The sequence below is a fragment of the Miscanthus floridulus genome, chromosome 8 (genome assembly GCF_019320115.1).
Source record: "Miscanthus floridulus cultivar M001 chromosome 8, ASM1932011v1, whole genome shotgun sequence".
Lineage (NCBI taxonomy): Eukaryota > Viridiplantae > Streptophyta > Magnoliopsida > Poales > Poaceae > Miscanthus > Miscanthus floridulus.
In genome coordinates, this window is record NC_089587.1 from 89,426,197 (window position 1) to 89,498,285 (window position 72,089).

The window sequence follows — 72,089 nt, forward strand, 5'->3', positions numbered from 1 at the left end:
CAATTATTACAAAGATTCAAAATAAGCATAAGCATAATGACAATTCAACAAAGCAATAAAGGTGCACAACTTAATCATTGACTAAACTTGCGATACTATCGTCCTCATTGTACTAGGGGTAACAATCCTAAGACTCGGCTTCAGATTATGCAAGAAGGTGGTGAAGAATAGTTGTAAAAGCATATCAAATCAAGGGGTGAAGATGAGAACAAAGACTTTAAAATAAGCACCAAGGTAGAGATGAATAGCAAGGGTAGAGACATAGTAGAGAAGAAAATATCAAAGTTCATAGAGAAAGGGTTTTTGTAGCAACTTCTAAACCTTAGAACGACCAGTTTCTACTAGGCTTGTGTCCTATAGTTAGCATTGCTCTAATACCACTTTGTAACACCCGGTTTTAAGAACAAAACCAGATACACACCATATGTGAGCCTAGGAAGTCAAATCTCACATATAACTACAAATAAGGGTAATATCAAAAGACAATGCTCAATATATAATGTACTTAGTATAAAGGATATAACCTTAGACAACAAACAGCGGAAATACAACTTCAATCTTCGGGTGAAGACTCCAATTCCATAGGAACAACTGACTGGTTGATCACAAGCCTAATTCCTCCAAACTCTAGCAATATGGTACCCATCTAGGAGTTTTATCCAAATAATTGAAAAATAAAGCAAGCGTAAGTACATGTCGTACTCAATAAATATAACATGAGGTTCATGAGCTGCATCGGTTAGGTTCAATCTCCACTACAAACTCTAGTATAAGCTAGTTATCGACTCTTATCTAGTTCAAGTATGGCTGCATCGATCCAGTCGACCTTCACTGCTCGAATTAGATTAAGGTCAAGTTATCGGCTCTACCTAAGGGTGGCATCCTTCGGGTAGATTCATTAAGTTACTGATCTTGCTGATGATCTTATTGTTATTAGTTTTGCAGCAACATCAATCTGCCCGATCGAGATCGATCTAGATCGGCCTCACATCCTTTTAATCCCTCGTTTATCTTGTTACATTGCAATAGTTCTTACTTTAAATGACGGGTTATGTTTTATCGGCCGTTCTACTTTGATCTTGATCGTGCATAGTACGCGGTCAAGGCATGTCTGATCTTGAGAATGTTTACTAGCTAGTTGAATCTGGTTTATAGCCACTATCATGGCTGCATCGATTCGATCGACCCCCACTGTTAGCACTCTAGTTCAGAGGATGCTAGCTAGTAGGTTTACTTTCGACTAGGCATGACTGTGGTTGTTTGCTACGCCTGCATTGGCTAAATAGCTGATCGCCCATATTTCAATATTCATAGTGTGTTTACATGATCCTGTTAAATATGAGTAGATGTGTTTTCTTTAAGGATAGAATCTGTTATCTTTATTATGGCTGCATTGATCTGGTCAAACCCCATTATTAAAGAAGATAGGTTAGATTTGAGGAGTTGATAGGTCTGCTCGTGTTGAATAGTCTATTGTTCACATGCTATGATCCTTTTTCTACCCAAATTGGCTCTTTTAGCCGATTCATCTGTGCTTTCATAGATATGACACGCTCTCATGAACCTATTGAAGTATGGTCGATTCCATGAATTCTTTGGATTTAGTTTGTTATTATCATCATAGCTGCATCAATCCAGTCGAACCTCACTGTTGATGGTAATGGATTAGGTCTATGTGGTTTGTGGGTCTATCTATATCAAACAGTCGATTGTGTGCGTGGCATATCCCTTTTTCTTATTAAATTCATTGGCTCTACACTACATATTGATCGAATCTAATTTAGCCAGTGATGTATCTCTGACACATACACGTTAATGGCTCAAGGGAAAGAATCATTAAAATTGGGTACATCATAATTATCATTATAAAATCAGTCACAAGCCGCGAGCGGTATAGTTCTTAACAGCTGATTTTCTTCTCGTATCGGTTATTTAATCAATTTTTCCCGTTTGGCTGTCAGCCCACTAGGTCACCGAGCACTCACCAGCGTTGTCGATCACCACTAACGTTGTCCGACCACACACTATGACTAGAGGTAAAATAATGATGGTTCGTGGTCGGCATCACTAGCGCGTTCTCAGCAACACTAGTGAGTGGTTGGATATCTCCGTGATCTAGTGGGCTAACACTGGCTGCTCCCAAAGTGGCACACTTGGAACTGTCTGGGCAAAAACCGACATGTTCCACCTTAAATTACTGATAAACTTTCTCTCCTTGTCAATTGCAAGTCAAATTGACTGGCACGCCTTGGGAGGAATTCATAGGGTCGACTAACCCTGTGTTGAAGCCAGCCGGATCTCTAGTCTTGCTCCGTCAAGTAGATCCTTCCGGCTTGCTGTGTGTTGACATTTTCGTGCCGACAAGCCTGCATGGGTCTCCGTGGCCGCTGTTTTGAGGATATGAAGGAGGACCAATATCGATTCCTCCCTCGCCAACACCCTAAATTAGAATGGGCAATGATGGACCCTTAGGGCATGGATCCAACTACTCAAGTGATGGTACACTTTGGCTGTGAGTTAGTAGGGAAGATTCGGCGACTAGAAGATCAGTTAAAGGCATAGCAGGAGACCCTTAAGAGGTACCAACGAGTGATAGATGACCAAAGGAAGTGCCTCAGCCTGCCACGGAATTATGAGAAGCTTCCCCATAAACCTCGCCCATAGGTGTTGGAGTTCATTTCTATGTAATAAGACGTTAGTAGCACGGGTCAAGTTAAGTCAAGTCGAGTCTAGTAGTGAGGTATGAACTTTGGTATGCCTAGTTGATTTATTATTATGTTTATATGTGAGTTGAATTTTTATAATGAGTGCTGGAACTTTGTTGGCATGTCCGCAAGTTCCATAGTTAAGAATATTAAAGTTTGAGTCAATAAACAAATAGTTGGGTTTAGTACATCTTATTCTCTTGGATCTGTTTTTAGAGCAATCTGCCCTTATCTCAATGCCAATCTAAATCTACTTGACCAAAAATTATGAAATTTTTATGGAAACAACTAGACTTAAGTATCTTTCTAATGCTTCTATAATAACCCCTATACCTGATCTAGTTTGAGAGATATAGCTATTTCAAGTTGAAGTTTCTACATAGTCTAGAATCTAGAACAAATTCAGTTGTGTTCTATTTTTGAGTAACCTAACGACAGAATCTAGGCATGTGGTCTGAATAAAAGTTGTATATAATTTCTTAAGATTTCCAACCATGTAAAGCACGCCTATTTTGGAAGTTTGGAATGTGAGTTATGACTATTTTACCGAGCTATTGATGTTGAAATTCGTTCAGAAAATTTTCAGAATATATTCTATATCTCTATAAGTGTCTATAACTTGAAAATCTTTAAATTTTGAATATTTGTGTTGGATGTCAAATGTCTGGAAGAGGAAGAGGCTGAGGTCATGGAGGTGTTCCCACACATCCACTACCACCACCGCCACCTACTATTGAGCAGCTTCTAGCAGTGCAGACACAGCTTATGCAATCTCTAGTGCAGAATCAGCAGAATCAACCAATTGGTGGAGCACCACATGACAAGCATGGTGAATTCTTGAAGGGCCACCCCTTGGTGTTTTCTCATGCCACTGATCCACTAGAAGCAGATGATTGGCTTTATACAGTGGAAAAGCTACTCAACATAGCACAGTGTGATAACTAGCAGAAGGTGTTGTACGTGTCAGGACAACTTCAGGGAGAAGCTCAGGACTGGTGGGAGGCATTCGAGTATGGTCATCTCACTAATGCTCATCCTATCACCTAGCAGGAATTTAGAGAGAATTTCAGATCCTATCACATACCTAAAGGATTGATAGAACTAAAGCAGGAGGAATTCAAAGCTCTAAAATAGGGATCTATGTCTATGGCTGAGTATCATGACAAGTTCGCTCAGTTATAACGTTACGCTCCGAATGAGGTGGCTGATGATGCTAATAAGCAATGCCGCTTTCTCAAGGGTCTGTATGATGGTCTACAACTCTAGCTTATGTCCAATACATACCCCAATTTTCAGATGCTGGTGAACCGTGCTATTGTTATTGACAATAAGTGCAAAGAGATAGAGGCTAAGAAGAGGAGGCTTTAGGGATAGGCCTCGGGAAGCAATACTCGTCCGTGCACCAATCCTCGGCAAGGCTTCTAGCAGAGGTACCAGGGACCACCCAATCAGTGGAATCATGGTCAGTACCCTCAGCGTAATCAGTTCTAGCAGCTTCAGCAGAATTAGCAGTAGAGTGGCCCACATACACCATGATAGGGAGCGCTTAACAACACTGCCATGAAGACCAGTGCCCCTAGCACTCCCAACAAGTGTTTTTGTTGTGGTAAAGAAGGTCATCTATCTTATAATTGCCCTAAAAAGCCAAACCAGCAAACCCCATAGAGGTAGAATAGTCATAAGAAGCCAGCACCCAACACAGGAAAGGTGAATCATGTGTCTACAATGTCGGTGCTTGCGGAACCAGAAGTCATGCTTGGTATGTTTTATGTTAATTCCACTTCTACCACTGTTCTTTTTTATTCTAGAGCTTCACATTCTTTCATATCACAAGCATTTGTTAGAACGCATAGCATACCCTTATGTGCCATGCAAAATCCCATACTAGTAAACTCATCAGGAAGTAGTATGTAAGCTTCTTATCGTTGTCTTCCAACTAGTCTATCCTTAAGGGGGGTAGAGTTCAAAGTGAGACCCATTGTGTTGAGAACATCTGGCATTGATGTGATTCCGGGTATGGATTGGATGAAGCAAAACTAGGCAGTAATTCAGTGTAAGGAGAAGGTAGTTGTTGTGACCACACCGAATGGGGACAGAATCAGTGTCAATGTTGTAGTACAAGCACAGCCGACAGCCACAGTGAACCAACTTGATGATAGCTCCAACAAGGAGGACCTAGTAGTGGATGAGTTTCTAGATGTGTTCCTTGATGACTTTCTAGGTATGGCACCTGACCGTGATATTGAGTTTATTATTGAATTATTACCTAGAACTGCACCTATATCTAAGCGTCCATATAGAATGGGGGTGAATGAATTAGAGGAACTTAAGAAATAAATAAAGGAATTATAGGAGAAAGGATTCATTTGTCCTAGTTCGTCACCTTGGGGAGCACCAGTTATATTTGTCAACAAGAAGGATGGTACCCAGATGATATGTGTTGATTATCGGTCCCTAAATGAGGTTACTATCAAGAACAAGTACCCACTACCTAGAATTGATGACTTGTTTGATCAGTTGAGAGGTGCTTGTGTTTTCTCTAAGATTGATCTTCATTCTGGTTATCATCAGTTGAATATTCGTGCAACTGACATACCCAAGACAACTTTTACTATGAGGTATGGTTTGTATGAGTACACCATTATGTCCTTTGGTTTGACCAATGCACCTGCATACTTTATGTACTTGATGAATAATGTGTTCATGAAGTTTTTGGATAAGTTTGTGGTAGTATTTATCGATGATATATTGGTATTCTCCAAAACGGAAGAAGAGCACGCTGAACATCTAAGGTTGGTCTTGCAAAAGCTCAGAGAACACAAGTTGTATGCTAAGCGAAGCAAGTGTGAGTTCTAGTTGAAGAAAGTTTTTTTCCTAGGTCATGTTGTCTCTAATGGTGGAATAGCAGTAGATCCAAGCAAGGTGAGAGATGTGTTGAATTAGAAACCACCAACCGATGTAGGAGAGATTCATAGTTTCTTGGGATTGGCTGGATACTACAGAACATTCATAGAAGGGTTTTCTAAACTTGCCAAGCCTATGACAACTCTATTGGAGAAAAATGCTAAGTTTGTGTGGTCTAAGAAGTGCCAGACTAACTTTGAGGAATTGAAGAAAAGATTGACTACAACCCCAGTATTGGTTTTGCCAGATTTGAGCAAGAACTTTTCTATCTATTGTGATGCATCTCATCAAGGTCTCGGATGTGTTCTTATGCAATAAGGAAGAGTAGTGGCCTATTCATCCCGATAGTTGAGAAAGCATGAGCTAAACTATCCTACTCATGATTTGGAGTTAGCAGCAGTGGTTCATGCTCTAAAAATATGTAGGCACTATCTTATCAGACATAAGAGTGATATCTATACTGATCACAAGAGTCTGAAGCACATTTCACTTAGACGGATCTAAATATGAGATAACATCAATGGTTGGAGTTGATTAAGGATTACGATCTAGAAGTACACTATCATCTTAGAAAGGCAAACATTGTTGCCAATGCTCTTAGCAGGAAGAGTTATGCCAATGATGTGCAAGTGATGCCTATGGCAAGTGAGTTGTGTGCTGAACTCAAGCAACTAAAACTTGGGTTTCGTCACTAATGCAGTAGAGTTGGTGATAGAGCCTACATTGGAGCTAGAGATACGCAAGAGTCAGTTATAGGATAAAAGGTTAAAGGAAATCATGGAGAACATAGTGATTGGTAAGGCACTAGGTTTCCACATGGATGATAATGAAACTCTATGGTTCAGGAAAAGACTATGTGTGCCTGAGAATAAGACAATACGAGATGCAATTCTTCATGAGGCACATGAGTCCACATACTCTATTCATCCCAGGAGTACCAAGATGTATTTGGATCTATAAGAGAAGTATTGGTGGTATGGACTTAAGAGGGATGTGGCTGAATATGTTGCTTTGTGTAATACATGTCAGAGGGTTAAAGCGAAACATCAAAGGCCTGTAGGATTATTACAACTAATGAAGATACATGAGTGGAAGTAGGAAGAAGTTAGTATGGATTTCATTGTTGGGTTACCACACACTCAAGGAGGTTATGATTCAATATGGGTGATAGTGGATTGGTTAACTAAAGTTGCTCACTTTATATAGGTCAAGACTACTTATAATGGACCGAAGTTGGCCCAATTATATATGGAGAAGATAGTGTGTCTATATGGAGTTCCCAAGAAAATTGTGTCTGATCGGGGTACTCAATTTACATCTCATTTTTTGTAGCAAGTACATAGTTGATTGGGAACGAAGTTGAATTTTAGTACAGCATATCATCCTCAGACAGATGAACAAATTGAGAGAACTAATCAGATTTTAGAGGACATGTTAAGAGCTTGTGCGTTGCAGTACGATACAAGTTGGGACAAGAGTTTGCCTTATGCAGAGTTCTCGTATAATAACAGTTATCAGAAGAGTCTCAATATGGCACATTTCGATGCTTTGTATGGATGAAAGTGTAGAACCCCATTGTTTTGGAATCAAATGGGAGAAACTCAAGTGTTCGGACCGGATGTTTTAAGGGACGCAAAAGAGCAAGTAAAGATGATTAGAGATAACTTGAGAGTAGCACAATCTCGACAGAAGAGTTATGCTGACACTTAGAGAAGATAATTTGATGCCACTTGCCTAGATACAACCACATTAGCAACTTTTGATTCATAGGTGAAACAATCCTTTACCATGATTGTATTTGATACATTTGATGAATTGATGCTGCACCATGATGTGTGTTCATTGTCATTTTCAGAAATACATACATGGATCAAAAAGAGTGTTAAAGACACATGGAAGGCATGGAGGACCAAAGAAGTTGATTGGGGCCAAGTACAAGTATTCTCAATGTTCTCCACCAGGACACCACGTCACTTTTGGCCCAAGGAAAGAAAGAGATCAAATCCAACATGTTTTGGGGCTGGATTCGGACTACAACACTATGCCAACTTGCGATAGCCGCCATGACATCATATGGACTCAGATTGGGGCATTCAAATACTTCGTCAAATCCTTATGAAGTCTATTTTCACATGGATCTAGAATCAAGTCCAAATCTATTCTAAGGCGGCCGCAATGACTGAATTACTACCAAGAGGTTTTTTGTCCAAAGGTGTTGCGTCGCCTTATTTTTGTCCGATGGGCCGTGTAAACTGGTATGAACCTGCTAGGGTGAATCCCGATCTTTTGATGAGATAAGGTGGATAACTCGATTTGGGGATGGAGATGACATTCATGGCCCAACTACAACCATCCAAGGATGTTGCGCCGTAGCAACTGATACACCACCTCCAATGGCCGTCGCGGTCTTGTGGAGCACGATCAACCAAACCACTAGGATAATTCCTGCAAGCAATCGAGGAACAAGCAAGAACAAGTAGAACAAGCAACTCAATTGCAAATATAGAGGTGAAAAACCAATCTGAACTCACAAAGTTGGGGTTCTGAATCAAGTAGAACAAATGGTCTAGTCAACTCACGCGTCTACAAGGAAGTAGCAATAGCTAAACTTTCAACAAAACAAAACCCAATCTATTTGTGGTAGCTCTAATCCTTATTAATACCTAGGAAGACAACCACCAGGGTGTTGGGGTCATGTTCCAACCCTAGGACGCATACCTAATGGACCTGACTTGATACACGGCCCATTGGCCAAACTAAGGCGACATAGCATCTTTGGATAGAAAACCTCTCGGTAGTAATTTGGTCATTGTGGCCATCTCAGAACAGATATAAACTGGATTCTAGATCCATGTGAAAATAGACTTCATAAGGATTCCATGAAGTATTTGAACACCCCAATCCGAGTACAGATGATGTCGTGGCGGCCGTCGCAAGTTGGCATAGTGTTGCAGTCCGAATCCGGCCCCAAAACGTGTTGGATTTGATCTCTTTCTTTCCTTGGGCCAAAAATGACGTGGTGTCCTGGTGGAGAACGTTGGGAATACTTGTACTTGGCCCCCAATAAACTTCTTTGGTCCTCCATTCCTTCCATGTGTTTTTAACACTCTTTTTGATCCATGTATGTATTTCTGAAAATGATAATGAACACACATCATGGTGCAGCATCAATTCATCAAATGTATCAAATACAATCATGGTAAAGGATTGTTTCACCTGTGAATCAAAAGTTACTAATGTGGTTGTATCCAAGCATGTGATGTCCTCATCATTCTCCCCTTCTTGGCTGCAAGTCGTCTTCGACTTGCTCTAATGGCATTCAAAAGTGCTTGCTTTGATGTTAGAACATAGAGCGATGGCTATGCTACACGGCCACAACCAGCAATGCTCCCTTTCTTTAGGATTACCCTATTGAAAGGTCCTTGTTTGGTTTTGGTAATTGAGTGACCACTTAGGTGGACTAATTGTGTTTATGTGAGATACACAGGTGATTAGTCCACAGGTACATGTGTGTGAGCAACATATGCCATGAAGGTGAAAATGGCTTGGAGATGTTACAAAGCTCACACATGTGATGATGGCGGAGCTTAAATGCACATGAGACATGACATTGAGTCATGTGATCAAGGTGGAGAAGATCAAGACAAGACTTGGCTTGATGGACCGGTTGCAAGCGTGAAGGGCAAGTCGAAGGCTTTGGAGTGATGGACCGCGTGGCGGTGAAGCTTGAGCAAGACTTGGCGCCGATGGACGATGGCAACGGTGAAGAGCAAGTAGAGTCAAGATTGATGAACCAATATGATCATGTGATGATATGAAATGGATCATATCATTGTTGATCGTGTTGGTGCATGTGTTGCATCGACATTGAAGGAGATGGAATGGAATGCGCAAGGCAAAGGTATAACCTAGGGCATTTTATTTCACCGGTCATAGGTGTGTAGAGAAGTTTATGACCGGGTTTAGGATAGATGGCCATACTATCAAGAGGGGTAAACTTGTTTGCATATCGGTCATCTAGTGCCACTCGAGTGATCTAACTTTGCATTGTCGCTAGGATCGAGTGGCGTGGCAAGTTGAGTGGCTAACATCCTTTGGGAAATGATTGTGAAAATGCTAACACACATACACATGGTGGTGTACACTTGGTGGTGTTGGCACATTTACAAAGGAGGTGGTGTTTGCAGGGTTGAGATGGGTTTGGGTCCCTCTCTCCCTCCCGCCGAGCTTGTGAGGCAGGATTCGGCGCTTTCGGGAAAATGGAATGCCTATTTTCTATTGCGTCGGATGCAAATTCTTGTGGTTAGCACACTTGAGCAAGGGTGAAGAGAATGGAGAAGATGCTGGCGTCGGTCAACTGACCGGACGCTGGATTTGAATGCACCGGACGCTGGTAGGCTGCGTCCGGTCGCACTGACGTATGGTGACGCAGTAACTGGAGTGTGACCGGACGCTGGCTGCATTCGATCACGTTCGACCGGACGTGTCCGGTCATGCTCAGGAGCTTACTGGAAACAACCGGACGCTGGGGGTTCAACGTCCGGTCAGTTGAGTGCTGCTGCGTCCAGTCAAGTCAAATGACCGTTGGAACCGGGACACGTGGTCGTCTGCGAGCGATCGGACGCTGAGGTCCAGCGTCCGGTCAACACGACCTGAGCGTCTGGTCAGCCCGACCGTCGCCCAGTGAAGGGGTAACGGCTAGTTTAGCCCTTGGGGCTATAAATAGAAGTGGCCTTCGGCCATGGCTGGTGTGGAGCACCTCAAGGGACTTAGTGTCCATGCTTGTGAGTGCTTGGGAGCCCTCCATCACACATATACTTGATAGTGATCATTCGATTGTGTGAGTGAGCGATTCTAGTGCGATTGCATCGTGAGATTGCATCGAGTGGCACTAGGTGATCGAGTTGCAAGCCGGTGGTGCTTGTTACTCTTGGAGGTTGCCACCTCCTAGATGGCTTGGTGGTGGTCTCCGTCGAAGCGCGCAAGAAGCTTGTGCGGCGCTCCGGAGAAGTGCTTGTGAGGGGCATTGTGCTCGCCCCGTGGGAGTCACGAAGAGCAACTTTAGTAAAGCATGTCATTGAGCTACCCTCACTCAAGGGGTAGGTTCTTGTGGCGCTCGACGTGCGGGCTTAGCGGGTGATGCTAATTAGCCGCCGAACCACCAAGTGAGCGGTCGACACAACGGGGACTAGCGTGTTGGCAAACACGTGAACCTCAGGAGAAAAATCATCGTGTCAACCTTGTTCTTCCTGTTGGTTTGCATCCCCGTTACACAAGCTTGCGTTTACTTTCATATACATTAAGCTTGTGTTGTTGCTCTTGTAATTAGATAGCTTGCGTAGCTTGCTAATTACCTTCTTGCTTGTGTAGCATAGAAGTAGCTCCCTTGCGTGGCTAATTTGGTTTCAGTAACCTTGTTAGTCACATTGCTTAGTTTGTGTAGCTAAGTATTTGCGCTCTCTAATTAGGCATTGGTTGCCTTGTTATTGAGCATTGCTAGTGAGCTTAGTTAGCTTTGTGCTTTTGCTTACTAGCATGTGTAGGAGCTTCCTTGTTGCTTAAAGTACTAGTGGCATAGGTTTGTGTAACCTTGCTCCTAGAATTGTTTAGGAGAGCTCTAGCTAGCCCGGCACCTTTGTTGCATAATTGTTATCTTTGCAAGGTGCTAGCGAACATATATAGTGGGGTATAGTCTTGGCTAGACCGATAGTTTTAATTCCGCATTTGTATCGGTTAGCCGACGCGATTAATTTTAGAAAAGACTATTCACCCCCCCCCCCCCTCTAGTCCGCCATCTCGACCCTTCACCTGTTGCATATGGGAAAAACTAGGAAAACTTTGCAAGACATTATTAGTGTTAGTGCATCCCCTTATTCGTTCATGGTATTGTAGCCCATAAGGATATTTCAGATTAGAGCAAATATAAACTTTATGCACCAAATATTCTCCTTTGTTGTCGTATTTGCCAATTGCATGAAGCAAACAATGATTAAAACTTGGCAAACCAGAATCAAATTTAAGTTTCTCTTTTGGACAATTTAGATTACATAGAATATCAAATTCAATATAACCTAAAGTATTTAAAGAGGATAGCAAATTCAGTTCATCTTGTGCACAAGTAATAGGATGAAAAAGCTTTTCTTCAGAACATTTGTATGGTTCCAAGCCAAAAGTATCACACTTATTCACTACTTGTGGCATAGGAGTAAAAGAATCATCAGCACACAAGTCCTCTTTATCACAAGGAACAACAAGTAATTCATTTTGGGACAAAGGAAAATCAGTAGTGGGTTCCACTATTTGTTGCTCTTCATTAGCATGCAGAGTGGACAAATTTTGGACATTATGGGTCACATCATTCTTGCAAGTATTCAAAGATAATAGACTCTCCTTTTCAACATTGAGAGCAAGACAAAACAATTGACCAATATGTATGTATGATTTACTAATTAACAAGGTTCGAATTTTAGAATTGAGCCCTCTTATGAACCTACTCATAACATCTTCCATGAATTCATCTAATCCACCAAACATGATGCAAATCTTAAAATCATGGTAGTATTCTTTTACAGTCCTACTATCTTGCTTCAAGTTGTCTAATTTTGCAAGCAAATAATCAGCATAATATGTAGGAACAAATGCATCTCTAAAAATAAATTTGAAGTCTTCCCAAGATTCTGGAACTTTGTTGTGCCTACAAATGTGTTTCCATTCTAGCAAAGCATATTCAATCAAAACATTAGAGGCAATACAAATCTTTTGTTTCTCGGATAGGTCATGCTCATCAAATTCATTATCTACTTTTAGCTCCCAATCAATGTAAGCTTGAGGATCAAACTTACCATCATATAATGGCAAGTGTTGAATGACATCCTGAATATGAGGGTCTAGTTTCAATAGCTCAAAAATCTCCGTATCACCTGCAATGATTAGTAGAAAATAAGAAACACAAAAATAATATGTATCCTCCTATCAACTACTAGGATGTGTCAGTTGTAATTCTCTCAAACTCAACTTGTTAAAGCAAGCCCTTACAAGTTCTTACCAAGCCAAATAGGAGGTGATGGCATCCAACAAGTCTGCAACGATGGAATGAAGTGTATCGGCGCCACAACAACAACACCTATCAAGCTGTAGTCGAAATATGTGGAGCTATAGGTGGGCTAAAGCAAGAAAGTACTAGCACCATGTTAGTCACAAAAGCAAGCTGAATAATCATTCAATGGTGGTACTATGCTGGTCCTAGGCTAAACCATGCTAGAGACGTGAGCCTAGGCACAAAGGTAGTCACTGAAAAAGAGCAACTAGCACAGCATGAAGAAAATAACAGATTCAACCCCTTCTTTCTTCTCCTTCTCTTATCTTTTTTTCTTTTTTTTCTTTTCTTTTTTTTTTGGAGAGCCCTAAATATTTTGTTTGGTACTATGACAACCCAAACAATAAGGCTATTGCACACAGCCCCTTCAAATTTAGATTTAACAACTCTTGTTATTACAGTAGATGCGGAAATTTCTAGGAAGATTGTGGAGCACTCAGAACGATTTTTTCTTAAAGGTCAGATGCATTGGAAAGAAGACAACTTTATCTTTCCAAATTGTATTTAAACTCTCAAATCGTATATCATATGGATCCGTGGTGGCAAAAATGAAGCAAAGATGTATATGGTGATGGTGGATCTCGTGGTGACCAAAACATGATAGAACTCAAAACTCTAAAGGAATAGACACTAAGACCAGCAACTCGACACAACTGATGCTTCCAAAAACTCAACAAGTCCAAACTAAGTAGTGCTAGCAAAGGCTCAATGGGTTTATATGATTATGGGTAAACTAATCTACTAGTTTTTTGGCTTTTCTGGACTATAGGAAAAATTTAAAAACAGCAAAGGATTCAAAGTCTCTCACCGATAAACCTTGCTTTGATACCAACTGGTATGAACCCGCTAGGGTGAATCTCGATCTTTCGATGAGATAAGGTGAATAACTCAATTTAGGGATGGAGATGATGTTCATGGCCCAACTACAACCATCCAAGGATGCTGCACCTTAGCAACTGATACACCACCTTCAATGACCGTCGTGATCTTGTGGAGTACGATCAACCAAACCACTAGGGTAATTCCTACAAGCAATCGAGGAGCAAGCAAGAACAAGTAGAATAAGCAGCTCAATTGTAAATATGGAGGTGAAAAACCAATCTAAACTCACAAAGTTAGGGTTCTGAATCAAGTAGAATGGATGGTCTAGTCAACACACGCGTCTACAAGGAAGTAGCAATGGCTAAACTTTCAACAAAACAAAACCCAATCTATTTATGGTGGTTCTAATCCTTATTAATACCTAGGAGGACGACCACTAGGGTGTTGGGTCATGTTCCAACCCTATGACGCATCCCTAATGGACCCGACTTGATACACGGTCCATTGGCCAAACTAAGGCGACACAACACCTTTGGACAGAAAACCTCTCGGTAGTAATTCAGTCATTGCGGCCGCCTCAGAATAGATATGGACTTGATTCTAGATCCATGTGAAAATAGACTTCATAAGGATTCCATGAAGTATTTGAATGCCCCAATCCTAGTCCAGATGATATCGTGGCGGCCGTCGCAAGTTGGTAGTGTTGCAGTCCAAATCCAGCCTTAAAACATGTTGGATTTGATCTCTTTCTTTCCTTGGGCCAAAAGTGACATGGTATCCTGGTGGAGAACGTTGGAATACTTGTACTTGGCCCCCAATCCACTTCTTTGGTCCTCTATGCCTTCCATGTGTCTTTAACACTCTTTTTGATCCATGTATGTATTTCTAAAAATGATAATGAACACACATCATGGTGCAGCATCAATTCATCAAATGTATCAAATACAATCATGGTAAAGGATTGTTTCACCTGTGAATCAAAAGTTGCTAATGTGGTTGTATCCAGGCATGTGATGTCCTCATCAGAATTGGTTTTCAAAATAGAAGATTATGTTTACCTAAAAGTATCACCAATGAGAAGTGTGAGAAGGTTTAACATGAAAGGAAAGTTCGCACCAAGGTATATTGGACCTTTTAAGATTTTAGAGAGACATGGTGAAGTAGCTTATCAGTTGGAATTGTCTTAGAGTTTGTCAGTTGTACATGATGTGTTCCATGTTTCTCAATTAAAGAAGTGTTTGCTGTACCAAAGGAGTAGATACCATTAGAGGAGCTTATAGTTAAGGAAGATCTCACTTATGAGGAATTTCCGGTAAAGATTTTGGAGACGGCAGAAAGAGTTACAAGGAGCCTAGTTATAAAGATGTGTAAGATTAAGTGGAATCGGTATACAGAAGATTAGGCTACTTGGGAAAGGGAAGAGGATTTGAGAAAAACATACCCGCAGCTTTTTGAGTAAGCATCGTTCAAATCTCGAGGATGAGATTCATTTTAAGGGGGGTAGAATTATAACGCCCTAAAATTTGCATGTTTTTAAAATAGCTTAAAATGATTTATTTATGCAATTTGTGAGCATGCAAACTTAGAAAAAATAATAACTTTGTTAAAATTAAAATCAATTATAAGGTTTAGCTACATGTTTGTGCATACATGCTGATGCATACCTATTTTTGAGATGCTTGGGTTTGATCAAAATTTGCAAAAGAATTCGAGTTTGATTTGAATTTGGATTTGAAAATGAAATTGAAAAAAAAGAAGAAAAGATTTCTTCCTCCTCCCTCTCTTTTGGGCCCGCTCGGCCTTTCCTCCCACAGCGGCCTAGTAGCTACCCTCATTCCTCAGCGTGGCCTAGCTCCCTCTTCCGCGCTCCACGGCCCAGCAGGCCATCCCAGCAGCGTCGCCCGCGTCTCCTCTCTCCCTCCGTGTCTCACTGTCAGTCAGGCCCTGCCTGTCAGTCGCCTTCTTGTTCCTCCGACTCAGCACCGCACTAGACTCCGCCACACCACCTGACTTCGCATCAGCCACACCTCCTCCCATGGCGTGCGCCCCATGTTTTTTCCTAGACCATAAATACCGAGCCGCACCACGCCGCCTCTCTATCCCACCCTACAGCAAGCTTCGCCTCATCCCGAGTCATCGCAGCCTTCGCTAGCCCTAGCCGCCGCTGCCAAGTTCAATCCACCGAAGCCGCACACTGCTTCCATCTACTCCATGCCGCTGTAAGTCGCCTAGTCGAGTTCGTCTTATTCTTCTCTTTCTTTCGGTGCCTTCGGTTCATCCAGTCATGGTCCATAGGCCATATTCCATGCGTGCCATCTGCCTCCGGCCATGGCGCCATCGTCGGAGCTAACTGCCGACATGTCGGTGTCTTTCATCCCCTCCTGATATGTTTTGGGCCGTCCGATCTTGATCCGGCGGCCGTTATCTCGCCATACCCCATCGCCCGGCTATTTTGCAAGAGTCCCTGAAGTTTTCTAGTATAGAACCCATCGTCCATGCACTTATTCTAAAGAGCCCCTACATTTTCTTTAAATAATATACACAGTCCTTTGGCAGATTTAAAATTAGATTTTAATTATTTTAAATTCAAAAATTAAGTTTCATCTATTTACAAAATTGTCATTACCTTCTGTAGGCCATAAAATCTCTGTTTTAACTCCGATTTGATCCGTTCAAATTGCGTTAGATTTGTAATTGAGTAATCTACATGTTCATACTATTGTTAAGTATGTTTTCAACTTTTAAAATTTGAGGTTAGATTTAATCTATTATTTTATTAAAGGAAATTTTGTTTAATTCATAACTTCTCTGTTTTAGCTCTGATTTTTGTGATCTTCGTGTCTGTGTGTTCATAGCGAGATATAGATTCATTTTATAAACTTTTCATCTTGACTTTATGCTGATTGGTGTACTATTCTAATCTATAGCTTTTGTTTGCTATGCATGATTGCTTCTTGATGCTTGTATGTTGCGGTGATTATCGAGTATAGATGGTGAGCAATTCGTGGGTGATCAAGAGTGCTACTTTGACGAGCAGGATTAGCAGGAACACTTTGTTCAAGGCAAGTATAGCATGGTGAAAGGTCCTTATTTAGTTTTGGTAATTGAGTGACAACCTAGGTGGACTAATTATGTTTATGTGAGATACACAGGTAATTAGTTCATAGGTACATATGTGTGAGCAACATAAGCTATGAAGGTAAAAATGGCTTGGAGATGTTGCAAACCGCATACATGTGATGATAAAGGAGCTCATTGTACATGAGACATGACATTGAGTCATATGATCAAGGTGGAGAAGATCAAGACAAGACTTGGCTTGATGGACCGATTGTAAGAGTGAAGGGCAAGTCAGAGGCTTTGGAGCGATGGACCGAGTGGTAGTGAAGCTTAAGCAAGGCTTGGCGCCAATGGACGAAGGTAATGGTGAAAAGCGAGTAAAGTTAAGATTGATGAACCAATATGATCATGTGATGATATGAAGTGGATCATATCATTGTTGACCGTGTTGGTGAATGTGTTGCATCAACAATGGAGGAGATGGAATAGAATGCGCAAGGCAAAGGTATAACCTAGGGCATTTTATTTCACTGGTCATAAGTGAGTAGAGAAGTTTATGACTTGGTTTAGGATAGATGGCCATACTATTAAGAGGGGCAAACTTGTTTCCATATCGGTCATCTAATGCCACTCGAGTGATCTAACTTTGCATCGTCGCTAGGATCGAGTGGCATGGCAAGTTGAGTGGCTAACCATTTGAAAAATGATTGTGAAAATGCTAACACACATACACATAATGGTGTACACTTGGTGGTGTTGGCACATTTACAAGGGTTCGAAACTTCACCGGCGGACAGTCCGAAGGTGCCACCAGCGCCCTATACAGAAAAGATAGGGTTTCACATAGTGCACCGGACGCTGGTCACACAGTGACCGGACTCTGACCCTATGTCTAGTCAGTAGCAGCTGTGAGCGTAGGGTCTCGGTCTCGTGATCGGACGCTGGCGCGAAGAGTGACCGGACGCGTAGGGCTTGCGTCCGGTTAGTACTGACATACGCTGATGTGGTAGCATGAGGAACAGCAATGACGCGTGGCAGTTGGAGAATGACTGGACTCAGGTGCTGCTTCTGGTAATGCAGGATTGGACGAGTCCAGTCACAAAACAGAGGCTCAGGGAGCTCTATGGAATCGACCAGACTCTGGCTGGTCTACATCCGATCGTGATCAAATGGACGTGTCTGGTTGTGAATGGAACCTCTCTGAAAACGACCGAACTCGGCAGAGGTGCGTCCGGTCATCTCACTGTGCTGCATCCGGTTATGACTTGACTGTTGATGTGAGCCTACCGACCGTTGAGATCCAGTGACTGAGGTTGAACGGAGGCAACGAGTGGCGTGCATCCATTGATCGAACGCTAGTTAGGTGCGTCAGGTCGATCTGACCGGAGTGTCCAGTCACCCCGAGCTGTGCCTAGTGAAGGCGTACAACAACTCTATTTTCATGGTGGCTATAAATAGAAGGTGGTCTCGGGCATGGCTGGTGTTGAGCGCTTTGGGGGACTTCGTGTCCATGTTTGAGAGTGCTTAGGAGCCCTCCATCTTACATATGCTTGATAGTGATCATCCGATTGTGTGAGTAAGCAATTCTAGTGCAATTGTATCGTAAGGTTGCATCAAGTGGCACTAGGTGGTTGTCTTGTAAGCCAATGATGCTTGTTACTCTTGGAGGTTGTCATCTCCTAGACAGCTTGGTGGTGGTCTCCATTGAAGCCAACAAGAAGCTTGTGTGATGCTCTAGAGAAGAGCTTTGTGAGGGACATTAAGCTCACCCCGCGGGAGCCACGAAGAGCAACTCTAGTAGAGCGAGACTCGAAAGGCGATAAGTGGTCTGGCTAGGTCAAGTGCTAGAGCTTGTGGTAAGCACTCCATGTGGGACAGTGTGACTTGTGGGTCACCACTAACAAGAGAACCGGTGGTAACCTTGGAGCTTGTCTCAATGGGGACTTAGCGTGTTAGCAAGCAAGTGAACCTCGGGAGAAAATCACCATATCAACATTGTTCTTTCCATTGGTTTACAATCCCCTTACACAAGCTTATAATTACTTTCATATACATTGTGCTTGTGTAATTGCTCTTGTAATTAATTAGCTTATGTAACTCACTAGTTACCTTCTTGTTTGTGTAGCATAGAACCTCCCTTGCGTGGCTAATTTGGTTTGTGTAACCTTGTTAGTCATATTGCTTAGTTTGTGTAGCTAAGTATTTACGTTCTCTTATTTGGCATTGGTTGCCTTGTTATTGAGCATTGCTAGTGAGCTTATGAACTTTGTGCTTTTGCTTACTAGAATTGTGTAGGAGCTCCCCAGTGTGCAAAATACTAGTGGCATAGGTTTATGTGACCTTGCTCATAGAATTAGATAGGTGAGCTCTAGCTAGCCCAGCACCTTTGTTGCCTAATTAGGATCTTTAAAAGGTGCTTGTGAACTTTAATAGAGGGGTGTAGTCTTAGCTAGACCGAATTATTTTAATTCTATATTTGTTTCGGTTAGCTGACGCGATTAAATTTAGAAACAACTATTCACCCCCCTCTAGTCGCCATCTCGACCCTACACATGGGATCATCCTTGTTTCCCATCAACTTTAATACATTTAATTCATATTGCATGTGTCACCTTGATAGGGATTCCCTAACATTAAACTTATACCTTGTCTCCTATGGGATATGTATTGGGTAGCTTTGCTAGTGCTCAACTAAACTATGATCTTGTAACTTGACTAATGGTATATGTAATAAATATTAAAATATGACTTTTTAGCAACTTGGAAACAGGGGGCTAAGAGAACATTCGGGACTTACAGTACAGCTATGAGGGGCTACATGACTCTGGCTTTAGCTCAATATGAGGATCTTTTTAGCTTGTTAGAGGTTACCTTTATTGGCGTAAGAATGGCTTACCAAATCGGGTATAGTGTGGCCTTTGTCCCCGTGTGTATAGGTTGTGTGTTATTGTGCCATCGGGAAGAGGGCTCTACATATGTTTGTCGAGTGAATCTAATGGCCCTAACTTGTTAGATGAATCTTTGAAAGGCTTTATAGTGAACCCTGCCTACTCACCTTAGAAGTGTTTTGGGAGTAATTAATCCGGGCATATGGGTATTACGACTCATATTGAAAATGTACAATCTCTACAGAGTGTAAAACTGGTATATTACACGTGCTCACGGTCACAAGCAGCCTTGGAACCCTTATGGAATAGATGATCACTAAGAATTATCCGTTTATGTTATTCATTATTTATGTTTACATTGATCATATATTTACTATGAGATTAAAATATCTTGTTGCTACTCTTATGCTAAAATTGTGATAATTAAAAGCTGAATGTTGTTAAACCTGTGTCAAGTCTTTTGAGCCTCATGAACCCCATGTTACACTTGTTGAGTGCGATATGTACTTACGCTTGTTTATTTTCATTATTTGGATAAAAATCACAGATGGGTAACAGATGGCTATGGTAATAACAACTTTCCTGAGAATTAATAGACTTGTGGTCAACCAGTTGACGTCCCTGTGATATGGAGCTTCTGCGAGAGATTTTTCTTTATACATCCGCTATATTTATGTGAAGACTATGTCTTTATTATTCGTGATGTAATAAACGTTTGTGATGATACTATTTATAATTTGTCAGCTTATGTGTGTAACTGATCTCTAGACGCACATAAGATTATGCATCCCATTTTATCCTTTAAAATCGGGTGTGACACGGCGGCGCTAGGATTTGCGTGGCGTGGCGTCTAAGCGAGGTGGCTGTGGCTCGGGAACTCAGGATAGGAGGTGGCTCGGTCGGCGGCTGCTATTTATGGCCGGGAAGCAACGTGGGGCGCAATGCAAGGAATGAGGCGTGGGCGGCGCGGAGTCGGACGGCGGCGGCAGAGAGTCCGGCTCGGTCTCGCGTAGGGAAAAAAGAGCTGACGCGTGGGCCCGCTTGGTCAGTGGCAGAGAGAGAGAAGAGAGGGAGGAGGAAACAGCACGCGCACCGTGCGGTGCTGGGTCGTGGAGAGATGGGCTGGCTCTGCAGTGAGAGCAGGTGGGCTACGGGAAGAAGGGAGCGGGCCGCGCGGGAGAGAAACAGGCCGGTCCGGTTGGCTGTGCCAGAAAGGGGAGGAGATGACGAATTCTTTATTTTCTCTCTCTTTTTTATTTCATTTTCAAATCCATTTCAAAACTAAATTTCAAAAGCATTTGAAATTATTTTGAATTTTGGACAAAACCACTCGTCACAATAATAAGTATGCATCAGCATGAGTGCGTAAAAATATTGCTAAATTCCTATGATAAATTTTAATTCAATAAAATTATGATTTACCTATGTTTTCATGAGCACAAAAATACCAAATTAAATCTTTTTAACTCTATTTCAAAAAGAAGTAAATTTTAGGGTGTTACATAGGACATCTTGCAGATAGTTGCCCCAACGAGAAAAAAAACTCAAGTTGAAGAAGGAAGAAGAGAGGCTAAAGCATATCAAGTGCTTTAAGTGTCGCACATGGGGTAATCTTACCTCTATGTGCCCAACCAAATAAGTGGTGAAGTAACAAGAACAGCCGCAATCAAAGCCACAAGTGGAATAAAAAGAGAAGCCCTAAATTCAAGTCAAGATCAACTATGAAGATGATGGTGATTTGATGATAAAAAAAAGAAAACAAAAAGGGATAGAAAAACAAGAGGAAGAACAATATGTCCAAGGATAAATCAAGACAGAAAAAAAATAAGCAAGAACAAAAAAAAAAAGAGAAGATGAAGAAAGTTGCTCACATGAAGTGTTATAGCTGTGACCCAAATCTTATTCAGCGCGCGTGCGCCAGGCTTCCTAGCGACGCGCGGTTTCCTTTTACAGCACAGATGTTTCCTTCCGTCCAGCACCTTCCCTTTCCGTCATGATTTTGTTGCCCTGGCTTCTATTCGGAACCGTTTGCCCCGCCTCGTCCATTTAAAAAAATCAAAATAGCACGTCCGTTCTTTTCCCCTTTCTCCCTCCTCGGCCTCGATTTTGGGGCGGCACCAGCTGTTCTCCCCGTCGGCGGCGGCGCGCCTAGTCTCTCCCCCCGTCGAAGTGGAGGCGGAGCTCCGTCCACGCCGACGCGGTCTCGATTTTTGGGGTATTTTCCCGTCGCGGTCTCGATTTGAGGCGGAGGAGGAGGCGTAGGCGGATTCGAGCTGGTTGAGGGCTGAGGAGCGAGGAGCCCTGGCGAGTCCGCCGCCCGTTGACATCCGGCAGTTGCAGTTAGGACCGGGAGGAAGGATCCAAACCCTACTGCGACACGATTGCCGGTCACGCCGCTGCGAGGACATCGACGTCATCACCGGTGACGGCCTCCAACGACTCCAGATCCTCTAGGTACGCGTCGCCGCCTCGTCCGCCTGCCTTTCCCCTCTCTTCGCCCCTCTGCTCCCCACTGGGCCCGTGTCTGAGCCGTACTTCATCCATTGGTGGCCATTGTTGTGCTGCGGGAGGAGGGAGGCGACGGAGGCCACTGGCTTCGGCATCCCGGCATGCCCCGGCGGTGGTGGGAGGAGCCGGGTGTTGTGCCGTTTGGGGCTAGGGCGTATTGCGTTTCTGACTTGTTGCTGCTGCCTCTGCTAGTCTGCTTAGGCTACAAAGTTCAGATTCAGAAAGAAAAATATCCGATGATGATACTTCCCCTGGTTCTGCTCAGGGTCCCATTTTGTTATAAATAAATAAATAAATAAATAAATTGTATTTAAATCTAATAAAACCGGCCCAAACATTTTACCTGCAAGATGCCAAGATGCTACGATGACTACCTGCAATAAATCAATGTAAACCAGCGCTAACTTTAAGCAAAAATCGATGTGTTCAGGAGCTATAAACACTTTCTTACACTCACAAGAGCAATGACTGGGAGAACAAATCCATATAGGCTCAAATCCTTGGATGAGATACTTTCTTCAAGAAACTTGGAGGTATAACTCAATGAGTTGCAGTTTGAAAAAGATTTTATTACATTCAGTTATGATACTTTGACATCTGAAATCTGACTGTATTTGTGTCTTACAAATAGTAGAGACAAAAGAAAAAGGGTTTGTTTCGTGTTACTGTGGTACACAATTGAGTGTTTTGCAGGATGAGATTTTAACTAATGATAACAACATATCTTTTTCTATGCTCTGCAATTTGTCTCAATAATAAATATGGCTCTTTATTTTATATTAGTACACTCCTAGATGAAATAATTCCCTTGCTGCTTCTTTCGCATCGCAACTTTTGCCTATGAGCATGTGTCTTGTTTGGAGTACGCAGATAATACGAAATACTTAGTCTCTGTAGATTTTAACTCATGTAAACAAGGTATTGTTATGTTCCATGAGATAATTTTTTGGTAAAGTTTGATTTGATGTATTTTCTAACTTTCAGATGAATGTAGTTCTTGGAAGATTCGCTGCTAGTATCCGGGAACTGCTAATTACCATTGAGGGGATGGTATGCGTTTATCTAGAGACAATTGGGCATACCTATTATTCTTTTCGCTTTTGAACAATGAACAATGCTAAAATGAAGCCCTTTCTGTTGCAGATGAAAGTATATATTTGGCATGTTCAGACTTCCACCCCTATGTTGTTGGCGACTTGACTTGTACAAAAGAGCAAAATAGGTGGTTCTCCAAGTAATTTGAGAAGGTAAATCATGTTTGGCTGTCATATTGATCTCAGTTAATTGACTCGCTAATTTTACAATCTATAACAAGTCAATACATATAAATTAGTAGATTTAGGTATATTTTGTCATCCTTAGCTGTTATGTGGATCTAGTTCGGTAGTGTCCCTGACAGAAGTCGGTTGCCTTGCCTCACTAGGTTTATACTTGTAGAAGTTAGACTGCAACATGAAACTATTTTTCCCTCATAAGACTAAGTAGGGCACACTTGTTATTTTGTTATTATTATGTCCCTTCTATTTTTCTCCTGATCTTACTGGTATCTGATATATTTTGCAGCTCATCAATCACTTGGTCAATCAGAGGCACCAGTTTTTGAAGATTGCTTGCCAACTTGAAAGGAAGAATATAGCTAGCGCATACTCTTTGCTTAGAGTAACAGAATCTGAGTTACAAAGCTACCTCTCAGCAGTCAATACCCACTTCTGGTAATCAATCTCTATTGTTATTGAGTTGCTTCTTGTCCTCGTTTTTTGGTGTCTTTTTTCATTTTACATTCTGTTTAGCATCTATTTCTGTCACCTGTTATTTTTCTTGTCTTCAGGGTATATGCTTAATTTCTCTGTGTTAATGTGTCCCTCAGTGTCATTATAATGCATTAATTCAAGCTGCATCTGAAGTACGAGAACAAGGAGCTATTGATGATCACGACACTTTCCTCCATACAGTGCGAGATCTCCTATGTATTCACTCAAGTGGGCAACTCTACTTATCTGTATGCGTATTTTATTCTCATATTCCTAACATGGCTTATCCTTTCTGTAGATGTCCAAGCAACAGTGCCAACATATATGTCAACACATGCATTGGTTCAGCAGATATCAGCACTTCAATCTTAAAGTATAAAGTTTTAAATGTGCTAGTATAAAGTTCATGAATTTTAAAAATAGAAATTGAGACTACAAAGTTCTAAAACTTAAAGTACAAACTTTTAAGTGTTCTAGTATAAAGTTTTTTAATCTTAAAAATAAAGTTTTAAATTACAAAGTTTAAATCTTAAAGTACAAATTTTAAATGTGCTAGTACAAAGTTTATAATGGGATAGTTCAAAGTTATAAATTCCGAGTGTAAAGTTTTGAACCTAGCAGTACAAACTTTATAATGTGATAGATCAAAGTATTGAATCTAGCACTACAAAGTTTGTAATATGCAAGTTCCTAATATATTTCTATGTGCTTTTTTTACTGTTATGGATCCTTTGGTAGTCTTCTTAGCATTTGAGAAATAGTTATCTTTTAGTTTTCGCATTGCTAACTTTTGTGTATTTGCAAATCTGTACGATGAAATTTGTAGTCATCATATAGTTCTAAAAACTGTAAACCTCTTTTTAGAACTCACACAAGATTTTGCGCTGATCGTTCATTTTAAAACTGCTCCCTAGTAACCAATGGAAGAAAATGGCATGCCAAATTTTGTCCACTAGTCGCATAATCTACTAGTACATGGTAAACTTAATATGATATTGCTGAAAATTATGCACCTAAAGATAAAAAACTTTGTAATACTGAACATTGTTGTATACTGTTTATAATTATAAGTAGAAGTGAAATGTTTCCTTCCAAAAAACTTTTAGCTCAGCTAAGAAACATTTTACTTGGATATTAGAAACATTTAAATTTTTTATATGAAACTTTGACTTTTTGTATAATTCTTTAGCTTTCACTGCAAAAAACTTTTGCCCAGGGTATCTAAATTTTTTCAAATTGCTGATATGAAGTTCAGATTGTTATAGTTAAAAGTTGCATAGTTTTGGGTGTCCAAAGTTTTTGAAGTACATAGTTTAGGGGTCTTCTTTTTAGTGGGGGTAAAGTTTAGGTGTTGGTGCATACAGTCTTGTTGATCTAGTAATATCATGTGGCTTTCCTTCAGACTTTCTTAAAAGAATATTGTTTTTATTTTTGAGACTTTCTTTGTACAAGTAATTTTTTCAATTGTTTTTTGGCATGCCTGAAGCTCACATCTCAATTATCTCACTCTTTTTTGGACTTTTTTAGTGTTAGTTCTAGCATGCGTCTCACCAAAGTCGTATGTAGTGTTTGGAGTTGGTTATGAGTTCTGTGCAAATTAACTTATCAGATCATGGTGCATTATTTATTATTGATAGTACAAACTAGTCTGCTGGAGTTGGTTGGTTTGATTTCTTATAGAGTTTCTACTGCCAAGTCATTTGTTTTCTGTTGAGTCTACATATAAATGGTGCAAGTTATGATTAATTGTTTTTGTTTCACCAGATTCATTCTCGTTTTTGTTTCACCAGATTCATTCTCGTCATATTGTGGAAAAGCTATATTTTACTGTAGCATGTCAGTCATATTTTCAGTTAGTGTTGGTTAAGGCTCAAGCTTCTTGAAACTAGAATTATGTGTAGTCGATCTGCCTATCCCATTTTCCTTTTTCATCAAATTTTACTATGAGGTTCTTATTCGCTGTTGGTCTCATCTTCAGGAGGGCTGTCAAGTAGCAGTGTCCAAAGTAGTCTTTGATATTTAGTTCTGTTTTTTAATAAGAAATTCAGGACCATCTGGATCCCCCATAATATTACTTGTTGTTCCTTGATGATACTAGTCCATAGCATGGCACCGAACATCTGCTGCAGCCACAAAAGTTTTTGAAACTGAAACACAATTCGCTGAGCTGATATATGATTTTGCTTTGGTTAGTGCCAAGTACCTGTTTGATTAGCACACAATTTACATGATTATAAAGTTTTGCACCTAGGAGTATGAAGTTTCAAATGTTGTAGTACAAAGTTCCAAAACTTGGAGAGTGCAAAGTCTCAAATTACAAAGTTTCATTTTAGGTGTATAAAGTTCATGCATTTCAGTATAAAGTTTGAAATGAGCTAGTACAAAGTCCCTGAATTTAGGTGTAGAGTTTTTAAATCCCAAAGTTTTTAACCTAGCAGTACAAAGTATATAATGTGATAGTTCAAAGTTTTTAACTTAGCAGTACAAAGTTTACAATGTGATAGTTCATAGTTTATAAATTTTCAGTGTAAAGTATTGAACTTAGCAATACAAAGTTTATAATGTGATAGATCAAAGTTTCTAACCTAGCATTACAAAGATTATAATGTGATAGATCAAAGTATTGAATCCACTACTACAAAGTTCGTAATGTGATAGTTCAAAGTTTATAAATTTTGATTGTAAAGTTTTGAACCTAGCAGTACAAAAATTATAATGCGATAGTTTAAAGTTTTGAACCTAGCAGTTCAAAGTTTGTAATTTAATAGTTCAAAGTTTTATAAATTATGAGTGTAAAGTTTTTGAACCTAGCAGTGCAAAGTTTATAATATGATAGTTCAAAGTTTTTAACCTAGCATTACAAAATTTGTATGTGACAGTTCATAAATTCTAAGTGTAAAGTTTTGAACCTAGCAGTACAAAGTTTGTAATGTCATAGTTGAAAGTTTTATAAATTCTGAGTGTAAAGTTTTAAACCTGGCAGCACGAAGTTTAAAATGTCATAGTTCAAAGTTTTGTAGCTAGAAGTATAAAGTTTGTAATGTCAAAGTTCAAAGTTTTATAAATTCTGAGTGTAAAGTTTTAAACCTAGCAATGCAAAGTTTATAATGTGATAGTTCAAAGTGTTGAACCTAGCGGTACAAAGTTTTTAACCTAGCAGTATGAAGTTTATAACTCCATGCATTTTTTTAATCTGTTTACCTTGTTTTTTTTTCAGGGTATTATTGACAACTATTTTGGTACTGAAGAACGGAAGTCACATGTGCTTTATATTAGCTATTTTGCAAGACAAATAAGATGTACTCATTTTCTTAGTTTTTTTAAAACTTCATAACCATTTTTTATATGTTTCTGTATCGGTTGAATTGTTAATCCCGTATAAAATATTATGGAACATAAGATATATGAATTTTGAAAATAGTACTTCTACATTTATTTCGATGTCAAACCATCCTTGCCCTTTTCATCTCCCACAAATCCGCCATCCTGAAAGAGAAAAAAAAATAGCTCGGAGAATCTAAATCAGGCCATTGGCCTAGAATCTGGACAGGAGAAATGCTAATGGGCCGGTCCAAAATAAAGTAGACATGAGAAAGAGGAAAATAATATAGAGGTCCGTTCCTTGGGTCACCCGCACGGTTACGAGGGCGAGCGCTGCCACCGGGAACAGACGGAGCGCATGCGCACTTAGGAATAGTCCTGTAGTTGTGATGAATTAGGTCACCTAGCTTTAGGTTGTTCAAACAAGCTTGAGAAGAAGGCTTAATCAAATAAGAAGAAGCAAGGTAATGAGAGCACATGAATAAGAAAGAGAATGTTTAATTAAAGAGAAAGTGCTACTCATGTGGGGAGAAGAGACACATGGCTAATTCATGTTCCCTAGGTAATAATTCTAAGCCAATTTTAATTGATGATAATGTTGTGCTTAGAAAGGATGGTAATGGTATCTCATTGGTTGCTATTGCAAAATATCCTGCTACTCATATTAAGACTATACATAAATATGTTGCTCCTAACTTAAGAGGACCCAAACAAGTTTGGGTACCATAAAAAAATGAATAATTAATTATAGGTACCATGACATTGGAGACTTGATTCAATGGAATTATTATTATTCTTCATATGTTGAGTCAAGTATTAAAGATTAGTGCTAAATCATATCCCAATGCCAAGCCAAGAATTAGTGAAGTTCAAATATGCTACAACATACAAGTGCCATATTTAGTTGTGGATGACTTATTGGCTATAATTGATGGCTTGTAAATAATTAAGTTGAAGCTTGCTATGGATGTCATGAGCTAACCAAGGTATATCCCTAATTGATCTCATTCATTTTGATGCATATGAGTTGATTGAATTGGATATATATATATATGCATATGGTGCGTGCTATGAGATATTTGAATGGATTAAATGCTTAGAAATCAAGTTTGGATTGATTTGAGTTGGATAAATTCATGAGATGACTTTTAGTAAGTGGATTAAATAGATACATGTCTTGTGAAAGTATTCAAATAAATTAGTTTTAAGTCTGACTCAATTTGAGGAAGAATAGCACAAGTATTAAAATCTGTCCAATATTTGAAAAGCTGAGCTAGCTGAGATCAAGTCTGAGTTTGAGTGATCAAATCTATTTGGATTGACATGAAATTTGGTATGCATGCTCTAGACTTATGATGTTAAGTTTTGTATAAATTTCATGAAAATTGGATAAGAAATGCTTCAGTTTTGGAGTGGATCTTGTCAACTATAGTGCAGCAGTTTTCAGCATATAGCTGTATGGGAAGATGTGAAATCTGATAGCAATATAGAAGTCCAATAAAGCTAAAATTTTTACAAATGCTATATGACTTAGTGAATTACATCTCCACAAAAGTTCGTGGTATTTGAATTTGTACATCGGGAGATATAAATTTTTTTTGAAGGGTACAAAATCTGCCAGAAAAGTGACACCTATTGGATTGATCAAGAGTCACTTTGATTGAAAGGTCCTCAAGTTGAAATCATATTTATAAGTGGTTGAGGTACCTAAGTTTGGTTTTAGAATTAGCTAAGAAGCATACCAAGTAAAGAGTATAAGGCCATTTAATTGTGGAGTGTACTTAGCACACATTTAATACTCAAATTGGAAGATCAAGATCAAACTCAAGATGAAGATGAGGTTTAAGTTCTAGTAACTATTGGAGATCATTTGGTAGAAAGAAAAGAAATTAAACAAATAGAAAGAAAAAGACTTAAAGAAGAAAGATTCAAGGTTACACATCAAGTTAAGTCCATCACTTGGATTAATCAATCAAGTTATTTCAAGTGAGTATCAAGAATGGTTTTTTGGAGAGAGCTCATTTCTCCCTAGTGTAGGGACTTACCGTCTTTTATAGGTAAACTAAGTGTAGTACTTGAAAGGCTAACATAGAAGTGGTAATCTAAGGGACATTTGAGATGCTTAGTTGAAGAAATCCAAATGATTAATCTAGCAAGCAAGCAACACTCAAAAGAGAGAAAGTCATTGGAATTCAAATGACATTCTCACAAATGATGTTCTTAAGCAAGCATTGATCAAAAGATGAAGCAAGCAAATCATAATAAGATAGTGCACTTGATCACAAGTGGTTTTCTTTTCATATGGGTGAAGAATGGGATTCAAATATTGATATTGGTCTTCACCAAGCTATAAATTGGACTTCACATTGCTATTGGAGAAACGTATTGGAATCTAGTGACTATTCTCTTCTCCAAGATAGCAAAGGTATCATTGTAACGTGCATGGTCATTTTATCCCTTACTAGTATGCGGTTAATGCATATAGTACATGCTTATTAGGATCATGCATACCAAATGAATTTTGAATTCATAGGTCATAACTTACCACTATTGCTTGAATAATTACTTAATCTAGTGGTAGTGTATGAGTGTTCATGAGCTAGTGAACCCAAGTACTTGATCTATTTTGGATTGCCAACAAGTGACAAGTACAACCTTGATAAGATAACCGCTTAATGTGTGTGAATAAGCTTAGAGAGGGTTCAAACCGGACTTGAAAACTTAGACAAATAAATCTAGTTCAAGTCAACATAGAAGCTCATGAAGATGACAAGTGTTCAAAAAATGGTTGTAATTGACAAATCCTACAAGTGGTGGCTCCATGATAGTTCTTACACGTGGTATATCTAGATTATCACTTTGTTACAAGTAGCATTCATACAAGTGGTACCTAGCACATTAAATTATGATTCCACAAGTGATCCTCAACTTTAAGTGATCATCAAGAGAAGAAAGTTCCCTCGTATACAAGAACTCAAGTTTATCAAATAGATGACCCATGCTATGACATAGGGGGAGGAGCCCCACCGATTGGTATCATAGTCAAAGATCCTATATGTGGTATCTCAAGAGCTATACAAGTGGTGTCATTCTAACACATATGGTGGTGTCCATAAAAATGCAATATTTAAGTGTCAACCATCTACCCCTAAGTGCAACCCTTTGTATCAAAAGAGACATACATTTTATGACAATTGATGACAAAGGGGGAGAGACTAGTACAAAGATATTGAGGGAAGTTAGATTTGGATATGGATGTGGACAAAGAGGGAGCAACATTGAGAAATGGAGAAGGATAAAAAATTCTTGGACAAGAGAAGTATACAAATAGAGTGAGCAAGCTCGTGAAAGGATCCAGCCGCTGTCCAAGATCGCCGTCCACAAGGCCACCGTGAAAATGCAGCCGTCGGCGTACGTGCGCGCGACGCCGTCGCTGCTCGGCGAACAGGCATGTACCCGTATCCCCTAGAGGCACACGTTACGCCGGCAGATTAGATTAGCGTTGGCATTGGAAGTAAGTAGTAGCTAGGATTGATTAGTGTTGACCTTAGATTGATCATCTGAATGATATGTCCTTTAGGCCCTGTTCGGTTATCAGGGAATGATAACCTGGAAAAAATCTAGTTGGAACCGCTACTTTAATTTGTATAAGCACGCAAAGCTGGAATGATTCTCGGCCCTGGAATCAGCTAACCGAACGGGGCCTTAACAAGAAGCTGTGATCAACCGTACCAGTGACTCAGCGAGTTGTGCTCCTCAGAGGCATGCATCCGATTTCTGTCACCGGAGTCAAGGATCGATGCCTGTCACTACCAGGGCACGATCAAACACGCACACGCGCCCATACACTTGCTTTGTCCTCAATCATTTTGGGTCGCGCTAGCTTTGCACACACCATGTAATATGTATACATGCTTAATTGGTTCTTATACTTTTTTAATGTTGCAGGGAGAAGACACTGAACGGGTGACGGTGAAGTACGGCTGGACAGACCCGTCCGACGACGACTGGATCGGCGTCTTCTCTCCATCTGAATTCAAGTAAGTTTCAGACTTGGTACAAATTTTAGTATTGCAACCCCATCAAATGGGCTGACGACGATCGACGACGCATCTTCGACATCATGTGGGTGTGTATGTATGCAGCTCGTCGGCCACGTGTCCTAACCCATGGCCAGCAGAAGAACCCTATCTCTGCACAGCACCCATCAAGGTAACTAGCTAATAATTTGCAACTGTATCAGGCTCTAATAACCTTCGTGCTTAAACTTTGAATTGAAGAGAAATCATCCAATGTCTGAACTTAATCTGTAGACGATCTTTATTTCTTTCACCTGAAAAGATTGTGCATGTGTTGCTGCATATGGGTGCACGCAGTATCAATTCGCCAACTACTCTGCAAACTACATCTACTGGGGCAAGGGCAGCATCCGGCTGCAACTCATCAACCAGCGCTCCGACTTCTCCTTCGCCCTCTTCACCGGCGGCCTCGACGACGTACGTCACCTCTGCTAATTAACTGGCAATCAAGGCCGTCTGTATGTCTCATCGTTGCATCCATCGATCGATCCCTGCGTGCAGCCGAAGCTGATCGCGGTGTCGGGGCCGATCTCGTTCAAGAACCCCAAGGCGCCGGTGTTCCCGCGCCTCGCGCAGGGCAAGTCCCACGACGAGATGACGGTGACGTGGACCAGCGGCTACGACATCAGCGAGGCGTACCCGTTCGTGGAGTGGGGCGCCTTGGCCGCCGGCGCCTCCCAGCCCCAGCAGACCACGCGCGCGCCCGCGGGCACGCTCACCTTCAACCAAGGCAGCATGTGCGGCGAGCCGGCGCGCACCGTCGGGTGGAGGGACCCCGGGTTCATCCACACCGCCTTCCTCAGGGACCTCTGGCCCAACAAGCAGTGAGTACACTGCCATTGCACTTCACCTTCTGCTGCTAGTGTCGAAATGTGACAGAATTGTGAGCTAACGTACTCTGCTTTGGACTTGCGATCGATTCAGGTACTACTACAGGATCGGGCACGAGCTGCCGGACGGGTCCGTGGTGTGGGGGAAGCCCTACTCGTTCCGCGCGCCGCCGTCGCCGGGGCAGAAGTCGCTGCAGCGCATCATCGTGTTCGGCGACATGGGAAAGGCGGAGAGGGACGGGTCAAACGAGTACGCGGCGTACCAGCCGGGGTCGCTGAACACGACGGACGCGCTGATCAGCGACCTGGACAACTACGACATCGTGTTCCACATCGGCGACATGCCCTACGCCAACGGCTACATCTCGCAGTGGGACCAGTTCACGGCGCAGGTGGCGCCCATCACGGCCACGAAGCCCTACATGGTGGCCAGCGGCAACCACGAGCGGGACTGGCCCGACACGGCGGCGTTCTGGGACGTGGAGGACTCCGGCGGCGTGCCGGCCGAGACCTACTACTACTACCCCGCCGAGAACAGGGCCAACTTCTGGTACAAGGTGGACTAAGGCATGTTCCGCTTCTGCGTCGCCGACTCGGAGCACGACTGGCGGGTGGGCACGCCGCAGTACGAGTTCATCGAGCACTGCCTGTCGACGGTGGACCGGAAGCACCAGCCGTGGCTCATCTTCGCGACGCACCGCGTGCTGGGCTACTCCTCCAACGCCTGGTACGCCGGCGAAGGGTCCTTTGAGGAGCCCGAGGGCCGCGAGAACCTGCAGAAGCTCTGGCAGAAGTACCGCGTCGACATCGCCTACTTTGGCCACGTCCATAACTACGAGAGGACGTGCCCAATGTACCAGGTAGTAATCTACTAACCCAGAAAATTCTGCAATAATTCTTGGTAATTAATCCTAACTTTACCCTGCAACGACGAACGATGGAGCAGAGCCAATGCATGACAAGCGAGAAGCGCCACAACTCCGGGACGATGAACGGCACCATCTTCGTGGTGGCCGGCGGCGGCGGCTGCCACCTGTCGGACTACACGACGGCGATCCCCAAGTGGAGCATCTACCGCGACCATGACTTCGGCTTCACGAAGCTCACGGCGTTCAACCACTCGTCGGCTCGTCGCTGCTGTTCGAGTACAAGAAGAGCAGCGACGGCAAGGTCTACGACTCCTTCACCATCCACAGGGACTACCGCGACGTGCTCCGATGCGTGCACGACAGCTGCTTCCCGACAACGCTGGCCACCTAAAAGTTCTGGCTTTGGTCCAAACAAAATGTGTCAAATCACCTATTCGTAGAATAATGTGCCCCGTGAAGGCACACTGTAACTGTATGCATAGCGGACGACAGGGAGTGGTGTCGCTGTCATCCGTCTAATCTATACCTAATAATTTTAGTTTTTTTTTCATCTCCCTCTGACTACGTACAACGAATACAACGAAGAGCTTCTTTTATATATATATATATATATATATATATATATATATATATATATATATATATATATATATATATATATTCCATGCTCGTACGATTTAGAATAGCGACGATAAAAAAACCTTCACTATTAGTCTATCTGTATCCTTACGGTTTCCTGTTATATATTAACATATATGTATGGTATGTATGGTCTGTACGAATCCTGATCCAAATAGGTTCCTTCGATTTCGAGTAAGCTGAATAGGAATCCTAATTTAGAAAAAAGATAAAAGTAGAAATTAGGTAAATCATAATCTGATATATTAAATTAAATCACAAAGAATTTTGATCCTTTCTCTATTTCTATATTGTTAGGGTTTAGTCCCACATCGTGTAGCGATGGTTGGGGAGCACAACATATAAGGCGGAAGAAACCCCCATCTATCAGGCTAGTCTTTTGGGTTGAGTAAGGCCCAAATGCCTTATATGTTGTAGCTCCGGTGGACCTGGAACCTGTGGGAGCGTAGGCTCATGCTAACGAGCCGGACCGACTGTAAGCCAGCTCCAATATCATGAACTCGGTAGTCACCACCGGTTCCAACAATTGGTATCATGAGCCCATGGTAAAAAAAGCTAAACCCGATAAAAAATCTCGAGCGTCACATATGGCGGGGGCACCCCGATGTGTGACTAAGGGGGAGATTGTTGGGGTTTAGTCCCACATCGTGTAGCGATGGTGGGGGAGATTATTGGGGTTTAGTCCCACATCGTGTAGCGATGGTGGGGGAGCACAACATATAAGGTGGAAGAACCCTCACCTATAAGGCTAGTCTTTTGGGTTGGAAAGGCCCAAATGCCTTATATGTTGTAGCTCCGGTGGACCTGGGACCTGTGGGAGCGCAGGCTCGTGGTAACGAGCCGGGCCAGCTGTAAGTCAGCTCCAAGATCGTGAACTCGATGGTCACCACCGGTTCCAACAATTGAGTATCGGAGCCCATGGTCAGAAAAGCTAAACCCGATAAAAAAATCTCGAGCGTCACATATGGCGGGGGCACCCCGATATGTGACTAAGGGGGAGATTGTTGGAGTTTAGTCCCACATTGTGTAGCGATAGTGGGGGAGCACAACATATAAGGCGTAAGAAGCCCCCACCTATCAGGCTAGTCTTTTGGGTTGAGTAAGGCCCAAAGGCCTTATATATTGTAGCCCCGGTGGACCTAGAACCTGTCGGAGCACAGGCTCGTGGTAATGAGCCGGGCCGGCTGTAAGCCAGCTCCAATATCGTGAACTCGGTAGTCACCACCAGTTCCAACAGTTGGTATCATGAGCCCATGGTAAAAAAAGCTAAACCCGATAAAAAATCTCGAGCGTCATATATGGCGGGGGCACCCCGATGTGTGACTAAGGGGGAGATTGTTGGGGTTTAGTCTCACATCGTGTAGCGATGGTGGAGGAGCACAATATATAAGGCGGAAGAAGCCCCCATCTATCAGGCTAGTCTTTTGGGTTGAGTAAGGCCCAAAGGCCTTATATGTTGTAGCCCCGGTGGACCTGGAACCTGTGGGAGCGCAGGCTCATGGTAACGAGCCGGGCCGACTGTAAGCCAGCTTCAATATCGTGAACTCGGTAGTTACCACCGGTTCCAACAATTGGTATCATGAGCCCATGGTAAAAAAAGCTAAACTCGATAAAAAATCTCGAGCATCACATATGGCGGGGGCACCCCGATGTGTGACTAAGGGGGAGATTATTGGGGTTTAGTCCCCACATCGTGTAGCGATGGTGGGGGAGATTATTGGGGTTTAGTCCCACATCGTGTAGCGATGGTGGGGGAGCACAACATATAAGGTGGGAGAACCCTCACCTATAAGGCTAGTCTTTTGGGTTGGAAAGGCCCAAATGCCTTATATGTTGTAGCTCCGGTGGACCTATGACCTATGGGAGCGCAGGATCATGGTAACGAGTCGGACCGGCTGTAAGCCAGCTCCAAGATCATGAACTCGATGGTCACCACTGGTTCCAACAATTGGGTATCGGAGCCCATAGTCAGAAAAGCTAAACCCGATAAAAAAATCTCAAGCATCACATATGGCGGGGGCACCCCGATGTGTGACTAAGGGGGAGATTGTTGGGGTTTAGTCCCACATCATGTAGCGATGGTGGGGGAGCACAACATATAAGGCGTAAGAAGCCCCCACCTATCAGGCTAGTCTTTTGGGTTGAGTAAGGCCCAAAGGCCTTATATGTGGTAGCCCTGGTGGACCTGGAACCTGTGGGAGCGTAGGCTCGTGGTAACGAGCCAGGGCGGCTGTAAGCCAGCTCCAATATCGTGAACTCGGTAGTCACCACCAGTTCCAACAATTGGTATCATGAGCCCATGGTAAAAAAAGCTAAACCCGATAAAAAATCTCGAGCGTCATATATGGCGGGGGCACCCTAATGTGTGACTAAGGGGGAGATTGTTGGGGTTTAGTCTCATATCGTGTAGCGATGGTGGGGGAGCACAATATATAAGGCGGAAAAAGCCCCCATCTATCAGGCTAGTCTTTTGGGTTGAGTAAGGCCCAAAGGCCTTTTATGTTGTAGCCCCGGTGGACCTGGAACCTATGGGAACGCAGGCTCATGGTAATGAGCCAGGCCGACTGTAAGCCAGCTCCAATATCGTGAACTCGGTAGTCACCACCGGTTCCAACAATTGGTATCATGAGCCCATGGTAAAAAAAAGCTAAACCCGATAAAAAATCTCGAGCGTCACATATGGCGGGGGCACCCCGATGTGTGACTAAGGGGGAGATTGTTGGGGTTTAGTCCCACATCGTGTAGCGATGGTGGGGGAGATTATTAGGGTTTAGTCCCATATCGTGTAGCGATGGTGGAGGAGCACAACATATAAGGCGGGAGAACCCTCACCTATAAGGCTAGTCTTTTGGGTTGGAAAGGCCCAAATGCCTTATATGTTGTAGCTCTGGTGGACCTGGGACCTGTGGGAGCGCAGACTCGTGGTAACGAGCCGGGCCGGCTATAAGCCAGCTCCAAGATCGTGAACTCGATGGTCACCACCGGTTCCAACAATTGGGTATCGGAGCCCATGGTCAAAAAAGCTAAACCCGATAAAAAAATCTCGAGCGTCACATATGGCGGGGGCACCCCGATGTGTGACTAAGGGGGAGATTGTTGGGGTTTAGTCCCACATCGTGTAGCGATGGTGGGGGAGCACAACATATAAGGCGGAAGAAGCCCCCACCTATCAGGCTAGTCTTTTGGGTTGAGTAAGGCCCAAAGGCCTTATATGTTGTAGCCCCGGTGGACCTAGAACCTGTGGGAGCGCAGGCTCATGGTAACGAGCCGGGCCGACTATAAGCCAGCTCCAATATCGTGAACTCGGTAGTCACCACCGGTTTCAACAATTGGTATCATGAGCCCATGGTAAAAAAAGCTAAACCCGATAAAAAATCTCGGACGTCATATATGGCGGGGGCACCCCGATGTGTGACTAAGGGGGAGATTGTTGGAGTTTAGTCTCACATCGTGTAGCGATGGTAGGGGAGCACAACATATAAGGCGGGAGAACCCTCACCTATCAGGCTAGTCTTTTGCGTTGAGTAAGGCCCAAGGCCTTATATGTTGTAGCTCCGGTGGACCTGGGACCTATGGGAGTGTAGGCTCGTGGTCATGAGCCAGACCGGCTATAATCTAGCTCCAAGATCGTGAACTCGGTGGTCACCACTGGTTCCAACAATTGGTATCGGAGCCCATGGTCAGAAAAGCTAAACCCGATAAAAAAATCTCGAGCGTCACATATGGCGGGGGCACTCCAATGTGTGACTAAGGGGGAGATTGTTGGGGTTTAGTCCCACATCGTGTAGCGATGGTGGGGGGAGCACAACATATAAGGCGGGAGAACCCTCACCTATAAGGCTAGTCTTTTGGGTTGAGTAAGGCCTAAGGCCTTATATGTTGTAGCTTCGGTGGACCTAGGACCTGTGGGAGCGCTGGCTCGTGGTAACGAGTCGGGCCGGCTGTAAGCCAGCTCCAAAATCGTGAACTCGGTGGTCATCACCAGTTTGTGAACTTGATGGTCACCACTGGTTCCAACAATTGGTATTAGAGCCCATGGTAAAAAAAAGCTAAACCCGATAAAAATCTCGAGCGTCACATATGGCGGGGGCACCCCGATGTGTGACTAAGGGGGAGATTGTTGGGGTTTAGTCTCACATCGTGTAGTGATGGTGGGGGAGCACAACATATAAGGCTGGTTGTGATGTGAGGTTGAGAAATGGCAGACTTACAGTGGTTGACTCTGAGGGTACATTAATTATTAGTGCTCCTAGAACCAACAATAGACTATACACCCTAAAGAATGTAGTAGTTTCACCTGTTTGTCTGCACATGAACTTGGAGGATAAGAATTGGTTGTGGCATGCAAGGTTTGGTCATTTAAATTTCAGAGCACTTCGTGATCTAGCAAGTAAAGGGATGGTTGAAGGTATGCCAATTGTTGATCGAGTAGAGCAAGTCTGTGATGGGTGCACATTAGGCAAACAACACCGAATTCCATTCCCACACCAATCCTCTTTTAGAGCTAGCCAGGGACTAGAGCTTGTTCATGCTGATTTGTGTGGGAAGATCAGTCCACCAACACCTGGTGGCAAAGAATATTTTCTGCTAGTGGTAGATGACCATAGTAGATATATGTGGGTGGAGCTATTGAAAACCAAAGATGAGGCACTGATGTCAGACAAAACCCCAACATATATATGGTCAGACGCCCCCTTCCTAGGTCTGTGGGCTCGAGCAAAGAAGCCTCACAATCTCCCATGAGTGAGTCCATCACCCTGTTGATCTCCCTCTCCGAGTCCGACATCAGTATGTCTGGATGCTCAATGGGTATTTGGATTATAAATTCCGATCCGAATTAGAAGAGGAAGCGATCGAGGCAAGCAGTAGGCGTCGGCTAAGCATGCTCGCACGCCGCCATACGCGCCACCGGTGATAGTGCCGGACTACCAAGGCGACGGACCATTGCAGCGACGATGGAGAAGCTGGGGTAGATCCACTAAACCGAGACATTGACGCCCGCGTCCCTGTCACACTCCGCATCATGTTGGGGCTCGGCTATCGAGTGTCTCCCATGCCAGCTCTTAGAGAGGACGATGAGGTTGCCGACTTCACCGCCTCCCTATTGCAGCCACCGGCAATGGAGGAGTGGAGGACGGTGCCGGTGCCAAAGATAGTGGCCCCACGAAACCCGACGCCCGGTGCCAAGTATTGGGCGTCATGCTACGTGCCTTGCACAACCACGATGTTGGGGTTTAGTCTCACATCGTGTAGCGATGGTGGGAGAGCACAATATATAAGGCGGGAGAACCCTCACCTATCAGGCTAGTCTTTTGGGTTGAGTAAGGCCCAATGCCTTATATGTTGTAGCTCCGGTGGACCTAGGACCTGTGGGAGCGCAGGCTCGTGGTAACGAGCCGGGCCGGCTACAAGCCAGCTCCAAGATCGTGAACTCAGTGGTCACCACCAGTTCCAACAATTGGTATCATGAGCCCATGGTAAAAAAAAGCTAAACTCGATAAAAAATCTCGAGCGTCACATATGGCGAGGGCACCCTGATGTGTGACTAAGGGGGAGATTATTGGGGTTTAGTCTCACATCGTGTAGCGATGGTGGGGGAGCACAACATATAAGGCGGGAGAACCCTCACCTATCAGGCTAGTCTTTTGGGTTGAGTAAGGCCCAAGGCCTTATATGTTGTAGCTCCGGTGGACCTAGGACCTGTGGGAGCGTAGGCTCATGGTAACGAGCCAGGCCGGCTGCAAGCCAGCTCCAAGATCGTGAACTTGGTGGTCACCACTGGTTCCAACACATGATGTGCACTTCGGGAACGCCAAGGCTGGCGACATCGGCGTTGCGGATGCATGTCTGCCCCTACGCACTGCTGGAGCGGGCACACGACGAGACAGGCGCGTCCGGTGTGCTGGGGGCGTCGACGGCCATGATCCTGTCGCTCGCCGACAGCGCTTTCGTCGTGCTCTAGGAAAGCAAGATCGTGTTCTTGTCGCCGCCGCAGTGGCACTTGTCCCGCACCACGCTAAAGAAGCTTTGCTTTTCCTTCACTGCCGCCCGGCGGAAACAACGTCTCTTCGCCTCCAACGACCCCTGTTTCAGCCTTGCTAAGGGCGGAAGCAGCGACAGCGTCACGGATGCGCAGTTCGCGGTGAGGGCTGGGGATGTCGTGGTGTTCGCCTGTTCGTCAACATTCTCGAGGAGCAGCTAGAGCTCGCCGTGCAGATCGGCACAAAGTTAGGCTTCTCGCCCAACAACATGCCGGACATCATCGTTGGCCTCGCTTAGAAGTCAAATCAAACAAGCTCCAAGCGATTGCGCAACCTCCAGTAGCCCCGTCGGGAGTCCATGACCCCGCCGATCTCTCTCTCCGAGTTCCACGTCTATATGTCCGGATTGGCGAGTCCACGTTTACCTCGTAGGCGCCGCCCGGCCGGTCACTGCCCGCCTGTGCCTACTGCGTTTCTAATGACTATTGGATTAATTTCACAAGCACATAGAATATATCGATGTAGCACCTCACTTGATAGTATATCAAGTATTGTATTTATTTGCATAGTGAAGGCGTAGTATGACTCAGACAAATGATTGATTTATTTTTAGTGAATTATCTAGGCACAAATGTAATGGAGTAAATGAAAGTAAACTAAACTAACTAAAATAATAAAGCAAAAGAAACATTACGATGGTCACAGAGTTGGTGAAGATAAATTAAGTACTATTTTAATTAATTCAACCTATCAATTGTCTAGCAAGATGAGCAATAAATATACTTTGGGACATATCTGCCCTAAATTCACCCTAAGGTTGATTAGGCACAAAGCACCACGAGCCCTACGATTTAATAACTAATTCCAACATGGTGGAATACAGAGGATGAACGTGGCTGTCACCACCTGCCACCTACCACAATCTATCCGGAGAATTAGCCACAACCCAAGGTACCCTATAGTCTAAGCACCACGTTTACACTAAGTGATACTACTCTAACCTTGCGCTAAGATCAGAGCACCAACTAGTGACGAGGATCCTGTACATCAGAAACTTACTAACTAAACAAGAAATGATCAAAATATTCATGACAATACTTTACTCTAATGCAAGAAAGTAAATGCTAAAAATAAGACAAGCACTAAAGCAAATATATAGAAAGCAAAAGTAGCTTACAAGAGCTTATAGAGAGACTCCAGAAAACTTCTCCAAGCTCCTAGCTCTTCACTTCTTCACTCTCACTCTCACTACTAACCTAAACTTACGAGTAAAAAGAATGATTCTACTTGGGACACTTTACAACTGCGGAGAACACCTCTATTTATAGCACTAAGGAGCTAGGGGGTATTTGTAGGTAGTGAAGAGGCGGTGGAGGTGCCTTGGGCGGCGGGCGGCGTGGTGAGGGCGCCGGCTAGCCCTCTGATGCACCGCCATTGCATCGTAGGGTCTTGGTTGGCTCCCAAAGTCGGTTTTCTTGCCAACACGCGCAAAGATTTGGTCCAAATGGCAGTTCCTAAATCAGTTGATGGCCTTCAAGTGAATGACAATGGACCCATGGATTCATGGTGAGCAAATCTCGTCCATCGCTTAATCCGACTTAAGATCAACGCTTCTGGAGTGTTGTAGAGGCCATCCCACGGATCGATGACATAGACGAGGACAGGGGGGCGCCGGGCGGCCCCACTTGGCCGCTGGCCGGCGTGGCAGTGTGAGCCCAATGGCCTCTGCCACGTCCTGCTGCTTCCATGTCACATATTTTGCACCTTTTTCACTGTTTTTCCAGCATTCAAATAAGCTTCATGTACAAGTGGAATTCCGTTAGTAATAAACCAAATCTTTGCATTTTATGTTGATTTTTCTTCGTAATGTTGGTATTATTGATGGCTAAAATAGGTGTTCAAGTGACCATCAACGGTGCTCCTGCTTCTGGCTTCCCGCGCGCCGGGTGACCGCATGGTCGCAGAGCTCGTGCTGCGGCTGGCTGCGACCTACGACAGAAGCCACGGAGGCATGAGCAGTGGCCGCGAAGGGAGCCGCGGACGAACTGCCCTGCCATTGTCTTCTCCTCTCCTCCAAGCGGGGCCTCTCCGTGCTGTCGCACTTCGCCAGCACCACCAGCAGCAGGATCGGAGCTCCAGGCTGCGGGCCTTCTACCTCGACAGGAGCCTCTCGGCCGGCTGCCCAGACCCCATGCTGATCTGATCGAGGCCCGCGGCACATGTATGACTTTTGTTAGTGCACCATGCACATGGCTACTTATCTTGCAAGACTGTACTGTACCCTCCAAGTACTTTGCAAACGTTTAACAATTGCAACATGCTACGATTTGATCTTCAATGAAAAGGAAGAAAAGGCGTCCTCTACATGTTCTGAACTAATGATACTGTTCATATTACATGCAGCGATTTTTTTTTTATTTTAACACTTTTTAAAAACTAATTTTAAATCTAACACTGCATTTTTTTTAAAAAAAACAAAAACTTTTGGCCAAGCCTATTGCCATCGGGTCTTATTTTTTTTGGTCAATTTCAGGAAAAGTTTTGGTGTTTCGTCGTCCTGGATCACAGAGCGCTTTGATTACTTGGACCCACAGGTTGAGGAGGCTCTGATCGACAGTTCGCTCGAGCGTGGCTCTGGCACTTTCTTGGTGCTTTCCTCTTCGCCTTGGGCAACACAATCAGCTGAATCTTCCTTGACATACTACGCTCTCTTTACTATCATACATGTGTCTTGTTCGATGTACATTATATCACAGCCTAACTCAATTACGAAATGTTCAGGTGCATTGTTGTCCTTGGGATGCTCCGGAGCTCCAGTACTATCTCAGTCCTGTCACTAGGGATGAGTCAGAGGAGTATCGCTGCAAAATCCCTCTTATTTTCTTCCACGTGGTCGAGATTCACTTGCCCGTCAGGGTCTACAGACAGTTTGAAAGAATGACAGGCTGCCCACCACCGCTTTACTCCACCAACCGAGGATTGCACGGGTGCGTTATCAATTAATAACAAAGCTATAATTTAGAGGTGTGCGTGGTACAACTAACATCGTTTTGTTGTAGGTATGACCGTAGGAAGAGGTACAAGACCAAGGATTGGCACGTGACACACAACGCGCACATCCACTTGTGGGAGACTAGGGAACGACAGCCGATCCATGCGGGTCCTCCATATGACCAACACACCTTCGACGAGTACCTACGGTGGCTTCACAGGTCTACGAGGACACATATTAAGCCCTCGTACACTGAGAAGGCGATTGACGAGGACTCGGAGGAAGATGTCATCAAAGATGTGTATGACATTACCACTAGGGAGGACACACAACTACAGAGAGTCCCACTTCAAAGATACGTGGTAAGATACTTAAATGGTACAATTTGTTATCCTTTTGGTATTAAGTATGTGTACTAAAACTGCCCAACCGTGTTTTTATACCCAGGCGACATAATTGTCAAGGATGTCCAATGAAGCAGCGTTCTAGCTTTACGAGTCTAGAGGACAGGGGCCAGACGTTCTCGCGGCTTTTGTGGAGGTAAACATAAACTAGTCCATTCCAAAAATGTTTCTTTAGTGTATATACGTTTGGAAAATGCACTAACTTTAACGTCTATTTATGCAGAAGGTGAAGAAGAGCTGTAGGAAGCTCGCTTAGAAGCTGAGCTACATGGACCCTCCTTATGAGGAACCACCACTCCCGGTGCAGTCGGGTGGCACATCTTTAGCCTCTTTGAGGACACCAGCCGGCTCTTCTCAGTCGATGACAGGTGCCACTTCTGCGGTGCGTACACCACCATATCATAGCGCTGGGAAGGACCCTACAATCGAGGACGATGAGGACGACCCCCCGGGCTTTCGTAGACAGCACGACCAGTGGAACGATTGGCCGCAGGACGAGATCGGCATGTCTCAGCTAGGTGGTGCCCCGCTTGGTACCCAAGAAGCCTCACAGGTACTAACAAAGGTAGTTTCTTTAAATACGTAGGCTACATGAACTAACAATCATAAAGAATTTTAAGTAATCGTGCGTATCATATACTTGCAGGGTACGAGCCGTACGCACCGGCGACACGACCACACCGACGTTGGCTACACTCTCAATGTGTTGACAACAAATCCAAAGAGACAGAGGCGTCCGAGGGATCCTTACACTCCTGGGTCTTAGTTTGTTAGGTCAAACTATTATTGGCATTCGAAACTTGCAGGCTTACTTGGTTATGTTATGTCGAACTTATGGCATACCAATGAAAATGTTATGTGGCAGCTTGTCAACTTGCGCACGAACTTTATTTATTTGCTTCATATTCATTTCAATGCGTCGCGACATCACTGCATGCGAGATTAAGTAGCAACTAGTTCGGAAATCGGTAGTCCCGGGGTATCTCGACGCCGGTGGCCGACGTCTTGCGCGAGGGGTCGAGGAAGCCGGGGTCCATGGTCGCGTCGCCGCTGATCCTACAATATGGGGCCAAAAAGCCAAATAAATAAGTTTCCTTAAAAATATTCGTTTCAGTCCGATCAAATTTTTCATAATCGATTAGTTAACATGGTGGTTAACCGTATTATGAAAGACGGAAAAATCAATAGCTTATCAAATTCTCTATTCGGCCGTGAAAAAAATTCAACAAAAGATAGAAATAAATCCACTATTGATTTTACGTCAAGAAATACTTAGAATAACTCCTACTATCGACGCGACGTGTTCCGATTAAACCGTCCAGGTACGACCGAGCGGGCGGCGGGCGCGGCGGCCAGGCGGGCTTGCTGCTCGGGCAGACGGGACTGGCCACGGGGTTTTATTCGGCTCTGCCGCGCCACGAATCAGGGCGCGGCACTGCCGCGCCAAGGTCGGTGGCGCAGCAAGTCCTGCCACGTCAATGGTCAGCGAATTCGGTCGCCGCCACGTTAGCCCTCTATCGCGCCACCATGCATGGCGCGGCACAGGCATTTGGCCGCTCCAGGGCAATAGGCGCGGCCAAAAGTGTTAGTTAAAAAAACAGGCAGTGTTAGATTTAAAATTAGTTTTCAAAAAGTATTAAATTTAAAAAAAATCCATGCAACATCAATAAATTCAGCATGAGCGAATTAACAAGCTACTCCTTTCTTGGCATGACATGGAGTTTGATCCAAGATGAATTGGATTAGAGCGCGCGATCATTGAATAAATCTTTGGGTCGCAAATTGTCTAGATAACTGTATAATAATTGGTACATCTCCACTGCAACGCACGGACATATTTGTTAGTACAATATTAAGTGAAAATAGTATTGATGGCTAAACTCTATCTAAATAAAAATTGATAATATAAAATTGTCTTGGAACCGATACACTGCATATGTTCCAAATTATAAATCTTGATGCGTTCCGAGGTACATAGCTTTTATTATGTATCATGTAGACGTAACATATATCTAGGTGCATAACAGAAGTCATGTGCTTAAAAAGTGAAAATGACTTAGAATTTAAAACAGAGGAAGTGGTAATATAGATTCATGTTTAAATTGAGCATGATGTTGTCTAAAATATATGTTGGAAAACTTATGTTAATTACGACTGAACAACCTGGCGCTTCCATTTAGTGTCGGACATTCCAGCTATAGACATATGATGGTCAGACACATGCCACGTCAACAAGTCAGCAGAGTCTAGTCAATTAATAGAAGTCGTCAGGACCGGCGGACGATCTAGCATGGGACTCCAGATGGTCCAACGCGGTGCTCAAGGTGGACATGCACTGCGACGGTTGCGCCAAGTGCGTCCGCATATAGGATCATTGGCTCAGGTGAGTCGACTATTCTCCAGTTTTGTCGATCACGGTCGAGCACGACTAAGGCTATTCGACCACACACTATGACTAGAAGTAGAAGAAGAGAAAGAACAGAGTATACACACGCAGTACAAGTAACAGCATTGGTCGGAGCCCTATATAGGAGATGGTAAAACTGAACTTTCTTTATTGAGTTGCAGTGGAAAACTATATATATAACTCTCCATCTAGTCCTACAACAGCGCACATGCTGTAACAGTAACTAGATAACACAGCAGGACTGATTTCTGCGCATGTCCCTGCATGTGGCTACCGTGCGGCAAGTGAGCCGTTCGACGCCTGCCTCTACAGCGGCTACAGTATCACAGTAGGGGCTTTTTCGGCACCGCCTTCCCTTGCTATGTGTTCACACAAGGAAGCAGTATATTATCTAACAATTCTTCCTCTAATCCTACTTCTATCCCTTGTACCCCCTTCATATCGATTATCTCCTTCAGCTCCGTGAGTCGAAGACGTCCGAGCGGCTTGGTGAGGACGTTCGCGAGTTGCCGATCAGTTTCGACGAACTCGATAACGATCTGCCCTCCATCGACACAGTCCCTGAGGAAGTGAAACTTTACATCGATGTGTTTGCTCCGGTCGTGCAGAACCGAATTCTTCACGAGGGCGATGGCGGGCTGATTGTTCATCATCAGTGCTGGTGGGTGAGCTTCTACGCGCGGTCAGCTCGCCCAGCAGCCAGCGTAGCCACCCAACTTGGTACGTCGCTGTGGCCACCGCTACATACTCTGTCTCGCACGTAGATAGCGCTACCACCTTCTGTTTCAGCGTCAGCCATAAAATTGGGGCCGACCCGAGGAAGACGAGCATGCTAGAGGTGCTTCGTCGTCCATCGATGTCCCCCGCCATGTCTGCAGCGCTGAACACAGTGAGCTGCAGCCTACTCCCGTCGGTCTTAGAAAAGATGATCCATTGATCCACCGTCCCCTTGATGTAGCGCAGTAGCCGCTTCACCGTAGCCCAGTGATCCTCTCTAGGATCCTCCATCAAACGACTGACGTAGTCCACGGCAAACGCAATGTCCGGCCTCGGTGGACTAGGCAGCGTAGACCACCGACGATGCTCCGGTAGAGTATTGCATCCACCTTTGCCACGGTGCTAGCCTTCGTCAGCTTCAGCCGCTCCTCCATCGGAGTCATGCATGGCTTGCACTCAGTCATGCCACTCCGCTCCAATAGCTTGGAGCCATACATGCTCTGACCGAGTTCCTCCTTCCCCTATTTCACTTCGATGCTAGGGTAGTAGGAGAGTGCGTCGAGATCGCTCATTCAAAAATGAACTGCCATCTTGCGCTTAAAGCCATTGATGTCCTCCATGCACGCGCCGGTGATGATCAAGTCATCCACATACATGCCGACGATGAGCTCCTCCTTCCCTCGTCACCGCGTGTAGAGCACGTGCTCGGTTGCGCACCGCTGAAACCCAAGCTTGCCCAACGTGGCGTCAAGCTTGGCATTCCATGCTCGTGGGGCCTGCCACAGCCTGTAGAGCGCCTTGCGCAGTCAGAGCACCCTGTGCTCCTCTCCCTTGACGGCGAAACCTAGAGGTTGTCTGACGAGGACCGTCTCCGCCAGGTCACCACTGAGGAAGGCCGATTTAACGTCCAAGTGATGCACGCGCCAGTCCTTTACTGCTGCCAAGGCTAGTAGCAAACAGACCGACTCCATACGCGCTACTAGCGCAAAGACTTTCTCAAAGTCGATGCCCTCATGCTGAACAAAGCCTCGGGCGATGAGGCACGCTTTGTGCTTGACAATTGCATCGTGGTCATCCCGCTTGATCTTGTACACCCACTTCAGGTTGATCGAATGGCATCCTAGAGGTGGATCGATGAGCTGCCATGCCTCATTTTTCTCGATCGCCTTCATCTCCTCCAGCATCGCCCGTCGCCAGTTTCCGTCGCGTTCGGCCAGCATGAATGTGGGTGGTTTCTCTACGCCGACGAGCAACAACTCTTGATCATTGAGCAGCCGACCAGCCAGGCCTGAGGGCCCTATGTCGCTGATGATGTCATCTAGCCTGTGGAACCACTCCTCCTCACCTTCATGGAAGGCATCCATGAACTCAGTGATGTCACTTGGAGGTGAGGCAACTCAATCAGTGTTCATGGAGTTCCCTGTTCTACCGGAGTGCTCGGCACAGCACCTAGAGTGCTCGGTACCCTGGTTGCAGTGCTCGACACTAGTTCTGGACAACTCGTCACTACTCCTGCAGTGCTCGGCACCACTATAGGAGTGCTCAGCCTCAGTCTTGGAGTGGTCGGCACCACTGTAAGACCTCTTGGCTCCACTATGGGAGTACTCGGTACCCGTCCTGGAGTGGTCATCACCACTGCAGAACCTCCCGGTGCCACTTCTGACGTGCTTGGCATCCCTCCAGGAGTGCTCGGCGCTCCTCCCTGAGTGATCGGCATCCCTCCCAAAGTGCTCAACATCGCCCCACGAGTGCTCGGCTCTGCCGCTGGAGTGCTCGACGCCTCTTCTGGAGTGCTCGGCACGTCTTCCCCAGTGTCTCCACCACCATGGATGACTAGGTGCTCGACGACGAAGGTGCTGGTGAAGCCGTCCGCTTTCCCCTGTGCTTGGACTGGTCTAGTCCCAAACCACCTTCTCGTCGAACACGACGTCACGTGAGATAAGCACCTTGTCTCCACGTGGGTCATAGAGCCGGTACGCCTTGGTACCCTCCGTGTAGCTCAGGAACACCATCGGTGTGCTCTTGTCCTCCAGCTTGGTGAGGTTCGGCTTTGTCTTCCTAACGTGGCCGATGCATCTAAATGTTCAGAGGAATGACACGCTCGGCTTGTGCCCATACCAAGCTTTGAATGGCGTTTTGCCCATCAGGGCCATGGTCAGAGCGCGGTTGAGGATGAACACCGTCGTGGTCACCGCCTCACCCTAGAACCTTACCGGCATGCCTTTAGCCTTCATCATGGATCAAGCCATGCTGACCACCATCTGGTTTTGCCTATCCACCACACCATTCTGTTGTGGCGAGTACGGCACGGTGTGGTGTCGCACCACACCCTGATTCGCGCAATACATAGCAAACTCCACCGAAGTGAATTCACCACCGTGATTAGTTCTCAGCACGCGTAGCTTCTTGCTGCTCTCGGCCTCCGCGCGCATCTTGAACTTATTGATCGCTGTTGCCGCTTTATCCTTGCTCGTCAGGAGTTACATCCACATGTAGCGACGGCAATTATCCATGAGCAGGAGGAAGTACCACCGACCACATTTGTAGCTGACGTGATCGGCTCGTAGAGGTCGTCGTGGACGAGCTCGAGAGCATCCTTCGAGCGATACTTAGCCGCTTTTGGGAATGGTAGCCTCCTCTGCTTCTCGACCAGGCAGCTGTCATATAGCTCGCCTCCGTGCTTGATGTGGGGTAGTCCTCGGACCATCTTCTCTAGCTGACCAAGCGCATCGAAGCTGAGATATCTGAACTGGGCATGCCACATCCACGGTTCCTCGGTGTGCCTTGCCACCAGGCACAGCGGCTGTTCTACCTTCAGGTTGAGCAGGTACAACCGGTTCTGGGACCTCTTCACCTTGGCGAGAAGTCACTGCTCCCGGTCCCTAATCCTAAGGACTCCATCCTTGATCAGTACCTCACTACCACGCTGATCTAGCTGACCAATGCTGATGATGCTAGAACGCAGCTGCGGGATGTAATATACATCTGTTAGCGTGCGGTGCTCCCTATTTTAGCACTTGAAGATGATGGTGCCGCGGCCTTGGATAGCCACCCTTGAGCCGTCATCAAACTTCACCGTACCGGTAACATCATCGTCGAGCTCGAAGAAAGATGCCTTACAGCCCGTCATGTGGTTGCTGGCACTAGAGTCTAAGTACCACCGCTGCTCCTAGTTGGCGCCCACACGTCCAAGATGGACTTGGGCGTGTGGCTCATCGAGGTTGACAGCCTTCAGGGCCTTCCTAGGTCCTTCCACCGTCGTCGTCTTTTCCTTCTTCTCGGCCTCGACGTCGTGCAGTGCACAGAACGTCGTCATCAGAATAGTGGCCTCATCATCATCATCAGCTTGTGCCAGATGAGCCTCAGCCATCTTCTCCTACTTACGATTTGGGCACTCCCGTGTCCCATGGCCCATCTTCCCACAGCGCCGGCAGTCATTGGGGTCGACCTGCTTGTTCTTCTCCGAAGAAGCCTTGCCGTGGCGCTTGCCATCGCCACCGCGGCTGGAGGAGACTGCCTTCCCGGAGTTTCTCCGAGCAGCCCACTCCTCCTCTGTCAGCAGCAGTTTGCCGCTGTCTTTCGTTGCTGTCGCCTACTCTAGGTGCTCGTCCATCGCCTGCAGACGGCCTATCACATCCTTAATGGTGAGGGTGGACAAGTCTAGCATCATCTCTATGGAGAGAGCGATCTGGATATACTTTGCCGGCACAGAGTGGAGGTATTTAGAGACTGCCTCCTCTTCATCGATGGTGATGTCATGGCTCTTTAGCTTGCTGATGAGCGTCTGCAGGCGGAGGGAGAAGTCCTCCACCGTTTCACCATCTTTGAACTTGAGGTTAGCATACTCCTGCTTCAGAAGCTGGGCCGTCGTCTTCTTTACGTGGTCGGAACCGACGCGCATCGCCGCAATAGCCTCTCACGCCTCCTTAGCCGAGCCCTTCGCCCCCAACGGCTCCTTATACCCTCCCGGTACAGCAGCGAGGATAGCCTCCAACACTGACATGTCATCTTTCTTATTGTCGGTGTCCTTGTCAACAGCATTCCAGAGTCGTCGAGCTCTGAGCTTGACCTTCATGGTCACCGACCACTCTCCATAGTTGGTGTGAGTCAGCGTCGGCCAACTGGTGTCGCTGACCTCCCACACCGTACGAACAACAGCCTCCGGTCTTAGCTGGGCAGCTACAGCAGTGCCACTGCTGTCGCCCATCTCCGAACCGTTCGTCATTGCCAGCGGTTAGTCTAGCAATGGCGTTCGTACAGCTCTGATACCACTTGTTCGCCCACAAGATCACCGGCTCAGGTGAGTCGACCACTCTCCAATCCTGCCGCCCACGGCCGAGCACGACCGAGGCCGTCCGACCACACACACTATGGCTAGAGGTAGAAGAAGAGGAGGCACAGAGTATACGCACACGCAGTACAAGCACCAGCGTTGGCCAGAGCCCTATATAGGAGATGGTAAAACTAAACCCTCTTTGTTGAGTTGCAGTGGCAAACTATATATACAACTCTATCCATCTAGTCCTAGTACAACGCACATGCTGCAACAGTAACTAGATAACACAGCAGGACTGATTTCTGCGCCTGTTCCTGCATGTGGCTACAGTGCGACAGGTCAGGTGAGTCGTTCAGCGCCTGTCTCTACAATGGCTACAGTACACACAGCAAGAGGTCTTTTCGACGCCGCCTTCTTTTGATGTGTGTTTCCGTATGAAAACAGTATATTATCTGACACGTCCGCGGTACAGGCAGGCAGGCAAGCAACACAAGCCGTGCCCTTTCCCAGGGAACGGGATGCCAACTGATCGGTGATCGCCGGTGGTTGCGCTCGTTAACTTGGCAGGCATGGAGGGCGTGGCGATGGAGGTGGACAAGGGCACCATGACGGTGGTGGGCCGCTTTGACGCCAAGAAGCTGCGGGTCCACGCCACCAACGAGATCAGGAAGAAGGTCGACCCCGTCGGCGGCAACAAGGGTGGCGGTGTGGCGGTGCGCGGTGGTTGCGATGGTGGTGCTCAAGATCGGCTCCACGTATGGGGCTCCACTGCGACGGCTGCATGAACCGTATCCACAGCAAGCTCTTCAAGATCAAAGGTACACACTTGCACTCGTGATGGGATCGATTGAATTTGGCTCCATTCAGGCAGGAGTGGAGCAGGTGCACACGGACAAGGATAAGAACCAGGTGACGGTGACGGGGACGGGGACCATGGACGCCAAGGTCCCGACAGAGAAGCTGACGTGGTGGCTCCGGGCAAGGAGAAGGACGGAAAGGACAGGAAGGACGACGGCGGCAAGGAGAATGACGGCAAGGACGCGTCGACCAAGGCGCTGACGGCGGACCTGGAGGCGTGGAAGGCCGCCTTCTACGACCAGCAGTCGCTGATGAACGCCAAGTTCATGCTCAGCGACGAGAACCCCAATGCATGTGCCGTCATGTGATTAGCTTAGCTGTAGTATGGGTTAGCTAGGATCGGAGAAGCAAGAGACAGCCGGAGTGTTCAGTGTTCACTGGCTCTTTGTTTCAAAAAAATATATATTTTCAGTGTTCACTGACTCTTTGTTTCAATGTTTTTTCTTTGTTTCAGTGTTCACTGACTGGCAGTCACAGTCAAGTGGAATCAGCAGATGAAACAAGCGACATATAGAACTGCGAGTAGTAGTTACACAGACACGGCAGATATGCAGAGTGCAAGCTTCTGTGAACTGCCGCTGCAATGCATGCAAGTAGCAGAAGTGCACAACAACATAACAAATTTGACATTTTGGCAATGTGATATTGAGACATACTCTCCTACAGTCCTACTATACATCTTTGAATTGGATTTGTATTGTGCTGAAGCTGAACGGAACAAATGCTGCATTTTGAGAACAATCATCATGTCAGGATAGGCTCCGGTTTTGCAGAGATGTGGTGGTGTGGTGCAGGTGGTGGTGCTGTTTGTCTTCGTTCCAGAACTGAAGGCTGAAGCCTGAAGCTGGGGGAAGCAAACAAAACTACAAAAGAGAGCGCGCAGAGATGCTGCTGCGTTGCACGCATGTTGCTCCAGGCTCCAGCTCCTGGGATCCGATCCGGCGATCCGTATCATCGGCAGCAGCAGCAGGCCATTGGAACTGTCACCGTGGAAGGCAGGCATGGCCGCATAGCAATGGCAATGGCATGCCAAGCCAAGACGAGACTGTTTTTTCTTCGCAGCGCAGCGAAACCCCATACGGCCGTGTACCAATACATACTCCCCTTTGTCTGTTTGGAGTATAGATGGCCAAACGGGCCACCTGCCCCCGCCCAGCCCAGGTCCAGAGAAAGCACGGCCTGCCCACATCGGGCCATGCCAAAGAGGGCCACGGGCCTCTTCATCAGCCCAAGCACGACCATGCGTGCCTTTTTTCGGGCCGGGCTGCCCCGAAAAGCCCAGCACATGTACCATGCCGGGCCAGCCCGTGGCCCAAAAACAGCCACGCAGCTGGGGACGAGGAAGCGGCACGGTAGGGTATGAGTCCAAGATTCCTCTTGCGGCGTTTGCGCTCGAGTCGGAGCCTGGAGGAAGTGGGGCCAGGCGCCGCGGAGGCGCTGGCTCTAGTCGAAGAAGCCGACGGGGAGGAGGGAGGGGCCGTGCGTCCCTTGCCGAATAAGCCAGAGGAGGAAGGGGGTCGCACCCTTGGCAAAGAAGCTAGCGCTGAGGAGGGAGGGCGGTGCTGCGGGCGTCCTTGCTGAAGAAGCCAGCGGGAAGGAGGAAGGAGGCGCGCCGCGTGCGTCCTTGCTGAAGAAGTCGATAGGGGGAAGAGGGAGAGGGCGCTCACCCCTAGACGAAGGAGTTGCGGGAGTAGAACGACGGCGGCTGTGGTATACGGGGAGAATCGGGGTAGGAATTGGGGGTCAAGAGATTAGGGTTAGAGTATAGGATTGTTGGACTTAGATAGCAAGCCTGTACCGGGCCTCCAGCTGATTAGCGAGCAGTGTCGTGCTGCCCACCATGCTTAGAAAATGGCTTAGTCACGACCCTATGCACCGGGCCGAGCCAGCTCAGGCCCGCTAGTCATGGGGCCGTGCCGTGCCCATGTTGGGCTAAAATACCGGGCTTCGGGCCGTGCCACAAGGTTGTGGGCTGCATGGCCATCTATAGTTTGGAGTGGCTATTTTTGGTTGGTTCTTCTCCACCAAAAGGTCGGTCAAGACTCTGAGAATCTTTCAACCCAACTCTTGCACTGCTAGAGTGCTGCGTTGTGCCTATGCTACTATACACTATGCTTGGAAATCTGACAAGACAAAGATACATATGTTAGCAACAGATAGAGAATTGGGAGGAATCGGATCGGAGGAAGAGAACTCAAGCACGCGAAGAGAGAAGGGGAGAGACCAAACCAGGTCAGTTGTATTGAAAGCAATTATGTTGTTCTTACTTGATGTCTACTCTTCCTCACCCTCTCTTTAAGTAGTACAGAGGGGAACACACAAGCCTATACATCCCTACTTTCACTCAGGGCCCGTGTAACGGCTACTGGGCTGGACTGCTCGCTTGGAACGTCGAAGGCCTTCTACTGTTAACATAGTGATCGCCATCTTCTATTGTCGGACCGGCTGTAGTGTCGGGTACCATAGAAAGAGGTCCCCTAAGCAACAATCGAAAAAATCGCTTAGACCCCGTCAAAATCAAAGCCAAGAGACAACTATTGGCTAAACCCCGGCCATGTCCGGGGCCACCTACTCTCCGCCTCGCTAGAGGCCTCGCACGAGAGGCCTCGGACGGCCTACCGATCCTCCGCCTCGCTCAAGGCCTCGCACGTAAGGCCTCGGACGGGGAACCGATTCTCCGACTTGCCCGAGGCCCCGCCCGAAAGGCCTCGGACGGGGAACCGATTCTCCGACTCGCCCGAGGCCCCGCCCGGAAGGCCTCGGACGAGTTATCGATTCTCCGCCTCGCCCAAGGCCGGCTCGGCAAACAACCCCGTCGCCTCCGCCTCGACCAACTTCTCGGACAAGATGTCACGTCCGACCAGCGCGTTCAACCGCTCCCACGATATTAGCCGAACGATGGCTCGACACAGCGGAGTGGCCGACGAGACGCCAGTCACATCGAAGCCATGCCGTCCGAGACAGGGCAGAGCAAGGGTTACCGGTCGCTGTGCTCAGCACTGTGCCCACGACTGATACCCATACCGCACTGTGCTGCCTAACTCCAACTACTCCGAGGACAACGCGACATGGGGAGTTAAGCTTGGGTCCCTGTAGCCTCGGAATCAGTGTATGGGACCAACTGCTCCCTCTAGCCTTGGCAATCCACTTCAGAGTCTCGGCAGCCTTGTGATTTGTGCCCGCCGAGCACCCCACGATGGCTCGGCCTCGGCACCAACTGAGCCTTGGCTCTTCACGCGGTCAACACACAGCGACCGGCACGTCGCCCGCCAGGCCCTGCGACAAGCTGTCACTGGAGCTCTCACGTCGCACAGGGTCGGATGTGACCGGTGCATTGCTCCAGCACTTCCAGGGCAGGACCGCTCCATCGACCATGCCACCACAGTAACAGGCTACAGGGCTCGGACATGACGCCTTTGTTCGCATGACGCCGCATAGCTAACACATGTATCACCCTTGTCCCCCCTTCAACTATAAAAGGGAGGGATCAGGGCTGTTTCTAGGGGACCCTGGGTTCACGAGATAGACAAACACGTACAGGAGGACAGACTTACTCTTATGCTCGCACACACTTAGGCATAGACAGGCTCATAAGGTAGACAAACACACGCTCGATACTCTGTAACGCGCGTGCTTCCCCGCTGCCTGAGATCAACATCTCAAGCAATCCACGCCGCTCCATGCAGTGACCTGGGACTAGCTCCCTCTCTCACCCTACTTGTAACCCCCTACTATGAGCATTTTGGTGCAAGGAATACAAGATCGACCTCTCAGACTGGACGTAGGGCACCTATTGCCCAAACCAGTATAAACCTTGTGTCTCTTTGCATCACCATCCAGGATTAGGGGCACACAGTACATTTTTACTAGTTGGTTGAGGGCACACCGGTCTAAAACACCGACAGTTGGCGCGCCAGGTAGGGGATCTACTACGTGTCATCTTCGTCATCCCGACAAGTTCCAGATGGCAGACCCCGTGCGACCACTGCGCCTAGTCACGATAATCTAGTTCGGGAGCCTAGAGTTCATGTCTCTAGGATATGAGTACGATATGGTACTCCTCTCACCCAGAATCCCACTGACCGTCGACGACGTCGCACCTCGACAGCCTGGGCATAGGCAGCACCTAGGCCGCCGCCCTCATCATGCTCTCCAGGCACGGCACGGGCGGGGCCACCCCGGCACCACGCAAGCTTAGGACGATGCACCGCGCTCCACCGGTATCCCATGCCCAGCTGTTGGCACAAGGTCCCTGGTTGGGGACCTATCTAGCCTGAGCCTGGACAAGGGAAAGACGCCGGTGGCGCACGATGACGCCATGTCATCAAGTTCTACCCCACCACCTCCTGAGGAGTCGACTTTGGCGGAGCAAAGCCTAGCAATGGCGCCATCCCCGTACCCCTTCGGGTTGAGAAATGCCGCTGCCACCTATGCTTTCGCCTACGCTTCTGCTCACACAGAGCCCTCAGGATGCCACCAACGCTTCGCCCTTGACTTTGGCACCACGACTTCGACTCACACCCATGCTGACTCCTCAGATGAGGACGAGGCGTGGGCTAGAGCGGACTTCTCTGGACTTCATGACCCTGAAGCCATGCGCCGCTTCCTGGCCGTGAGTGACTACTACTTCGGCTACTCCGACTCTAAAGATGAAGGCACTTACGATCCCACTCGTGAGTGCTTCCACATCGGACTCGGGATGCCGAGCACAGGCAATGAGGATAAGGGGGCAGGCAACCGTTCCTCGCTTCGCCAGGGAGCAGGCGATGCCACACCTTCACGCATTGTCCCACCAGCAGCGCGGAACGAGAACCTTGCCCCCGGACAACTTCAACGCCCGGACCTGGAGCAAGACCGACTCCTTCTACAGCAGCTCCGAGACACTTTCAAGCAGGAGCAGCAAGGTCATGGTGATGGCGGAGGAGCCTGGTGGAGGGCCCGCGACGTCCACCACTGCATCAACAATGACGAAGGGGGTGAGCAACCCCCAATCTTCAATCGCGCTAGCCAGAACGTCATGGCTGCGGTGATGCTAGTTCGAACGATGCCCGAGCCCTCTACCATGGAGGGGCGATGGGTCCACGGTGAGCTCTGGGATCTCCTCGAGACCGCGGTGGTGCAACAAGCCGAGAGTTCTGCCTCTCGATGGCGTGAAGGTGCCTCGGACCTTCCCATAGCACCGCCTCAGCAGGATAGGGAGGCCTCGGTTCGTCCCGAGCCTGCTCGGGCACTAACAATCAATAGGGTCCCCTTGCTGCACGACCGCCTCAGCAACTGACGCGAGGCGTAGGGCGACCACGAGGTGGTCAGTAGGCGATGGCGCCATGACAACGAGGGGCCCACCCGGGGCTACCATCTACACCGAGGTGACTGCTACGATAGTGGGGAAGACTACAGTCCTTCCCCTGAGCCACCTGGTCCTCGAGTCTTTAGCAGAGCCATCCGTGCTGCTCATTTTCTAGCCCAGTTTTGGCAACCGGCCAACCTCACGAAGTACAGTGGTGAAACTAATCCTGAACTTTGGCTGACCGATTACCGCCTGGCTTGTCAGCTAGGTGGCGTGGACGATGACCTGCTCATCATCCGCAACCTCCTGTTGTTCCTGTCAGACTCGGCGTGAGCCTGGCTTGAACATCTCCCTCCCTCATAGATCCACGACTGGCGCGACTTGGTAAGGGTCTTCGTTGGGAACTTTCAGGGCACGTATGTGCGCCCTGGGAACTCTTAGGACCTCAAAAGTTGTTGTCAGGGCCTGGACGAGTCTCTCCGAGACTTCATCCGACGCTTCTCCAAGAAATGCACTGAGTTGCCAAGCGTTGGCGACTCGGAAATCATCTAGGCTTTCCTCTCTGGTACCACCTGCCGAGACCTAGTCCAAGAATAGGGCTGGAACGTGCCAACCTCGGTGGCCACACTCCTCGACATCGCCACCAACTTCGCCTCGGGCAAAGAGGCCATTGGGGCCATCTTCCCCAACAATGACGCCAAGGGGAAGTGGATGGATGAGGCCCCCAGGGCCTCTGCTCCCCACCTCCCCAAGAAAAAGAAGAAGGGTCACCAGGGGAAGCAGGAAGTCCTCGAGGCCGGCCTAGTCATGGCCGCAGAACGCAAAAATCTCTGAGGCCCCATAGGCCCCGGGCTCTTCGATGATATGCTTAAGAAACCCTGCCCCTACCACCAGGGCCCGATAAAGCATGCCCTCGAAGAGTGCACCATGCTCCGGCGTTACTACGCCAAGCTCAGGTTCCCCGACGACGATGCTAAGAGGAGGGGCGCCGATGACAAGGACGACGGATTCCCCGAAGTGCACAATGCCTTCATGATCTTCGGCGGGCCTTCAGCGTGCCTCACGGCACGCCAGCGAAAGAGGGAGCACCGAGAGGTCTTCTTGGTAAAGGTGGCCACTCCCTGGTACCTCAACTGGTCTCAGGAGGCGATCACCTTTGACCGAGACGACCATCCTGATTATGTCCTAAACCCGGGCAGTACCCACTTGTCGTCGACCCCATTATCGGCAACACCCGGCTCACTAAGGTATTGATTATTGATGGACGGAGGCAGCGGCCTCAACATCCTCTATGCCAACACTCTGGAGCTCCTAGAGCTCGACCAGTCATAGCTCCGGGGTGGCGCCACTCCTTTCCACGGCATTGTGCTATGGAAACACACACGGCCCCTTGGGCGCATCGACCTGCCCGTCTGCTTTGGTACTCCCTCCAACTACAACAAGGAGGTCCTCACCTTCGAGGTGGTTGGGTTCAAGGGAACCTACCACGCCATCCTGGGGCGGCCGTGCTATGCCAAGTTCATGGTGGTCCCCAACTACACGTACCTCAAACTCAAGATGCCGGGCCCCAACGGCGTCATCACTGTCGAGTCCACGTACGAGCATGCATACGACTATGACGTCGAGTGCATCGAGTACCCTGAGGCTATCGTAGAGGCTGAGACCCTCATCATCAACCTCGACCAACTCGATAGCGAGGTGCCCAACTCCAAGTGTCATGCCGAGACTTTCGAGCCCGTGGAGACCGTCAAACTTGTCTCGATCGACCCCACCTGCCCCAACGACCGGGCGCTGAGGATCAGTGCCACCCTTGACATCAAATAGGAAGCCATGCTCATCGACTTTCTTTGTGTGAATGTTGATATGTTCGCATGGAGTCCCTCGGACATGCCGGGCATACCGAGGGAGGTCACCGAGCACGCCTTGGACATCCAGGCTGGCTCCAGGCCGATGAAGCAGCGCCTGCGCTGATTCGATGAGGAAAAACGTAGAGCCATCGGTGAGGAGATACAGAAGCTTTCGGCGGCTAGATTCATCAAAGAAGTGTCCCATCCGGAGTGGTTAGCTAATCCTGTATTAGTTAAGAAGAAAAATGGGAAGTGGAGAATGTGTGTAGACTACACCAATCTAAACAAAGCATGTCCAAAAGTCCCTTTCCCATTACCCCAAATCGACCAAATCATCGACTCCACTGTGGGATGTGAAACCCTATCCTTCCTTGATGCATATTCCAGTTACCATTAGATCAAGATGAAAGAATCCGACCAGCCCGTGACTTCTTTCATCACACCATTTGGCATGTACTGCTATGTGACTATGCCATTTGGCCTCAGAAATGCAGGGGCCACATACCAGCGGTGCATGACCCATGTCTTTGGCGAGCACATCAGGTGGACCATCGAGGCCTACGTGGACGACATCGTGGTCAAGTCTAGGAAGGCCAATGATCTCGTCAGCGACTTGGAAATAGCCTTCAGATGCCTCAGAGAAAAGGGCATCAAGCTCAACCCCGAGAAGTGTGTCTTCGGGGTCCCCCGAGGCATGCTTTTAGGATTCATAGTCTCGGAACGCGGCATCGAAGCCAACCCGGAGAAGGTCTCGGCCGTGACCAACATGGGGCTAATCCGAGACCTCAAGGGAGTACAGAGGGTTATGGGATGCCTTGCGGCCCTGAGCCGCTTCATCTCGTGCCTTGGCGAAAAAGGCTTGCCTCTGTACCGCCTCTTGAGGAAATCGGAACGCTTTTCTTGGACTCTCGAGGCCAAAGAAGCCCTCACCAAACTCAAGGCATTGCTCACCAATCCTCCCATCCTAGTACCACCAACCAAGGGCGAGGCTCTCTTACTCTACGTCGCTGCAATGACCCAAGTGGTCAGTGTGGCCATAGTGGTCGAGAGGCAAGAAGAGGGGCATGCTCTACCCATCCAATGACCTGTTTACTTCATCAACGAAGTACTCTTTGAGACCAAAACATGCTACCCCCACATCCAAAAACTGATCTACGCCGTAGTCTTGGCTCGACGCAAGCTGCGTCACTACTTCGAATCCCACCCGGTAACCGTGGTGTCGTCTTTCCCCCTAGGGGAGATAATCCATAATCGGGAGGCCTCGGGTAGGATAGCCAAGTGGGCCATCGAACTCATGGGGGAGGCTCTGTCCTTTGCGCCTCGGAAAGCAATCAAATCCTAGGTCTTGGCCGATTTCGTGGCAGAGTGGACCGACACCCAAATGCCACCTACCCTAGTCCAGGTGGAATACTGGACCATGTACTTCAACGGGTCCCTGATGAAGACCGAGGTGGGTGCAGGTCTGTTCTTCATCTCACCCCTCGGAGTACACATGCGCTACATGATTCGGCTCCACTTCGCCACCTCCAACAATGCAGCCGAGTATGAAGCCCTCGTTAATGGCTTATAGATCGCCATCGAACTTAGAGTATGACGTCTTGATGTACGGGGCGATTCGCAGCTCATTGTCAATCAAGTGATGAAGGAGTCGAACTACCATAACCCCAAAATGGAGGCGTACTGCAAGCTGGTACGTCACCTTGAAGACAAGTTCAACAGTCTCGAACTCAACCACATCGTGTGCAAATTCAATGAGGCCGCGGATGAACTGGCAAAGATGGCATTGGCGTGGGCCTTGGTCTCCCCAAACGTCTTCACCAAAGACCTCCACAAACCTTCCATTGACTGCGCCTCGGCGGCGGAAGAGGGCCCAATGGTCGAGCCCTCCGCAGGGCTCGAGGCCCCCTCTATCGCTGAGACTCCTTCGGCCGAGCCCGAGGTCATGGAAGTCAACGCGGAGCCTCGCGAGGCCAACCAGGGCATGGACTGGCGAGTCCCGTTCCTTGATTGCCTCGTCTAAGGAGAGCTTCCCGCTAATAGGACCAAAGCCCGACGGCTTGCTCGATGAGCCAAGACTTACGTTCTCAGCAACGATGAATTGTATAGGCGAAGCCCATCTGGCGTCCTCCAATGATGCATCACTACCGAGGCAGGTCGAGCCCTACTTTGGGACTTGCACGTGGGAGCCTGCGGGCACCATGTGGCACCTCGAACACTCGTTGGAAATGCCTTTCACCAAGGGTTCTACTAGCCAATAGCAGTTGCTAACGCCACCAAGCTCGAACGCTCCTACGAGGGATGCCAGTACTATGCATGGTAGATGCATCTCCCGGCTCAAGCCCTCCAAACCATCCCTATTACATGGACGTTCACCGTGTGGGGGCTCGACATGGTTGGGCCTCTGCAGAAGGCCCTCGGGGGCTACACCCATCTGCTGGTAGCAATCGATAAGTTCTCCAAGTGGATCGAGGCTCGTCCAATCAATCGAATCAAGTTCGAGCAAGCGGTGCTGTTCTTCACCGATATCATCCATAGGTTTGGGGTTCCGAACACCATCATCACCGACAATGGGACACAATTCACTGGCCAAAAATTCTTGATATTCTACGACGACCACCACATCCATGTGGCTTGGTCGGCCGTAGGACACCCTAGGACAAATGGCTAAGTAGAACGTGCCAACGGCATGATCCTACAAGGCCTCAAGCCAAGAATATACAACCGGTTGAAGAAGTTTGGCAAGAAATGGCTTGCTGAACTCCCATCGGTCATCTGGAGCCTGAGGAACAATCCAAGCCGAGCCATGGGGTTCACACCATTCTTCCTGGTCTATGGAGCCGAGGCCGTCCTCCCCACTGACTTGGAATACGGTTCCCCGAGGCTACAGACCTACAACAAGCAAAGCAACTGCACCACCTGCGAAGACGCCCTCGACCAACTGGAGGAAGCCCAAGATGTTGCGCTGCTACATTTGGCCAAGTACCAGTAAGCCCTACGATGCTATCAAGCCCAGCGCATTCGAAGCCGAGACCTAAAAGTGGGTGACCTGGTGCTAAGGCTAAGGTAGAGCAACAAGGGCCGCCACAAGCTGACCCCGCCATGGGAAGGACCATACATCGTCGCTGAAGTGCTGAAGCCTGGGACCTACAGGCTAGCCAACGAGAAGGGCGAAATCCTCACCAACACTTAGAACATAGAACAACTACGTTGCTTTTACCCTTAAATTTCCAAGCATTGTATACATTGTTTCTCGAAATACAATTAAGAAGCGTTCGTTAGTGTCCTAATTTTTCGAGAAACCCCCCGGACCCATCAAGGGCCTCAGCGATACGATAACTTCATTAGGGAGACTCGGCTCCGCCTCTGTAGAGGTGCCCACTACGGGGCTCGAACGAGACATGACTCTGCCTCTGCAGAACCGAGCCTTCCTCGGGGGCTAGAAGGGGGACTCCCCCCTAAGTCCCATGCACCATTTTTTAGTCGTTTTTTGAAAAAATTTCCATGCCAAACCCTCTAGCACGCTCTGACAAATCAATTGTAAAGAACCTAAGGACCAAAAGTCTATCTTAGGGCTAAAAGGCCAGACGAGTCACGAGACGGCCTATGCCTCCGGGCTACGGCACTCCCTTACCACCTTTTTGCCCTAGGGACAACTTAGGCTCCGAGGAAGTTTTTTGCGAATGATATGTTTAGAAACAAGACAGAGGGCAGAGGTTTAGAAATACAATAAAGAAAAACGATTAAGAAGCGTAAACACATAAGTATTTCAAAAAGGCCTCGATAGGCCACCAGCATTATGATACTGTAATGTAATCCCTAACTTATTTACATGGCCTCTTGGGCCTAGGTCAGGGCATAGGGTCTCCAGCATCGGTGGACGACGGGGGAGGGACCACCTCCTCTTCAAATAGCTTGGCCAGCACCATGCCGGGGCCCTCAGCTGACTCCATCAGCTTCACAACCTCCTCGTCCGCCTCCTTGTCGTCCTCTGGCAAGATGTAGCCATCACTGACGGCCTCGAGGTCGACGCCGGTGTAGTGCAAGGAGATGACGGCCAGGGCATGCTTGACGCCCATGTGCAGCGCCCCCTGAAGTCGCTCGCGCACTTGGCCACTCAGCGTGACCAAGCGGCTCTTAAGGGAGCTACCCGCCTAGGCCCCCTCAACCTCTAGGGCCTCACACATGGTATGGGCGGCACTCTTCAGTGCGTCGTGCTCCTCGATCTCGGCCTCAAGCACCGCCTACACTACGATAGAGGCCTCGGCTGCCCGCGTGACCTCCTTCTCCAACTCTGCACCAAAACAAATGGAATGGGGTTGAGCACAAAGGAAAGCAAGCCAAATAGGGGTGGAGGCCTATAGGACTCACCCTTGGCTTTCTCCTCCTAGCGCTAGGCCTCGACCCGAGAGGCCTCGGCTTTCTCCTCCCAGCACTGGGCCTCGACCTGAGAGGCCTCGGCTTTATCCTTCCAGCGCTAGTCCTTGACCTGAGAGGCCTCGGCTTTCTCCTTCTAGCCCTAGACCTCAACCCGAGAAGCCTCAGCCGCCCTAGAAGCCTCTTTCTCCAGCTCTGCATCACACCAGGGAGTTAGGAGTCGAACACAAGAAAAACAAATAAAACAAGGGGAATAGGACTCACCATCGACCTTTCCCTTCCAGACCAGAGCCTCGGTCCGAGATGCCTCAGCCACCTTGAGGGCCCCCGCTAGGGCACCTTTCGTTAGCTGGTGTGCACCCTGCTCTGCTCCTAGCTACCCAGTAAGGGCCTTGGCAGAGGCCATCGCTTCTTCAGCCTGAGACCAAAAGGCATCCCGATCGCCGGCCACCTGAGTTAGCTCTTCCTCTAGCTACTTGACCCGCACCACCAAAGGGGTGACCTGCTCCTAAGCCATGGCCGCCTTGGCCTTCATATCATCACAGCAGAGGCGGAGGTCCTCCACCTTCATGCTCCGCGCTGATAGAACCTCGTTGGCGTCAGCGAGCAGGCCCTTCTGCCACTAGAGCTGATCCCAGACGTCCCTCTCCTGTTGGAGGAACAATGACTTCCCGAGGGACTGGGTCTCGAGCTCCTAGATAGGCAAAATAGGGGTCATTCACTACGAGAAAACTCGGAAAAAGATGACACCACATAAGAAAAGAAGGTGCGAACCTGGGCGACCCCGGGCAGATCGTCAGCCATGACGAACAGCGCTGTCCGTAGTGACCACTCCGCCAGCTGGCGGTATTGCTCGAAGGTGTCCTAGTGCCCCCCTCGGCCATGTCCTCAAGGGCGAACAGAGGCTCCCCCTTAGGGTTGTCCCGGCTCTGCCATAGGACACGCGGGTGATCCCACCCACGGGGCTTGGGTCGTACCCACACGAGGGCTGAGCTTCCCTCACCTGACGTCGGAGCCAGCTGCTCCATAGTGCCAGCCGCCTCGGCGTTGACCACCACCTTTGCTCGGGAAGTATCGTCGGAGGAGATCGAATGGACCTTCACTTCCTAGGCGCTCTCTTGCAACGGCGGCGGGCCTTGGACCGGTGGCGGTATTGAGGCTTGCCCCGCCTCTGGCTCCACTTCCTGGGCTACTGGCTTCACTGCGCTCACGCCGGCTCCCGCCACCCCGGCCTCGATGGTCCTAGGGGCTCCGGTCCCCGCCACCCCGGCCTCAGTGGTCTTGGGGGCTCCGGTCCCCGCCACGTCAGCCTTAGCAGTCCTAGGCGCCCCGGCCTCCATCGCCTCGGCCTTGGAAGTTTGGGGGCCTCTGTCTCGCCCTCGGTGGCCTCGGCAACTAAGGGCGCCTCGGCCCCATCTGACTCATGGGCCTCGGCCTCGTGGGGCATAGGCATTTCCTCCCCCGCTCGCTCTGTGGCCGCCCCGGTAACCTCCCCCTGGGCGACCAGCTCCTTCAAGTCGGCCCTCACCGATGCCCTGCCACGCTGTACGGTGGCCTGTGCCTCCACCACCTATTGAGCGGTGGAGCCCATGCTCACCTTGAGCGACTTAAGCGGTGCCAGGGCAGGCACCTCTGCCTTACGCTTCCGGCTGAAGGCAAAACACCCACTTGGTCAGCATATGACCATAAAGCGAGCGGGAAATAATACGAACTCTGCTAAAAAAACACTCACCTCAAGCGGGGGTGCAACCGCTTCGGCACTGCGACCCGCCTCTATAATGGCGGTGGCGGCAGCGGTGGCATGGCCTCCATATCTGCTGGTGCCGGCCGGCTCTCGCCGGACTCTGGCGCCCCCCCGATCCTCTGCGAGGGTAGTTGCATTGCCCCCGCCGCCACCTGCTCCACCTTAGTCGTCGAGCCCACTGGGCTGATGGCGTGTTTTCCCAACACCGAGGCCTCAAGCGTGTCGGCCTCGGCACTAGGGCGGGTGATCGCCGGCCCTGAGGCGTCCTCTCCTCCTCCTCCTAGGAGCACCGGGCTGCTCGCCGACGCCCCAGGCACCATCTCCCCTACGTTAGGGAGATGGTCCAGGGGACCTCGCCCCATCTTGCTCTCGTCATCTTCGTCCGAAGCATCCGTCGACAGTGACGGCGATGGAGATGACTCCACCGGAAGACCGTCCTGCCTCTGCTGCCGGCGTCGCTTCTCCAGCCCCTCGCGTGCAAGGATCTTCCTCGTGCGCTTTGCCTCCTCGGCATCCTTCAGCTTCTTCTGTGCCTCGGCATGCGCCTAGTTCGCCGCCCACTGCGCTATGTCCTCAGGAACAGGTGGTGGGGAGGCTCGTATGTCTCTCATCCCCTGTAGGAACGGCGAATGCAAATAAGGGACTAGAAAATAGTAACGAACGAGGAGGCCTTGGGGGCCGTAGCAGCGTGTGACTTACCAATGAAAGGTACCCCTGCGATGGGTGCATCGCGAACGGGGTCAGACCACCGAACTTCAGCCACTGCTCCACCGTCTCTCTCACCTAATGAAGAATCTCCTTGTTAGAGAGGGCAGAGGTAGACATCCGGATGCCCTCGATCGGCTCGTCTGGTCTCATCTCGAACAGGCGCCGCCGCCGAGCCATCAGCGGCAGCACCCTCCGGTGGTGGAAGGCAGCCATGACCACAGCCGCCATAAGGCTACGGTTTCACAGCCTCTCCAACCCATCTAGGAGTGGCTATAGCTTGGGCTGATCCTCCTTCGGGATGCCATACCTCCACTTCTCCAGACAGCTCTCCACGATTCGCCTGGTGTAGGGGGGAAGTCCACCGTCGTCATTGCAGAGGTAGAACCAGCTAGTGTACCAGCAGCGATTGGTTGACATGAGCTGGGCTAGGATGTAAAGGTGCTACCGGTCCTGGCGCACTTGGAGAGTGCAGCCACCTGCCCTCACTGCCTTCCTCATGCCCATCGTGCCCGTCGGCTTGGTGGTATGCCCCGCCCAAAAGAGGTGGAGCCATAGCTCCCAATGGGGAGCAATCCCTAGGTACCCCTCATACACGGCGACAAAGATGGCTGCCTGCGCAATGGAGTTGGGGTTGAAGTTGTGGAGCTCCACGCCATAGTAGTACGGGAGCGCCCACATGAACCGGTCCACCGGCAGGCCGAGGCCGCGCTCATGAAAGGACACAAAGCTCACAACATAGCCATCACGTGGCCTCGGCTCTGGCTCACCCGACGGAGCAATCCACTCTGGCCTATTGGGGTCGGTAACCTAATGGAGAAGGTCGTCATCGACGAGCGACTAGAGCGTCTCCACGGATACATCGGACTGACCCCAAGGGTCCGCCTCAATGACAACAGCGCGACCATGAGTGCGATGGAGAATACGACTATGGCGGTAAGCCTCTCTCGCTCTCTCTCTCTCTCTCTCTCTACCTCGCCCTTCTCTCTTCTTCTCCCCGGCGCTCTCTGTTCCTAGCAACAGCTCGAGGGTGGCAAAGGCGAATGCAGGCAAGGTAAGGAGGGGAGGGGCGAGGCTCATTGCGTATTTATGCAAGAAGGAAGCAAAACAGGCGGGCGACAAAATCAAGAAAGTTTCCCTTAGATCCAGCACAGTTAATCTAGATCTGATTTAACCACCCACGCACCCACCTTTTCCTTATTTTATGCATGAACAATTATGTCCCATCCGCTGACAAAACGTTGCATCCAACCGCAGCAGCGACAGGCATTGTTCTGCCTCCCTAAGAAAATCACCTCAAAAGGTGCGCCTGCCATTATCAAGCCGATGGGCGGGGGGAATATCCCCCACTCGATTCCTTTCAGACGAAGGAACTAGGCGCTGAGCCCATTACGGTCCAGGGGTTCGAAGGCTGGGCCCCCGAGGGTTTCGACAGCCGCCCCAGGGCAACAGAGTCAGGGATGACTACGGGTGGGCCCATGCGGGGCCAAGGCCCAAGCAAGCGAAATGCTTGGGATGCCCTAAGTCATGTCCAAGACCAGTAGGGAAGTCTCCGAATGGGATCCCACCGTAGGGAGGCACCGAGCCACCAGGGCCCATCGAATGGCCCCGACACCCACTAGAGAAGCCCTCTGGTACTCTTAGAGTGCGTCTCTGGACTGCTAGCCAACCCCTATCGAATGGGGCATAGGCCTCCACTCGGACTTACCCAATAACAGCTCATTGGAAGTGTCACCGCTCGCGCCCACCGAGGGTAGCCTGGCATATTCCACCCCTCCTTCTGAACGAAAAGGATAAGTGAGGGTCGCACAAAAAGCCAGGGGAACCCCTGACGGCCCTCTCGCTCCGTGCGAAGGTTAGGGGGCTCTTCCTACAAACTTGCCGAGACCCAGCGACCTAGGCTCGCATGCGAGGGCTCGGCAAACAAACCCTCCTTCCGAACGAAAAGGATGCGCGAGGGTTGCACAAAAAGCCAGGGGAACCTCTGACGGGCCTCTCGCTCCGTGCAGAGGCTAGGGGCACTTCCTGCAAACTTGCTGAGACCCAGCGACCCAGGCTCGCACGTGAGGGCTCAGCAAAACAACCCCTCCTTCTGAACAAAAAGGATGCGCGAGGGTCGTACAAAAAGCTAGGGGAACCCCTGACGGCCCTCTCGCTCTGTGCAGAGGCTAGGGGGCTCTTCCTACACCCAGGACGAAGACAAGCGACCTAAGCTCGCACTCGAAGGCTCAAAAAAACACGATAAAGGGCATTGAGCCCATTACGGTCCAGGGGTTCGAAGGCTAGGCCCCCGAGGATTTCGATAGCCACCCAGGGCAGCAGAGTTAGGGACAACTATGGGCGAGCCCACACATGGCCAAGGCTCGAGCAAATGATCACTCAAGATGCCCTAAGTCATGTCCGAGATCGGTAGGGAGGTCTCCGAATGGGATCCCACCATAGGGAGGTACCGAGCCACCGGGGCTCATCGAACGGCCCTAGCACCCACTAGAGAAGCCCTCTGGTACTCTTGGAGTGCGTCTCTAGACCGCTAGCCAACCCCTATCGAATGGGGCATGGGCCTCCACTCAAACTTACCCGATAACAGCTCACTGAAGGTGTCACTGCTCACGCCCACCGAGGGTAGCATGGCACCCTCCACCCCTCCTTCCGAACAAAAAGGATGCGTGACGGCCACACAAAAAAGTCAGGAAAACTCCTGATCGACCTCTTGTTCCGCGCAGAGGCTCGGGGGCTCCTCCTATAACCAAACCGAGGCCCAGCGACCCGAACTCGCACTCATGGGCTCGGCAAATGCGATAAACCCCTTACACAACGTAAGAAAAGCCCCTAGAGGAATAAATCCACTCCTCTAGGGCCTCGAGGGCTACACCCGGCGGGTGCGCTCGCGTGCACCCATCGAAGCCTCGAGTATGAAACACCATCCCACCAGGAGCCACCGTGAGTCGAGTCTCGTCAAAACCTCAGGGGGAGCGCTCACACTCCCCCTGAGGCACGAGGGCTACTGTCGGGTACCATAGACAGAGGTCCCCTAAGCAACAATCAAAAAAATCGCTTAGACCCCGTCAAAATCAAAGCCAAGAGACAACTATTGGCTAAACCTCAGCCCTGTCTGGGGCCACCTACTCTCCGCCTCGCTAGAGGCCTCGCATGAGAGGCCTCGGACGACCTACCGATCCTCTACCTCGCTCAAGGCCTCGCACGTAAGGCCTTGGATGGGGAACCGATTCTCCGACTCACCCGAGGCCCCGCCCGGAAGGCCTCGGACGGGGGAACCGATTCTCCGACTCGCCTGAGGCCCCGCCCGGAAGGCCTCGGACGAGTTATCGATTCTCCGCCTCGCCCAAGGCTAGCTTGGCAAACAACCTCGTTGCCTCCACCTCGACCAACTTCTTGGACAAGATGTCATGTTCGACCAGCGCGTTCAACCGCTCCCGCGATATCAGCCGAACGACGGCTCGACATAGCGGAGTGGCCGACGAGACGCTAGTCACATCGAAGCCATGCCGTCTGAGATAGGGCAGAGCAGGGGTTATCGGCCGCTGTGCTCAGCACTATGCCCAGGACTGATACCCATACCGCACTATGCTGCCTAACTCCAACTGCTCCGAGGACAACGCAACATGGGGAGTTAAGCTTGGGTCCCTATAGCCTCAAAATCAGTGTATGGGACCTACTGCTCCCTCCAGCCTTAGCAATCCACTTCAGGGTCTCGGTAGCCTTGGGATTCACGGTCGCCGAGCCCCCCACGATGGCTTGGCCTCGGCACCAACTAAGCCTCGGCTCTTCACACGGTCAACACACAGCGACCGGCACGTCACCCGCTAGGCCCTACGACAAGCTATCACTGGAGCTCCCAAGTTGCACAAGGTCGGATGTGACCGGCGCATTACTCCAGCACTTCAAGGGCAGGACCGCTCCATCAACCATGCTGCCACAGTAACAGGCTACAAGGCTCGGACATGCCACCTCTGTTTGCACGACGCCACATAGCTAACACATGTATCACCCTTGTCCCCCCCTTCAACTATAAAAGGGAGGGATCGGGGCCGTTTCTAGGGGACCCCGGGTTCACGAGATAGATGAACACGTATAGGAGGATAGACTTACTCTCATGCTCGCACACACTCAGGCATAGACATGCTCATAAGGTAGACGAACACACGCTCGATACTCTATAACGCGCGTGCTTCCCCGCTGCCTGAGATCAATGTCTCAAGCAATCCACGCCGCTCCATGCAGAGACCTGTGACTAGCTCCCTCTCTCGCCCTGCTTGTAACCCCCTACTATGAGCATTTTGGTGCAAGGAATACAAGATCGACCTCTCAGACTGGACGTAGGGCACCTATTGCCCGAACCAGTATAAACCTTGTGTCTCTTTGCATCATCATCTGGGATTAGGGGCACGCAGTACATTTTTACTAGTTGGTTGAGGGCTCGCCGGTCCAAAACACCGACATGTAGTGTCTGACAACATAGTGATCGCTTCATCAGCTACTGTAAGTGCTAGGATGGACTACCAAATAGTACTAATATATTGAAGTTTACACTACACTATTGTTTATGTATACTCAATGTAACAACTAACAAGTTAGAGTAGGGACGGATCTAGGGGTGGAGTAATAGAACCGACCAATTATACGAAATTAAGTAAGAAAATCATCCGCCAGAGCAGACGATTTAGCAAACTTAAGCCCGTATAACCCGGTAGTCCGTGAAATCACGAAGGATTCCAAACCAACTCACATACCAGCCAAGATTGTAATAAGTTTAGTGGTCACCATCACATATTACATAAAAGTTCGCATCTCAGATACATCAGAATTTAAACATAGTTAATACAAAACAAGTTCAAATAGAAGTAGCGGAAGCCATTTGTTCAAAACCACACACACTCACACGGAGTTCAAATACAGTGCCAGCTAATGATTGTAACAGAACCGACCAATTATACGAAATTAAGTAAGAAAATCATCCGCCAGAGCAGACGATTTAGCAAACTTAAGCCCGTATAACCCGGTAGTCCGTGAAATCACGAAGGATTTCAAACCAACTTCCATTCCAGCCAAGATCGTAATAAGTTTAACGGTCACCATCACATATTACATAAAAGTTCACCATCACCGGTACATCAGAGTTTCAACATAGTTATTACAAAACCAGTTCGAATAAAAGTAGCGGAAGTCATTTGTTCAAACCACACACACACTCACGCGGAGTTTAAATATAGTGCCAGCGAATGATCATCTCCAACAAAAGCATCAGATGAGACGTAAGGAATGACCATGCCCATGGTCCTAAGCATCACCCATCGCAGGATACAGGCAATTGATACAGTAGCCGTAATACATCTGCCCATCTGCAACAAGTGGGAATAAAACCCTGAGTACGAGAAGGTACTCAACTAGACTTACCCAACATAACCAAAAATAAGCGACACCAAGGATTATGAAGGGCTTTATAGTAGGGCAGCTGACTCATTTGCAAAAAGAAGCATTTTTAGCATTTCAAGAACTTCTCGAAAAGCATTATTGCCAAGTTAATTATTATTAACCTGTCGACTAGATTTGCACCTATACTAGAGTAAACATGTGATTAAGCAGATAATGATAACCAATGATCATTAAACAACTTCCATACTGTCATATTCATTATAACTGTCCAAGTGTTCCATAACATTTACTACGATGAAGTAACTCAAGTCAAGTGCTCACTATCCAGGAGCGATGGCGATTCGAATCGATTCCTAACCAGCTGGTGATTTATTCCTTACACAAACCTCACTCACCCGCTAAAGTGAGATATTGATCACCGAGTCAACTTTCCAGGAATCTCGAGTTTGCCAGGAACCACATGTACCCGGGGGTCGACCGACTGCACTTTGGTCTTATCATCCCGCCCCCGTGTCCTACCACACCTGCTCTGGTACAGTGCGTTATGGGCAATCTACTCGGCCCGAAAAATCTCCCAGCTTCACGGTCGGAAGGTACTTTATCCGGCTAGCTAAATGTAAGGCATGCGTTCAACATGACTCGAGGCCCAACAACGGTCGGTCCTTAATCGACACAGACGGAAAGCACTACAGTCCAAAACTCTGCAAGTCTCCATCCGATCTCAACTTCATTTAACACTTAGTTATACCATGACTTCATAGTCATCCAAGCAGATCCAGGTAACCACCTATAGCTCGCAGGTGACAGGAAATCATCCGACTTCTACCGGTCTAAGCCAGCTAAGCATTGACTCGACTGCGGATACCAGGGTAACAAGGATATAGTATAACAAAGGTAAATAAGGTATAATGCAGCAACAGTTGCAAACAACTCCTGAATGTAATGCATCAATAAAATTAAAGCATTTAATTAAATAATTGCAAACCGGGAGAAAAATGCTCCGGGGCTTGCCTCTCTTGAAGGAGCTCGGACGGTGATCGAGGCACTCCGGAAGTTCCTCAACGTCCTCCTCGTCGGCTTCTGGCACTTCCTGCGGCTGCACCTCGCACTGCTCCTTGGGCTCCTCGGGTATGATGACTGGGTTCTTGGTTTGCGATCCTATATGATGCAATGCGCGTAAGTGATTATGCAAACGGTGCATCGAAGGAGATGAATGCAATGGATATGTTTAAATGCAAGGTAGTCAACATCATCCAAGAAATTATACTACAAGCACATGTCATCTACTGCATTCTCTTCTACTACTAATATGTTTAAGTCAACACACCTTATCAAATGCTTCAAAGATACACCAAAGCTATTATTATTAACTAACCTTGTATTAAAGAGGATTATTTTATTTCCTTTTAAATTAGGGCTACAACAGAAATCTATATTTCTGTTGCTTATAAAAATCTGAGAAAATTATAGTAGCATGGTACTACTCTAATTAGACTACCATCAGATTTTCATGGTGTTTGAATGAGTGGATTAGCCTACACAAAAATCACAAGCTATGGCATGATTTTGTACATAAAAATACTTTGAACTGTGAAAAGTGTCAAACAATAGAATTAGTATTTTTCCTAAGT

The 72,089-nt window shown here is 47.6% G+C and overlaps 1 long non-coding RNA gene and 3 pseudogenes across 3 annotated transcripts; all 4 read left to right on the forward strand.

Annotated features, from left to right (window-relative positions):
- Positions 1-21,505: 21,505 nt before the first annotated feature.
- On the forward strand, positions 21,506-27,230 carry LOC136476923 (uncharacterized). 3 transcript variants are annotated; one of them, XR_010763780.1, is made up of 8 exons: positions 21,506-21,929; positions 22,414-22,516; positions 22,968-23,033; positions 23,127-23,230; positions 23,547-23,695; positions 23,851-23,962; positions 24,033-24,107; positions 26,952-27,230. It is a non-coding gene; the product is annotated as an uncharacterized lncRNA (long non-coding RNA). The 3 variants fall into 3 exon arrangements; XR_010763781.1 differs by lacking the exon at positions 22,414-22,516 and having other exon boundaries at positions 21,507-21,929; positions 23,851-23,950; XR_010763779.1 differs by lacking the exon at positions 22,414-22,516 and having other exon boundaries at positions 21,508-21,929.
- A 3,171-nt stretch (positions 27,231-30,401) lies between these two features.
- Positions 30,402-33,374, forward strand: LOC136476922 (nucleotide pyrophosphatase/phosphodiesterase-like; annotated as a pseudogene).
- Positions 33,375-39,288: 5,914 nt separating this feature from the next.
- On the forward strand, positions 39,289-39,796 carry LOC136469556 (putative protein phosphatase 2C 23; annotated as a pseudogene).
- Positions 39,797-50,567: 10,771 nt separating this feature from the next.
- On the forward strand, positions 50,568-51,415 carry LOC136469557 (heavy metal-associated isoprenylated plant protein 3-like; annotated as a pseudogene).
- Positions 51,416-72,089: the final 20,674 nt, after the last annotated feature.